At 37.6% G+C, this 71460-nt stretch overlaps 4 protein-coding genes and 1 pseudogene across 6 annotated transcripts; 1 reads left to right on the forward strand and 4 right to left on the reverse strand.

Annotated features, from left to right (window-relative positions):
- Positions 1 to 1891: 1891 nt before the first annotated feature.
- LOC148156345 (uncharacterized) lies at positions 1892 to 5288 on the forward strand. Its single transcript, XM_088010045.1, has 3 exons — positions 1892 to 1958; positions 3384 to 3429; positions 3698 to 5288. The coding sequence occupies exons 1-3, from the start codon at positions 1892 to 1894 to the stop codon at positions 5286 to 5288; spliced, it is 1704 nt and encodes a 567-aa protein (XP_087866171.1).
- Positions 5289 to 7017: 1729 nt separating this feature from the next.
- s100v2 (S100 calcium binding protein V2) lies at positions 7018 to 15287 on the reverse strand. The gene is made up of 3 exons (XM_015011326.2): positions 15136 to 15287; positions 10773 to 10904; positions 7018 to 7606 (listed from the first exon to the last, which is right to left on the reverse strand). Exons 1-3 carry the CDS (start codon positions 15142 to 15144, stop codon positions 7439 to 7441), a joined length of 309 nt encoding a protein of 102 aa, XP_014866812.1. The 5' UTR covers positions 15145 to 15287; the 3' UTR covers positions 7018 to 7438.
- A 141-nt stretch (positions 15288 to 15428) lies between these two features.
- Positions 15429 to 21493, reverse strand: LOC148156346 (radial spoke head protein 3 homolog B pseudogene; annotated as a pseudogene).
- Positions 21494 to 22336: 843 nt separating this feature from the next.
- Positions 22337 to 33258, reverse strand: tpm3 (tropomyosin 3). Of its 2 annotated transcripts, XM_015011325.2 has the most exons (10): positions 33039 to 33257; positions 31871 to 31996; positions 30092 to 30225; positions 28449 to 28566; positions 27955 to 28025; positions 26708 to 26783; positions 25979 to 26041; positions 25749 to 25818; positions 22872 to 22950; positions 22337 to 22500 (listed from the first exon to the last, which is right to left on the reverse strand). In XM_015011325.2, exons 1-10 carry the CDS (start codon positions 33150 to 33152, stop codon positions 22497 to 22499), a joined length of 855 nt encoding a protein of 284 aa, XP_014866811.1. In that variant the 5' UTR covers positions 33153 to 33257; the 3' UTR covers positions 22337 to 22496. The 2 variants fall into 2 exon arrangements, with proteins under 2 accessions (XP_014866811.1, XP_087866169.1); XM_088010043.1 differs by lacking the exon at positions 22337 to 22500 and having other exon boundaries at positions 22868 to 22950; positions 33039 to 33258.
- A 3171-nt stretch (positions 33259 to 36429) lies between these two features.
- LOC106932555 (transmembrane protein 106B-like) lies at positions 36430 to 48088 on the reverse strand. Of its 2 annotated transcripts, XM_088010044.1 has the most exons (9): positions 47939 to 48070; positions 47063 to 47147; positions 46766 to 46969; positions 46506 to 46569; positions 42388 to 42547; positions 39830 to 39970; positions 39700 to 39749; positions 39220 to 39273; positions 36430 to 38736 (listed from the first exon to the last, which is right to left on the reverse strand). In XM_088010044.1, exons 3-9 carry the CDS (start codon positions 46959 to 46961, stop codon positions 38604 to 38606), a joined length of 798 nt encoding a protein of 265 aa, XP_087866170.1. In that variant the 5' UTR covers positions 46962 to 46969; positions 47063 to 47147; positions 47939 to 48070; the 3' UTR covers positions 36430 to 38603. The 2 variants fall into 2 exon arrangements, with proteins under 2 accessions (XP_087866170.1, XP_014866813.1); XM_015011327.2 differs by lacking the exon at positions 47063 to 47147 and having other exon boundaries at positions 47939 to 48088.
- Between the last annotated feature and the right edge of the window lie 23372 nt (positions 48089 to 71460).

Genomic DNA, 71460 nt, shown 5'->3' on the forward strand with positions numbered 1-71460 from the left:
TTCTTGCAAGGTGGCAGGGGGCTGGTACTGGAAACACTGGACTGGAACTGGGAGGCCCAATGTCTCCATTAGTCACTGGACGAGAGGCAGGATCACCCTGGACAGATTGCCAGTTTGTGACAGGGTTATTAGGATTGCCCTAATAGCCCTAACCCCTATTCATACCTAGGGCAATTCAAAGTCACCACTTAACTAGCAGCCATGGGTTGCATCAGGGTGAAAGGACAACAACACCCCTAGAAGACTCCATGCACAATGACTTCAGGCTGGCATTTGAAGCTAGTAAGGCACCAGTAGCACCAGACACTGTGGAACCAAACACTTCACCTAAATATTCAAAATTTATTTCGAAATCTTTGATACAACATACCATGGGCGTAGGTTTGGGTAGGGACGGTAGGGACATGTCCCGACCAATATTCACGGGATATGAAAAAGTCCCGACCAATTTTTGCCATATTGGCTCAAAGAACGTGGATCTACGATCTTTGATTAGCAGCAACAGGCGGTGCGCGGAACGGAAGCTTCTTAGTTTGACATTTATTATGAGCCTCCGAGACCGTGTCGGAACGGTGTTGTCGGGGGGTGGGGAGGGGGGAGTCAGTTGAATCGTCGGACGTTCTTTGATTAGCTGCAAAAGGCGGCGGCTAGCTGGGCACACGCGTCTCCTTCTGAGTCTCCGAGACCATGTCGCCACCAAAAAAGAAAAGGACAGACATTAGAAGTTATTTCGCTACGTCGGCTGTAAGTACAGTAAGTGGACCCATAAGTTAGATATCTATCACGCAACGCATTTGTTGTAAAGTCCGGTGTTTAGTAAGGTCAACACTGAAGTAGAATAGGTCTGTTAATTATGTAATATTTTTTCACATAGGATGCTCAGACAGCAGAGCAAGGGGCAGAGCAGAACGATGGAGAGGTGGCTGGAGCTTCAGGGCTCCAGGTGAAGTGTTAGTTCTCAGATATGAAATATACTGTGAAATTATCTCAGTAAATATGGCATTTGAAGTGTTAGTCTTAAATTAAGTTAAGCTAGTGTGAATACAAACCAGGTTACGCTTTGTTTGCTCTATAGGAGGCAGTCAGTGTGAGTGCCAGTGACCAGGGAGTATCCAGAGGATATTTCTTTTGATCTTACTTGTAACGTTTGCTGAATTTTGTAAAGGAAAAAGTAAAGTGTTCTTGAACTGATCTGCTGAGTATGACTGTATCTGGTTGATGTATGATATGGTTATGGTTGGGGGGAGGGGTTAAGCCAATGTGGTTTCCCCCCCCTTCTCAAAAATGTTCGGTGCTCTTGGGCATTTCACTGTGCTGCTGGGGGGGGGGGGGGTGTCAAGGTCCCCACCAAAACTTAGACCGAACCTACGCCCTTGCAACATACTGCTTTGTATATGCAAATTTCGAGTCAGAAAGTGTGTAAGTGTGTGTGGAGAAGATTTCTTTGAACTAACTGTGCTCATTAATTATTAAACACATAGATAGTCCAAGAAAAAAATAATTTAATGAAGTGGTGGAATCCAATGCATCACTTTCTCTGCACATAATTTATTATACTCATAACTTCTTAAAACCATCAGATAAAGTTTAATGACTTATAAGTCAGTTATATTTCATCATTGTAGATTACAAATTTTCTCAAACCTCTAATATCCTTTCATATTCACAATTACAAGATCAAAAGCAAATAGTAAGTAACAAATTAACTACTGTGAAATAGAGCCATGTTATAATACTGAAGGCAGCTTTTTTACATTAACTGATGAACAGCCACCTGGTCATTTACATTCCTATCTAACCAAATTTGCACTAAGATGTGACCTGAAGTTTCTCTGCCTTATGAATTCATTATGACTGTTTGACCAGCTTTGCTGCACATTTTACTAGCACCATGATGAAACTCTATGGATTTTGTGCCGTTATTGTTCTGCTGTCTTTGGCTGAAGGGTGGAGTGCTGGTAGGATCCTTTTTACTTTCTGAATAAACAAAATGTAAATTTATTTAGATTTTTCATATCTACTTTTACTTGGACCATTTGATAAATTATTTTTTTTTAGAAAATGTAGATTTTACAAGCATAAGAGTAACCAATAACAAAATGACTTCACGAGGAAACCTTAGTTCCATTCAAATTTAAATGTAAATGGATGTCATTTTTGGAACCATGCCATGCTTTCACCTGTCAACATTAGTTGATTACTGCAAACGCTCTGGACATTTTCTAAGAAGAATGCTGAAAGTAGTATACTTAGCACTGTGTAATTTTTCTTAATTTCTACAGCTTTACCCAGAGTCTTACACTATTATGTTACCAGTACATGCCGAACCCTGACCCCAAACTCAACTGAAACCTTAACCAACCCCTGGCCTAGAAACAGTGCTTCTTCTTTCAGGGCCCAGTTGTTGGGCCTTGAAATACTATGTTGCGTCTTCTCAACATAGTATTTGTTGGAAAAATGGGGCTTTCAATGTATCAAATACAAGGTCACACCCTCGCATTGATACACGTGCTCAAAAGAATGATTTATGAAGGTATATGGACAGCTTATTCTTCAATGTAGGAAGTTCTAAAACTTCTGGCCAGAATTACATACATGTTTTTTGCTATGCGTTAAAGTTAAATAAGAGGACAGCTACTCATTGCACTCTCAGAGATTTCCAATGTAGAGTTGTCCTTCAGCTGTATCACAAAAGAAACAGATGACCTGAGTCCTTAAATAATATCCTTAAAAAAGCCTCACAGACTCACAGGAGACGTTGGTCCTAATCTATCATGAATTGATTCAAAACAGCTTTAATTATCTTTTAAAAATATAAATATAAAAGAACAGAACAGCATTCTAAAGTACGTTCACTGAAGCTTTATATTTCCTAACAAAACACTACTATAAGGAATTTGAATAAGATGACTGTCAAACAAACAAAAACAAAAAATAAACAATCTCTTTGACTTAACATTACACCACTTACACAAACATAGTAACAAGCAAATGATTTCCACTCACAGATGTCTAAGCAGGCTATTTAAGTTTGAAAAAATGAGGACCTCTGGCGCTCCTGAGCAGAACTGCACATTCAAAATGGTGTCTGAAAATAAGGAGCGATTGTTTTAGCTCTAACCATGATTGATATCCAAATATTAAATATCTGAAAGTAAAACAGAAGATGTGATTATGGTTTTGTTTAACTTGGTGTAACAGATCATTTTGGGCAGAAATAAGGGGTTTTCTTCCCTACAAATACCCTTGATGTGAACACTATGTTCATTCACATTTAATTTCAGCTGGGTTTTTGTTTTACTTTCCTGTTCTGACATCTTTTTTTTTGTACCATAAACTGAAAAATAAGATATTTTACTATACATCTAAATGTATAATTTCAGATTGGAAACTTGAGCAAACACACCCAAGCTTCATCCCCCGAGACAGGTGAGCTATGATACAGTGCTGGTCTTTTTTTTTTATTTAAATCTGGCAATATCTGGTAAAACAGTGGCACTGTTTAAAAATGTAACAGTAAATCGCTATGTAAATGAGAATAAAGAAGAATATATTTCAAAGATAAAATATTTCACTGAACATGTGGATTTTATGAAGTAAAATGTTTGCATCAAAGTCCATATAACCACAGATTTTGTAAATGAAACAAAACATTTCACACACAGTGGCTGTCTAACAAATCTCATGTGACCTTTAGGGAAGATGACCATATTTCCCACCACCAGACTATCATTATAATGGAGGAAGACCCTGCTGTGATTGAATCAGCTACTTATCTGTTTGAGAGGAATCCATATTCCTCCACTTTGATGAAGTACCACAAGGGAGTACTGAATATGCTAAGAGGTGGTCATTTGATTAAAATCAGAAGTTATGATATTGTACTTGTTGGCCATGGTAGAGAGGCTTCCACAGGAGAACTCTACTTGGCTGGTTATGGTGCAGAAGAAGTTGCCAGATTGGTATCCAGCTTGAAGACAGACACCCTCATTGATCCCATTGGCACCATCAGCCTAATCAGCTGCAACCTTGGAAATAATCAGAACTTTGCCCTGAAGCTGCTCCAAGCTCTCCGATCTCTGAATGTGGCAACAAAGCTGCACCTACACAAAACACTCATATCAGTCTCCACTGATGGGGGAATAATGAGCGGACGAGGGGGTGTCTGGAGGTCCCATGACTACAGCAGTAGAGTCATTGCTGAACTCAGCCCAACAAGTGACCTGTTGACAAGGCAAACATTTGGCTGTGCAGGTTCAGTATTTCCAGACTATAAAGGAAATGTTCTGTATTTTAAAAGTCTAGAGTGGCCAAGATATCCTCAAATGTTCGTCCCAGTGGAGCTGCGCAAAAAGTACCCCTCTATTGACTGCTTGGAGGGGCTCACTTGGAGTTTGTTCTTTGAGGAAAATGAAAAAAGACGCGCTCCAGATTATATCCCCAACAACGACCACCTAAAAGCCGTTTGGCTTGAAGTGACAGAAGAAAACAGCATTGACCTTAAACATATCTCCAACATACAGGACCTTCTTGTGGAGATCCGCTACAGTGCTAGAGAGGAAGTGGCCTCAGAACAGTATTATGTTCTAAATGACTGCATTTATAAAATACATGGGAAAAACTTGAGCGCAAGTCTGGTAGGAAAGTTCATGAGGACTGACAATGAAGCTGAAATTGAACTATTTCGTCAGACTTTTGGTGACCAGCAGGGGGAATCTTCACTGCTGGAGCTGCAGCAAGGCCTTAAAGCATCCAAATTTACTGACTTCTGCCGCCAGACATTTCAGTTCCAGCAGTGTACCTACAACTGTGAAAGGTGGGGGCGTTACTTCATGGCAGCCGTTTTCTCGGCATCAGTACGCAACTTCCGAACCTTCTCACTTTTTCTGATGAGTGTTATCGGCTGTGAAGTGGGACACACTCGAGGTACTGACAGTGCCCTGTGCACAGCGTTTGTCGGCGATGACCACCCCATGATTACTGATCAGCCCTGGCCTGACCACCTGAAGCGAGGATTCTATGGCTGCACTGTTGACAACTATGAAATGGCACCACAGAACAGACAGATCTGGCTGGATCAAGTTGTTGCGAAGGAAAATGCTTTGTACATTAAATCAAAGCAAATGATGGATGCTGTTAATCACAATGACCAAACTGAGTTGGAGATCTTTGGCAAGATTAAAGTAATGAACAAGTATGTTTTTTCATCTTATCTGGAATACTTTCGTGGTACACCTGAAGGCAAGAAACTCAAGAGAGGATGCTCTCCCTTGTTCTATGAGAACTAAAATACACAGTTTTAATAAGTTTGGATTAGATTAAATTTGAATAACCCAGCTACTGCTAAGATGTCTCTCACGCTCTGCATTAAATAAACACTTTTATCATTAAACTTTTATTATATCTTCCTAATTCATAGCAGATTAGTTGTTAACATAAATATGATGACATGTTTGTCACAGGCTTTGGAATTCTTCTACTGCAGTCTCTAAAGAATAAACACTGGGAATGAAGTTTTGTTTTGATCATTCTTTGGATGTAAGTACTTTGTATTATTAAAATAAATTCTCCTGGTTTCATAAAGACATTAGTGCATTAAAAACATAAAAATAAACAGGAACTGAATAAAAGGAAACTCATGACAGGATGTTTACGAGGATCCAGCAAGGAGTGGAAGCAGGAGAGGTGTGCAAGTACTAGATGGAACAATAGACCTGGGATGACTAGCTAACTGGTTGCAGGTGTGATGAGAGAGAGCAGAAGGCAAACCCAGGAGAGAGAGAGAAAGAAAGAAGGAATGAGGGAGAGCACACAGATGGGAACTAAAAAAATAATCTAACTGTAATAATGAACAACTTAGCAGAAGGAATGAATTAACAAACTAGAAAAGAACAGAAGTAAAACAGAAAGTCTGATCTAATCACAATAAGAACAGATTTAAAAAAAATCAGAACTAAGAACCCAGAAAACCCAAAACAAGCCAGGATCCTGACACTCTGTGCACTTTGGTTGCACCTAGTACCTGTAGTAGGCCAGACACTCATGTTCTCTGCTGGGGATAAAAGTCCTCATTATAGTTATGACTTTCCACTATAATGACTTATAGACCAATACATAGAAATTACTTTGTTTTTTGTCTTGCAGCTGTTTTTTAATTTCTTCAGACTGGGAAATGAGGGGCTGATTTCTCAGGAACCATAAATATGGAAATTTGATAGCTGAACACACTACCAGCTTCTCTGCTGGAGGAAGCAGAGCTGAAGTCACATATTCATCAGACAGAGAAACTGTGGTGGGGAATGGTGATGCAGGGTCATAGGTCAGCCCTGTGTCTGCTGTGCAGAGACAGCCCAGTAAAGTGTCCAGGGTGGAACAGCAAGCAGACGCTGAAGAAAGCCGACTGAGGGCAGGAGAAACTATCTGTACTGATGAGGTACAGAATGAAAAGAGGAACCTCTGACTACCGTATTAGATACATTATTCTGCTTGTCCACATTGCTTGCCAGATAAGCTTCTCTAGATTTAAAATTTGGCAAAATTCTGGCACATGAAGGAAATTTCAGCTGGTAACAGGCAGACTAAAAAGTTGAAGTAGTAGTAATAAAAATATCTGGTACATTTTTTGCTCTTATATTGTCACACATTGCTCATGATATGGCAATGAAACTGCCATGGTGGAATGCCCCTGGCACCCATTCAGCAGGATGGGGTGTGGCCACAGAGAGGGCCTTTGCTGTTTTCATTGTTCTACCACAAGAATTTTAACCCCACCTTGGTTTTGTCAAAACCCAGATATTAGACTCCAACATCAGTTTGGTTAACTCACTTTGTAACTTACAGAACATATGTCATATATATTGACTGAAGAACCCTGGTATTTGTACAAGTCTTAAACTATTAGAAATGCCTGTTCATTCAAAATCTAATGAAGTAGAGTGTGAGTTTACTGATTGAACAGCAGAGAATTCCCAAAAAATAGATTTTATACAGGTGAATGAAAAGTCAATTCATAAGAAGTTGAACTAAAATGTTTTTATTTTTAAACCAAGAAGGGTTTCAATTTGTGTGGTTAGATATGTTAACATTTATGATAAAACAATGTAACAATAACATATAAATTTCAGTTTTTTTATTATGTTTTTTTAACGTAGCAAAATGACATTATTGTGTTATCTGTCAATGTTAATCTTGAGCATCATGGGCTATCTGGCAGATGCACATGTTTTTTCTTCAGATTGTCCACCTCCAGCAGATGAACAACATAAAAATCTGGGGATTAATAAAATATTGTTTAATTAAGTATACTTTACAGTTGTATTTTATCTCAAAAAATGTGATTTCATCACAGTGACAGGGGAATGATAATTACGACATGATAACATGATTTTATAACAAACTCCAGACTAGAAAGCTTGCTGACGAGCTGAAAGCCTGCCCTTCACAGGAGGATGCAGTTGCAAGATGAACCTGCCTGGCTGAGGAGGCTATGCTGGTTGGAGGCGACTGACTCGATTAAGCTCCAGAAGTGTTTGAAAGAGATGCCCTCTCCATCTGCTACACCCATCTTCCGCAGAATCTCTCCCAGTCCCTGTTCTGTGTTGATCCCCTGTATGAACAGAACAAAATGAAGATTTCATTATTAAGCCATCAGTCAGAGATTTGCAGCATAAAATCAAACTCCAGTATGCTTTTTCTTCAGCAGTGGAGTCTTATTCAATCACACTAAATGTTGGGTAAATTGTATTATTATCAAATGTTGTTATACCTTTATAATATTCTTGCTTTATGTACTCTTATTTGTTTAATCATGTTTTTTTTAAGAAATATTCCTGTATTGTTAATCACTCTGATTTCCTTTCTCAGAGGGCCTCTCTGAAGAAGAGCAGTGACAGCAGCTCTTTACAAAACGCCCTGCCTTTTGACCTGTTAGATAGCTGTAAAACTGTTGCCATGAAGATATGCAACTTGCTCTGTTTGACCCTGTGTCAGGAACTGGATATTCTACGTTAAGATAGATAGTGTTGTTAGTGATAATCATTGGCGCTGTAACTGTGTGAAGAGTTGCAGTGCTCTCTGTGATCAGGGATCCTAATAGAGAATAAAAAGAGGGGCAGGCAAATGTGCTTTCAGAGCGGTAGGAGATTTGTAATTGAAAGCATATCTCTGTCTGCTCTCCTCGCGAGTATTCAGAATCTAACTTTCTCTTGTCTTTCCTGTGTTATTTAATCTGTGTTAATAGGTGTCAACTCTGACACTAAGGAAGCTGCTAATACTGGGCCTTTCAGAAGCTCTTCAGAGGTGATCCTTGACTTTTGGGTACATTTTCTGCATATTCTTTCAACTTAAAGCACTTTGGTTTTCCATCATTCTTCTTCCCCATTATCCTAGTAGTGACAAACATTTTTACAGATCGTTAGGACAAAATCAGCCATACTAAGCCAGTGTATTGACTCTCTATGCCTATCTCATAAGCTTTCATGTGTCCAATAATTAATACCTATGTCATTACACCTCACATATCACTTAATTTCTAGACTAAGTTGTGTGGATTTCTTATACGTGTAGATGACTCGGGTTGTTCCTGAAATTTGGTGAGAAACGTCACTAATGTTTTTATTATTCTTGCCGTGTGTGTCTTTGACAGCAGGATGTTTGCGTATTGTTTTAAAAGCCTGGCCTTCATGTAGATGGTTCTCTGTCATTATCATCATCAAAATGAATGCATACTATTAAAATGATTCAAGAGGAACACATAAAGTTCCAAATTATGTTTCTGGATTCTCCAGACTTCAGCTGTCTTGGTCCTGTGGGAAAGTCTTACTAAGCCTGACTGCTGAGGGCCCTGCTGCAGCTTCTAGGATTCAGGATGAGTCCAGAATCTGCTACTGACCACTTGGAACCAGATTCCACAGAACACAGTCAGAGGTTCAGTGTGGTTTAATAAGTCAATGTTTAAGAACCAAAAAGGGGCCTGCTTGATGCCAATATTATGTTAAAATGATGTTTGTAAAGATTTTCAAAAACTGACTAAATAAACCAAGTTAACCATAGTGTTCCTGTTCCTACAAATATCAGGTTTCAGTGGATGTAAACTGTAGCAAAGCTGACTATTCTTAAATTTGACCGTTAAAATTGTTTAATAAAAAAACCCTTTTGTTTCATTCACTACATGGATGTTTCATTTAGACATTCATGTAGTGTTACTCGTCACTAAAAGGTTTAATTTGAAAACCACTGGACAACTATTCAACAAAATGTACAAAACATTTCAGTGTTCATCTAAACACCACCATCAGCTGTAATTTCATTACAGGAAACGGTTTTTTTAAATAACACATGGAAAAGGACATGGTGGAATCTCATGCAGTCGCATGACTACTGGGAGTTGTAGATTTTTTTTTAATGTTTTTTATTTGAAAGAGAACAATGCTCCAGTAGCTTAAGATAGTACTCCCTCTCCTGTCTGTGAGACAAGAGCTTGGAGAATTATCTCAATTTTCTATTTGCATTTACAACTGATGAAATGGTTTTTATGTTCAGTGTTTCAAAAATTAAACTTTCTTAGGAAGGGGACTGCTTTTCTTGAACAGTCCAAGATGGTTCTAAAATGTAGCTTCCTTCACTTCTTCCTGTTTAAAATACTGCAACATAATATCATGTTTATCTATATGGCATATGTAAAACTAACAAGAGTTAACCGATGTACTTCAACAATACAATTATCATAAAATAGTAAATGTTCTTACTGATGTAAATTCAGGCACAAGTTTATCTTGGAGTGTATTAGTAGGGATGCTCAGTATCGGCCAACATTAGTCATCTGAACGTATCAGTATCAATAAAACTGGACCGATATTAACAATCAATATTTATTTCCATCTTGTTGCTGCTTGTTTCTGGAGAGAGGGTGGAGGAGGTTTGTCATGTGATATTTGTCTGGTCATGTAACAAGTGGTGCAGCGAAGGATTGTGGGAAGTTTAGCTAAAGCAGGTAAACATCAGAAGGGTGTCCGTCTTTTTTTGCACTATATTAGATATAGTGCAAAAATGTATATAATATTGGTTATAGGCCTTTGCAGATTGATACTGGACATTGATATCAGCAACATCCAGTGTAATTTTGATGGATGGATGGACAATGTAATTTTTCATTGTACATCCTTGCTAATTAGAGTTTAGTGGGAATGCATTGAATTGTAGTTACAGTATCAATATAGCCAGTCACAAAGAGCTGACTGGGCTCAGTATTTGGTGATATGCTATGCTACCAACTGTCATAGATTCCTGTGCTACATATGTAGCATGTGTAGCTATCAGTATGTTGCCTGATGGGCACTAATTGCCCTTAATGGCTACAACAATGTACACTTGTGGCTGTGAATACTAAAGTTCATGGACACTGTGTCACGTTTGACACATTTTCCTAATGTTGTGCTACCCTAGTTATAAAACCTTACAATAATGCAAATCTAATGAAAGAGAATTTATTCTCTCTCATTAAGAAAATAATTTCTGGAGTTTTTTTTATCTGCATTGAATGTTCAAATCAAAGAAATAATATGTTTAAAATTAACTAATTTCTTATTTGTATAAGAAAACTGAAGATTAAAGAGTGTGTCTGTGTCGTCATTGTTTCTGTTTGCTGGTGCCTGTCTGACTCTGCTAAGCCTTTGTATGAGCTGAGTAAGGTGAGGCGGGTGGCCACACCCAGGTGTTAGTCAACAGCAGATCTGGCGCACAGAGAGGCACATCCACTCTAATGGCAGTTTTACCTTCACCAGGTTTGGCATGTTGGAGGACAAAAGACCTTTGAACTCTTCTGTTTTCAGTGTTGGGCTGTTGTCTGCTGAAGCCGAGTGGAACTGGCTGACCAGAGTGTTAATGGCTTTCTCCAACTCAGAGTACTAAACAGGAAAAGAGATAAAATGAAAAGATTAATTATGTTAAGCTTTAACAACAACTTGTAAGTAAACAGTAAGTATTTACAGTAACTCAAAACCCTTAGAGTGTCTTTAAAATAGATAAATTTTACTTTCTTTAAAGATTCATCAAAGCATTTGCAAGTAATCAACATATTCTCTGGCTTTTATTATTAAAATAATCAGATTAAAACCAGTTGTTAATCAAGTTTACAAAACAGGCCACTGCAAGGCTCCAATAAAACATTTACACAACCCAAGCTGAGACAGGAAAATAAGGCTGTTTTCCATGACAACTGTCTCCAAGGCACAAGTAAACAACAAATACCATAATGCCTGTAGATCTTTACCAGCTGCTGTCATTATTTAAAACTTCTGTTGGATACATGAGAAAGAGCAGAAACCAGTAGACCAGAGACGGGGACAAACAACAACACAGGAGTCGTTTGGAATGTCAGAAACATTCCTGCGAAATGACAGTCAGCTAATCTGATGTTAGCCGGCATTCTGTGAATACATGTGCATTTAGTTGGTTAGATCTAATCTGATAATGTTGGTTAGCTAATGTCTAATTGTTGCCAATTAGACATTAGCTGCACTGTTTTCATTAGCTATGTAATAACCACTAAAGTTGAACCTAATCTTTAATGCAAAACCCAAATTTTAATGCCAACTATGTTTAATTTCAAGAGCTTGAAAATCTTATTGATCTGATCTTAAACAATCTGTTGTACATGCATTTAAATGCATGTACAACATCACACACACCTGATATTGAACATATCACTGGTGTAGTTGCATAGAGCCATGAAGCATAATCATTTAATCATTAAGAGTACATACAAAGTGTCAAACTGTAAGGAGGTCTTTTTTTTCATTTAAGAGAGCTGTAGATGAATGAGTGTCCTAGAATGATTCCTCAGTTTGTAATTATTGTTTGAGTTTTGACGCCTGCATTGGTGATGTGCCTAGAACACTTGCTAAAGGAATTTAAGAATCCTCTGGGTCTGGGAACCCCTTGGAACTACCCAGAATAAACTGGAGTGACTATTTGGATTAGGGTTAAGGTTCTCCTGGATCTGTCACCCCATGACCAGATCTCAGATAAGTTGAACACACTGAATGAATGAATGAATGAATGAATGAATGAATGAATGAATGAATGAACAGGTAAAGAAGGATGCTAAAATTATAGATGTTCCTTGGAATCACGTGTACAGACACATAGAGATAAGAACTTAGTCTATTGAGGTTCATGGCAGTTCAGTCATATCTGAACAGACAAGTTTTTGGTTTGAAACAATGTCTTACAAATGCTGTTACATTCCTAAATATTTCCCAGTAATTGTTGTGTTTAGACAACCTTTCACCTTTGCTCCAGTGTTTTTACTAGCTTAACTAAACAGCTAGAGTCTTAAACTCTTTCCTATCCTATGGAGCAGCTGGGACATAGTCTAATTTTTAATTTTTGACTTTACATATTGCTTAACTCAGTGGTGTCCAAAGTCGGTCCTGGAGGGCCGGCATCCTGCATGTTCTCTCCCTGGTTTAACGCACCTGAATCAAACGATGGCTTATTAAAAGGCCTGAGAAGAAAATTGATATGCTGAGAAGGTTGTTACTACCGCCAGGGAGAGAACTAAAATATGCAGGATGCCGGCCCTCGAGGACTGAGTTTGGACACCACTGACTTAACCAATCCAAAGTTGCAGGAGTTCCAGATTAGCTTTAAAGTTAATTAACAGTTGCCTATTTATGAAAATTACACCATTATTATTCTATTTGGTTGCTGACCAAGCTTATTAGGGAAGAAACAAGTCAAATGGATACAAATCCAAACAACTGACTGATCAAATTGTCTATTTGAACTATTTAATTTAATCAAGTGAATAGAAACAGAACACTCAGAGTAGACAACATTTTAACAGAATTCAAATTTCTTGGCCAACACAAAAGAACTACCAACTTTTATTATAACATGAACAGTGCTAAGCTTAATTGACCTTTTTAACACCTACAGGCTCTGATGGGTCACTGGTGTCACATAATGACCAAAAATAGATGAAGTTTTTATACTGACTGACAGATCACATGCTTAAACTACACAGAAGAAAAAAATGTGTCAACTGAAGTTAAGGAGAAGAAAGCAAATAAAATGAGCTTTAAAGAGCACACAGCAGATCAATAATTGTTTGATTCCTTGCCGATTTTCTACGTTTGCTCACATATGAAAAAATTTGTGGCAGCCGTTTCATTTTATTTTGAAAAGTTGTGTTATCAACTAAAAATGTAGAAATAAAGTACATTACATCATATATGAGAACTGAGCAGCTTGTCATTGAGTAAAATAGATGTTTCATCCCCTTCTGAACTCTGACCCCACAGCTACGTATACAGTCATAGGGCAGAAAGATCCATACTACTACATATACTCCTCTTGACCTTGTTCATCCACAGTGACCACAAAACTATCCACCCAGGCAACAAAGGAGTGACTGCACTCATGAATCCTACATGAACTCTACAGAGAAAATGGAGTAAGCTTCTCTTAAGCAGAAGGTTCTGTTCGGCTGCAGGAATCATTGGGTATTATTGGTGTTATGAACTTGCATTTTTCACACGGATGTAATATTTGTCTCATGTCAGCAGTTGCTCACATCTGACATAAATATCATTACCCAAAATGCTAACAGTCTCAAAGTGATAGAAAGACAAGTAAGAAGGAGAGGAAAGAAGAAATCAGACATATATTGAAACTGATATTGTTTTTGGAATATTTATCAAAAATAATCACTATTGCAAGATTTTAAAATATAATGCAGCCCTAATAAGTGATCAATCCTGTTTTCTTAATCTTTTTTTTTCTTAGTGACATGAAAATTTGTTTTAACTCACTACATTTTTCTGTTTGGTCTCTTTACATTAAAATTAAACTAACATAAAAATTAGATACCAACTAAATGAGCTGTCTTACTAAATTCAACAGAGTAATGTTCTTATTTGTTTCCATATTTAACATGTTTAACATTTCTATAACTGATTTTCTTTCTCAAGGTAAGAAAATACAGATGAATGACAACATTCCAGTCACACATTAAATTCTAACAGCAATATGTTCTGGCTTTATTTTGAGCTTTTTTGTTGAAGCATTTCTTTGGCAAAGTTTCACATATCTGCCTTTATTCCACAAACACCCGTTGCCTTAATTTAATCCCCTTTTAGTGAAAAAGTTCCTTATATTCTTTATTTTGTCACAGCTTCTGAACATTTAGGTGAATCAGTTTGGTCAACCAGATTGCATTTAGTTAATGTTTACCACACCCAAATCCAGGTCTCTGCTGTCTGAAACAACGGTCCGGTGTACTTCTGTGATTTAAAGATTCAGATATTAGAAGAGTTTTGAGAACGTTTATTTTAAGCTTTATCTAAGAAAGTTTGCAATCTTACATGGTTTGCTTTCTGTGACTTATTTTAAGAATCAGGGCGTAACCGCTCGTTCAACAGCGATTCCTAAATAAAAAAAAGATGCCCCATCAGGGAGAAGGAAACTGTTCGAAACCGAAAATCTTCGGATTTTCTCCTTGATCGGTTATGAAATTGATCTTAATGATTTCAAACAGCTCGCAGAACGCCCTGCGATGGAAGGAGCTGCGTTTCGTTGTGCGTCATGTTCGCTCAAGGCCTGCGCTACGCACCGCCAGGTTACTACAGAGCTTCCTTAGATTCACATCCTGCTTCCAAATCGACCGAGTACTGAACATTCTTGAAGCTTTTACGATGCCTTGACAGCACAGCAGCCACATTACAGAGGAAGATTTGCATGGATCGCGTTGTTACGCTCTCCTGGCCTCACAGGAGCGGCTGACGCTGCGTCGCCTCTTCCTAGGGAGGGGCCGTTGGCTGCAGGCGCGCGCGCGTACACACACACACACACACACACACTCGCACGCACATCTGGAAAATTTTTACTCGGAATAAAAGTTCGGAAAGAAACTTTGTCAAGTTGGGCTGACTCTTAAAACTTTGAAAGACCGGAGCGCTTAAAAGCCGCTCTGCTTCTCTTTTCAGCGGCAAAGAGCCGAGATGTGTGGAAGTTAACCAGCTCAGCGGCGGACGACGTCCCCCTTAACCGAAGTCCCTGATACAGAATACAAACAACAGCAGCTTCATGCAGTCCTCACTTGCAGGCAGTGACCGAATAGTTTGAGTTTCTTACCCCAGGCATGTCGGCTGTATGGAGTGTCTTCCTGTAAAGTCTGCTGTGTGTCAGTGGAGCACCGCGTCTGTCACAAGTTGGCAGCTCTCCTGGATCCTCCCTCTGCAGGTAGGAGGAGCTGGGAGCTGTCGCAACACCGCCAGGTTACACCTCTGACACAAGAATCCAACCCGATGCATGCACCTTTCATTCTATCAATCATAATCTCATGCATCAAAGTGCTAAAGGTAACTTTAGAAATCTGTTTCAGGAATTATCCCAGCCACAGCTCTCAGTCAATACATGACTCAGTCAACATCTGGAAGTCTTTAGTGAAGATTTTGCATTTTTTACATGAAGACTGCCTGCAAGTTTGGGCTGGTATTTCCCTTCTCTTCTTACTGTTTGACATACATCTTGAGCAACTTTACAGAGCCAAATTAATTCCAACTGCTGTCCTAATATCTAAAAGTTGAGCTTGTAGGTTTTCTCATAAAAAGGGAGATGGAGACAGGCTGAGACAGAAAACAGAGAGAAGGGAACTGGCAGGACCACATTCTTTGTCTGCTTTTCTGACTTAGTTCACACAGCTCACTCCGGTCTCTGTACAAACAGGTGGAAAGCCTGACTTTTATTGACTTTGGAGGCTTTGACCATCACAGCCCAAGGAGTCAAAGTATTTGTTGTTAAGCTGAAAAGTAATTTGGCAGCAAGAATGTAACGGCCTGCCTGCCTCATCTGCAATTACAGTTCATACCAAGGAATATGTGGACTCTACACTAAGAAATCACCCTCATGACCAAATTTATGAGTTCATAAAGATGTAAACTAATAATCTTTATTATTACACTATATCAGATTTTTTGCCCAAATTTACTGCCAGCATTTTCTTATTTTGTCGAGAGATAAAATTAAAGATTAAAGGTATGATCCTGTCTGACTGTCATCTAAACTGACTTTTATGTATTCAGTGTCTTAAAGAACAGGATACTGACAGCAATGACCACTGATGTTTGCAGAGCTGAAGTCTCCTATTTGTCTTGTAAACAGTAACCAGGCCCTATGATGGGTTAAAATGTGTAAGTATGGCAGGGTGTGTTTCAGAAGTAAGTACAAAGGTGGGAAATTTGATTCAGACAATGTTTCACAATGACCTGCTGACTATTAAGTTCATTTTTTTGTGAATCTCTACAGTGTATTACAGTCCACCATGACTGGAGACAGATACAACAGACAGAATGCAACCAATAAAACATTCTGACTGTTTTATTGGCCAGAATAAAACCAATCATCCATCCAGAATTTATTTAATATGGATGGATATTAATCCACAAATGTGGGCAAATTTATGGATTAAGTTTAACAACTAAAAGGAGCTTAAATCAAATCTCAAATTGTTTAGTTGTACCAAGTCAACTAAATTTGTGAAATTCAAACCAGTTATTCTGATAACTTTTCCTTTTCTGGTTTCCACTCAGAAACCAAAAATAAGAATTTGTTAAAACAGTACTAACACCAAAGTGATAGTGCTGTCTCTAATCAAGTTAAATTCACTTCAATTCATGTTCCAAAAATTCTACACTCTATACAGCAAGTGAGAATTCCAGTTACACAATTTTTTTTTTTTTTTACTTTTTTATGACTTATTTCTGATGGAACATTTGCTGATCAGGTGATCTTTTCATGAGTCACAGCAGTTCTGACCTGACTTGAGATGCTTAAACTCCTCCAGTCTTTTCTCAGTGACTTCATAGATGATGTTGTCCAACACTTCTCTTGCTGGGTATCTCTTGTCTAATTGGTTGTTGACCTCAGTCATGAGCCATGGGAGGAAATTCACTGAAATATCTTTCTCCACAGGGTCATAGAAGTAGCTGTGCTTTCTGAGAGAGAAGACTGCAGAGAGGAGTCCAGCCAAGTACTGCTGGCTGAACACCCGGGCGGCGATCTTCTCTGCAGTTTCCTGCTCCTTCTTTAGCACTTCCTTCTGCTGGGCAACTCTGTGCTCTTTCTCCTCTCGGTCGCGTCACTCCTGCTCCTCCAGACGCTGTACCTCTGCCAGCTTGTTGTTTTGGAGCTCTTGGAAGACCCTCTGCTGGGTCCTCAGGCAGGTCAGTTCCTCCTCCTCCATCACTTCCAGCAGGGACTGTTCAATCGTCTTTCCAACCAGAGCCTCCAACACAGGTTGCACCTCCAGGTCAAAGTCAAACAGATCCCCCTCCTCTATCTGCATTTCAACATCTACCCCAGATTTGGCAGGGACAAAGAGCGGCGTTGATGGTTTATCCAGGAACTCATCGGTCTGACAATCAATCTCACTAACTTGAATGATATTGCTCAGCTCCTCAAGGAAAGAGTCTGTTTGTACAACATGTTGTCTGCCATGTATTGCTTCAGGAGTCTTGGTTTTAACTGTTCCTTGGCCTGTTTTCGAGCAATAGCTCTCCTTCTGTATGCCTGCGGTCTTTGCTGGATACCAGGGTCTGATTGATTATTTTTTGAAGTGACCTGCTGGTCGTGGAGATTTCCTCTGATGACCCGACAATCATACATAATGTTTCCATACTGTAGCTGACTCGGGTTGGGCAGATCTCTGTATTTGCGGATCTCCACAGGTTTGGGGTGACTTGAGTAGGTGAACATCCCGTTTGGTTCTCTGGGGCAGTAAAGATGGAAAGCAATGGATCGGAAGCTGCTCCAAATTTTATTTACCGAGATTCGGTTCAAATTGGCGCCGACACCTGGCGAGTAAAGTTGTCTGTCCAGTTACACAAATGTCTTCTTCTACTAAATTCCTATCACAATGTTTAGGTACAACTTGTCACCAAAATAAATTTGCTACTGCTATGGTTCATTAAGTTGTGAGGTATTTAAGCACTGATTGAATTGCCTTTAAATCTCCTTTTTCTAGCATAAAGTACATTGAACATAATAGAAAAATTCAGCCCTGATTGTGTGTCTACATGGTGGTTGAAAGAGACCAGCATTTGTGAATAAACTCAGGATGTCAGTGAATCCCATCAGGGATACCATGATGGGATATCACCTGTCCAGCAATTACATTTTCTGTCAGAAATTAGTGGGATCATAACAAAATGGAATTATTTGGGAAAAACAGCAACTGAGCCACTCAGTGGGTAGAGCAAGAAAACCAGGGAGAGGGAGCAGAGGATGCTGGTCAGAGGTCAGCAGTTACAGAACTCCAAACTTCATGTGCTCTTCAGATGAACTCAAGGATAGTGAATTGAAAGCTTCAATGATCAAGTGCAATGCAAAGTTTTGGATACATTAATGCAAAGCACACTTCCACTGGACTCTAAAGCAATTGAAATGTGTTCTCCATAAAGACAAATTATCGATCTCTGGATGTGTCTGAGAGTTGCACAATGGCGCAGTTCATAGAGCTGTTGCCTTGCAGCAAGAATGTTCTGGGTTCGATTCCCAGCCCGGGGCCTTTCTGCATGGAGTTTGCATGTTCTCCCTGTGCATAGTGGGTTCCTTCCACAGTCCAAAAACATGACTGTCAGGTTAATTGGTCTCTCTCCTTCTTGTCCAGCAGAAGGAAGTTAATTGGGGTGTGTGTGTGAATGGTTGTCTGTCTCTGTGTTGCCCTGCAACAGACTGGCGACCTGTCCAGGGTGTACCCCGCCTCTCACCTGGAATGTTAGCTGGAGATAGGCACCAGCAACCCTCCCGACCCCACTAGGGACAAGGGTGTATAGAAAATGGATGGATGTGTCTGGGTTTAGCAGGTACAGGTGAAGGACAGTCTCATTGCATTGTGTCAAATCTATAGTTTGTTGGAGGGAAGATTATAGTTAGAGACTATTAGGTTGGGCAGGCCCCTTAAACTCCTTTTCCACAACTCAGTTTGACTCGATTTTTAATGTTTTCCATAAGGTACTTATATTTGGTATCAACACTTTTTTAGTATCTACTCAGCCAGCAGAGTTAAGCTGAAAATGCCATGCCAAAAGACTGCCGGTCACTCACTGGCTATGGGATTATGTTACTGGTTGAGACACCAGAGCAACTCTTGTTACAGGAATCAACCCCACATTTTTAAAAATACTAACAGTGACTAAACATATTTCAAGTTTCAAGAAAATGTTCAGACTGAAATCAAAACCGTAGTTCAGGATAGAGGTTCAGACATTTTGTGCTTGGTGGCTGATGATCAAATACAGAAGGAGCTAGATAGTGGTTTGTAGCAAACGAACCATGTTTTACCAAGACTGAGGATGAAAAGCCCTGGACTGGATGAGACCTCAGTTGTTCAGTCTTCTTCTATCTAAAGTAAAATTAGAATTTTCTTTAAAGATCAAGGTCTCGGAATCCGGAGAAAGAGTGGGGAAGCACAGAATCTGTGTTGCTTAAGAGTCCAGTGTGAAGTTTCCACAGTCAGTGATGGTTTGGATCACCATGTCATCAGCTGGTTCTGGTCCACTGGGCTTGCTTAAGTTCAGAGTCTGTCTGCTGACAGACTGTATGGAGATGTTGATTTCATATTCCTGCAGGAGTTTGTATCAGCAGACACTGCCAAAGGCACCAACAGCTGCTTCAGTGACCATGGAGTTCCTGCTCTTGACTAGCCAATAAAATCTCCTGACCTTTAACCCTGTAGATTCTAGAAAATCTCTGGGCTGTTGTAATGAGGAAGATGAAAGGCAGCCGACCCAACGAGGCAGTTAATCACACCTACGCAGAGCCACAAGCTATGTCCTCCATGCCACGGTGCATTAACGCAGTAAGTCATGCAAAAGGAGTCCAAACCAAATACTGGCCCACAGATATGAACCACCATTTCAGAACCCTGACATTCCTGTTTCAAATATCCTTTTGTATGGACCTCATATAATGTTCCCTTTTTATGAGAAATTTAATTTTGGGTTTTCATTATGTGCAAGCCATAAGTACAAAAATTGCAATAAATAAATTTTGAAAATGCTTCACTCCATCTGCAATGTAATGAATTAGAACTTTTTTCAACACCATTATTAGATACTCTCAGTTGTCTTCTTTGCCCTCCAAGTGGCGTTCTTACCACCAACTCTAGGCTGATTCTGCAGTCATCTCTGTCAGCACCAGCCTCAGTCTTTTTATGATCAGCTATCACTCTGTGTTGTTTCATTTTAGTCTTTTGGTGTTTATTTAAAGTTTTGTTGGATCTCTGTGCTCACATTTCTTTTGTTAAGCTTGTATTAACTGTTTTTTCACCTCAGAGTGTTGAGTCCACTTTATATCCCATTTCCATATATTTTGTTGGAAACAGATATGTTTTGTTTTATGGCTTCAGCTTTCTGTATTTAAGAGAGACACCATTTGTTTTAGATGCTTTTATAAGCAAATACAGGAATCGCAAAAGTAAGTTTTTACATTGTTGATACGTCTTCATTTTAACTTGCTGTTAAATCACTGCCAATCAGGCAAGTCCTGATTGGCAGTGACCAGGTCTTGTAGTTGAGCTTGGACTTGATCATCGCTTGCTGGGTTCTACTTATCCAGATGCTTTTTAAACTGACTGCATTTCTCTCAGAAGCTAAGATGTAAGAAGCTTCTTTATCATATATCCCAAAATGCTACTTCATCCTCATCTAACTGGAACACACATAGATCATCACAAAATGATGTCTGCATTTTTGGAAAAAGTTGGTTTTGGAAATTCTGGTATCACTCTTGCGCATTGAAGCATGTTTGGGCAGATTTGTAAGTAAGCCCATTTCTTTGGATGAGAACCAATCCTGCTTGTGGATTATATCTGGATTAGGGGTGAGCAGTTATTTTGTTATCATTTATTGTCAAAAATTTCTTGTCATGATAGGAATTTTAAATTTTACTATGTTCTCCTGTGTTTTTTGAACTATTAATAAAAATCAGAAAGGTTTGTATGTGCAGTTTAATGAAATAACTCACCCTTCTTCATGGATGTGGCATTCATAAAGAAACATTCCTATTCTAAATAGGAATGTTTTTCAAGAGCAGCGCTTATGTTTTTGTTGCTATGAATGATGTGCTGTGCAGTTACCTAAATAAGTAATCAGTAGTTTATCATCACAGTAGTAATACAAAATATTATGATAAAATTCTACCCACCCCTAATCTGGATGCCTTATCACAAGGACAGATATCTAAAAATGATCATCTGGATTTATGGAAAATACCAGCAAATGCATCAATTCTGCAAAAAGAACATCCTTGTTCTTCCTGCAGAATTTTAGATTGTTAAAGGTTTTTTTGGACAACGTGATTTCTTGCTACCAACACATTTCTGCCAGTCAGTGGAGGCAGATGTGCTCACATTAGAAGTTGAGCAAGCTCTGCACTGGTGGCAGGACTAGCCTGTAGCTTCAGCAGTCCTCAGTAAACAGTGAGTAATAATGTACACTTGTTTCACAGTAAAAGTATGAGAATGAGTCAATAAGCACCTTAACATTCTGCACAAAAACAAAATAATGTTTTTTTTTCTACCACAAACCATGAAGCCACAAAGTTTGCAAAACAAAACTTTCAGCCATGAATGTAGATCACCCCTTTACTTTGGAATTAAAATGGTTCTAGAGCTAAAGTACATTCACCTCAGTTTTAGTTGAGAAAAAATGACTGCAAGCCTGCTTGTAATTCACACAGAGCTGTTCTAAAGGAACTTCCCTAAAAGCAGCTGTGTTGAGATTTTTGTCACTTTGGTGAATCTGAACAATGAGAAATAAAAACTAGTTCAGCTCAAAATTAGTCATGCCTCAAAAGGATTTAGGTTTAAACAAATTCAAGTAGTTAAATTAACTTAATTTCACCCTCAAGTTTTTATTGTTTGAAAGCAATTGTGTTTTCGAATGCCCAACTGGAGTGCCATCTTGGATTTGATAGAGAATCTGTAGAGGGAGCGAATGATTAGGGTGATGGTGAAGAGGCTCAAAGACTTGGTATTCAGATAAATTGTGACAATATTAGTGTTACTATGCAGAAAACTAATTAGCATATGTAAGAAGGGTTTGATTGCTGTCATGCCAATAAAATGTTTTCTATAAATTTTTGAGATATGATAGCCAACATATAGTAAAACTTGATGCTGCTTTTACATTGCTTTCTTCTCATCTGAGAGATGCCTCTTATGTACAGATTTTTGAGACAAATGAAAACTGTTAACTATGGTTAATAATTTAGAGCTCAACTACATACAAAGTACAGCTTGAGTAGTTAAAACACAAATACGCTGACTCAGAGCCTGTTTTCTTTGTTCATTCCAGAGATACTGGTAAAAACAGATTGTACATCATTTTCATTCAAACAGAGACCAATGGCAGTGGCACCACAGGAGCCACCAGGTGATGAGGGTGTAGAGGGAGGACGAAGAAGATCCGGAGCTTGCCCAGGTTAAGATTCACTTAGCTGAAATACAAAAAGTATTCAACCATGAAAACTTAATGTACCTCATCAGAACAGAATAAAGAATAGCTTTAGTCCAGATTTTGTGGTGTTCTTGGTGTAGTCCTGTCCAGCAGTTCTGGTTTTATCTTTATTAAGAAGAAATTGTATTTTTTGTTGATGTTCTAACTACTTAAATTTAAAATGCATGGTTTCAGTAATATTTTTCTAAACGTAAACTAACAGACTATTGTGAAAGTAGTCGATTTAGGCTATCATCCTCAGGTACATGCAAGCAAAAAAAGACGGCTTGCAATTTTGCCTGCTATTTAAATCAAAAGTTGCAACAACACAAGACTGCTGGGCCTGATGACCTCACGCAGGTCAGCACTTACATGGAGGTCATGTCATTGAGGGCGTGGTCCAGCTCCTCACTGATGGCTTTGTACTTGAGCTTCTGAGCATAAAGCTCATCTGTATGTGCACACATAACAAACAACGTGTAGAAAGATGAAAACTGAGCAGAGAAACAGAAACAATGTAGCCAGACAAAGAAATCAAAATCCTCAGGAAACAACTACAGGATCTGGGTTTTGTTTCAACACTGGGTGCCTGTGGTTCAGTGGGAGAGGAGCTGTCGTACAATCAGAAGTTTGTAGGTTCAGTTCTAGTTTTCTTGTGCCTCTGTCACCCCGAGTTTCAGCGTGAATACAGCTGCAGTGTGAAGTGCTTTGTACTGTATAGATCCAGTTCCTTTACCATTTTTGTCTTGTCAAACTAGATGAGTTTGTTTCTAACATGAAAGGTTAAGCAAACATCTTAACCTGTCACCACTGCAGTGATGTTTAGTCTGTCTCCTTCCAAAGTTTGCAATTCTTCTGTTTTATCTCATGTTTGGTGTTTCAGGGTTAAGATGTAAAAGACTACCCTGCTCTATCAATCACAAATCATAAACATGTTTTACACATTCTCTACAGAAATGCAAAATGAATGGTTTTATAAGATCTACATGTTTTTATAACATGTGCAGCATTACTGTCTTTTTGGTTATTGTAATTCCATGACTGCAAAAGCATCATTGAGTGATTGTGATTAGGAAATTATGAAACAAAGTTACATTTAGATAAATCTGATGAAAAATAAATATTTTTTGAAGACCTGCATTGGTTTTAAAATGATTGTAAGGATTAGAAGATTGTGCTTGATTTGAGGCAAACCTACACTTATGTTTATTACTGTGTAATTAGCAATTAGTTCACAAGTATTCTATGCTTCTATTTTTCAGTCTGCATAAAGAAACAAAATTAAAGAAAAAAAATAGTAATTAAAGGATTCACATCAATGATTAGGGTTAGGGTTAAACAGGCGTGAAAGTAAGGGGGTACGGTAGGGTACTGCGTAACCCTAAAAGATTTAGCGGGGGTACACACTACCTGCAAGAGAGGGGAGCGGCTGTCTGCTGTAAAAAATCAATGGATTCACTGTGCAGCCGTGAGTGCGCCCACTAATCAGCCGTGACTGATTAGTTTTTCAAGAACAATCTAAAACACGACTTAATCAGTTAATAAATAACTTTTTTCCCATTTCATATTGTTTCTGAACTCTTTGTGCTAGCAGTGCTGCAATATGTCGATCATAGAAGGTTTTGAGTCGATCTTGGCTTTAGGTGACAAACTGAACGCCACCAGGACGCTGAGACCAGCACATCCTCCTCTGACTCCTTATCAAAATGTTTGTAACTTTATTAAAGAACAACAACAACAAAAATCAACAAAACGTGTTCAAATTAATGACCCAACAACAATAATAATCTCAGTAATTATTGTTTCAGCAATATGTGAGTTTCGGTTCCATTACCAAAACAACTAGCAGAGCAGGAGTTTAAAATGAACTAATCAACCACCTCTGTGTTCAGGGAGCGCTTATTAATGATCGCAAAATAAATATCAAACCTGAAAACCTAATGTCGTAACGGACTGAATGTTATGTTTTTAATGTAATCTCTGGTCGGCTTGTGGAGCGCGGGAGGTTGCCATGACAACGGGTGTGCTTAAATGACAGAGAGATGGAAAGTAAAAAGGTGCGAGTGGTTTAGAGTTGATCACCTGTTCAGGTTGTTTCTGAACATTCAATAAACGACAAACTTGGACTAATTACCTCGTCATTTACAACAAACATCAAACACGGTAAATATATATATATATATATGTATATATTTACACGGTAAATATATATATATATCAGTGACATGCGGTTCAGGGGAGGCAGGTGAGGCAGAGCCTCACCTGTCATCATGGAAAAATAATATATAATAATAAAACCATTTATATTGCTATTTTCACCCTGTGGTTTGTACTATAAAGTATCTATTTTTTACTTAGCTTAACCAATTCTGATTATTTTTTCTTCAAAATTGCTGGATTTTCACATTTTCCCATTCAAATGCTCAGAAGCGAAGATATTGTGACTGCACAACTGCTGAGTAAGACACAGTGAGCTAGCCATGGAGCTAGCCATACAGTAAATAAGTAAAGTACAGCGATATATTTGTTTTCTCCTCTCTTCCGACGTAAACATGAAAGTCTACATTTCTACACTTTAACAGTTTTTTTTTTTTTCTAAAGTGGATTTTCAATTGAAGCAGGAGATAATAACTAAAGGAAGATCAACACCGGAGCTGAAAGTTTTGCTTCGAGACAGTTTGATGATTCTCAAACGGAGTAGAAAAGACATGCCGAGAATAGACTTGGCTTTGGATGAACAGAAATTTTTGTGCAGAATTAGCGGTGCATGGATTTCATTGATACATAAAGGTAAGACAGCAATAGAATGTTTTTTTTTAATGAAATGTGCGTTTTTTGGGCTACAGTTTGTATGTCTAAATAATTCAGTAAAGTAGAAGCCATTTTAACAAAAAATAGTGAGTAATCTACCACAGCATTATTTATTAATTAAACATTAAGCCTAAAACGTACTACAGCAACCGACTGAATGTTCTGTTCTGTGTGCAAAATTCTTGAATGTTTTTTGGTGTTAAATCCTAAAACATGAAGTGGCATTGTTGTCAGTTGTTGTCGAGTCTGAGTAGCTTAACGAATACAGATCACTTTGCTGTGGATCATAGCACGAAATCAATATCTACATTCTAACTACTTTCACCCCTGGGGTTACCCTATTGTTGAGAAACACTGCAGACTTCATGGTAGATTGGCGCTTTTTCAAGTGATCTTAAATAGTATACACGATGATGAATTTAAGAGACAATTCTCTACCTTCCAGATCATCAATAGTCTTCTCCAGCTTGGCTACAGATCTTTCAGCAAACTCAGCTCTGGTCTCAGCCTGAGGACAGAATGAAAGAAAAATCTGATTACAAAATATCTGAGGTAAATCCTTTGTGAGAGAAACAAAAACCTGAACATGTAATGACAACTTATGAAACGTATTTTGGGTTAAAATCAGAACAAAATTATTTGTTGATGAAAACTGTCTTCATGCTCACCTCTTTCAGCTTGTCAGTTAGGATCTTGATTTCTTCCTCATACTTGTCCTCTTTTTGAGAATACTGTGAAGGGAGAGCAGCACCGTCACCTTGAGCTCTACTTTTCTATTCCTCACCCCTCTAGATCCACCACCGGTATTAGAGTCGAACTGATAGGCACTATAGATTATTTTTCAGACATGAACTGTGATCTTGTCCAGATAGGATACTGGGACAAATCTACTGCAACAGTGGTTCTCAGAGTCAGAAATTACACTATACGACACAAATAAGTGTGGTAAAATAAAAAACATCTTAATGCTGGAAATATTTCAACAATTACAATTATATTTCATGTTGATGCTGTTTGTAATGCTATTGTTCCCTCTGTTTAATTACCTCTTGTTAATATTTGCATGTGTAAGCAATAGTTGGAGGTACAGTACAACATAATGTTATAATGACTGTGTGAGCAAAATTTGCCCAATGGGTCCATTGGTAGAAAGATAATCAATTTCAAAAGACAGACAAAGAGATGCATTATGTTGATCAAGGCATATCAAATATCCTAAATTTGGTTTATGTCAGTACATATGAACTAGGGAGCAAGAATCAGAACAACATCAACCAACTACTCGCTCACTGTGAATTCTCCTGAGAATATTCTAGCCATTTGGACTGTATGTGTGCTATTGATGTTCGACTTTGAGTTCACATCTAATGCTTCTGCAGCTGGTGGTGCTGTCCCACCTTCTCAGCTTGTGCCTCCAGAGACTTAAGGTTGTTAGTGACATTCTTCAGTTCCTCCTCCAGCTCTGCACATTTTCTGGTTTTGATGAATAAGGACATAATGTTAGTGGAGGCAAAAGAGAACAGTTTGATCAGTCACATTCAGACTAATATTGTAAAAAGTCCTTTAAGATGTTAACATTTAGTCCCTATGGCAACAAGCTTAGAAAGGACTCTGAACAATAAATGCGCTTAGCTGTAACTTTAGCTTTGCTGACAAAATGGCTTCCAGACATAAGGAAAAAAGAGAACAAACTATCTAAACAAATCAGTGTCAGTGCCAGATATCTGCATTTTATGACAGACAGTGAAGCAGAGGCTATGTATCTTTCAAGTTAGTCAGGAAATTGTCTCTCAGGGCAATGCTTTAGTCTGAACAGGATCTTATTCTGAGAATGTCAGAGCTTTGCAGAACTTTACTGCAGTTCAAAGAAAAAAAATATTTATGAGGTGAAGACAAGATCTATGAAAAACACATACTACTGTTATAAATATATATAAACCATTTTAATGCACATCACATTGCATGTGATGTGACTCAAACAGACTCAACAAACTCATAAGAAAGACAGAGTCAGTTGTGGGGATGAAGCTGGCTCCACTGGAGGAGGTGCAGCAAGCACCATTATAGAGCCTGCTATAGCTAAAACCAAAGAAGCAATAAAAAACCTCCTCCACAAATGGCTGTGCCATTTCTCTGCATTAAAAGAAGTTAGCTGATCTTATCAGGTATCTGATTTTAATGCCTCCTGCACATCTCCCTTTGGAGGACATGTCCCACTGGAAAGACTGACTCTGAACTAACTGGAGGAGACAATAAGCCTCCTCTGGCCTGGGAATGCTTTGGGATATCCTGGAATATGGTGAAAAACATTGCTGGCAGGAGGAATGTCTGGGTTTCCTAAACCTTTTACCTCCTTTACCTTAGGAGAAAAACAGTTGGAGATTTGGTTATGTGACTGATTTTGACAAGGGAGCAATGCAACCAAAACCATTAGCTGCTCTCTCCATCACCTGATACATTTTCACTGCATACGATTCTGAATGTCATAAACAAAAGGTCAAGACTACATCAGTCACCGCTGGCTGATCCTGAACATTTCGAAATAAATGAATTATGTGTTAACCAAATATGTGTGTCACCTGGGCCCTGCCTGAACTGCTGCATTAATAGTTATATTTCCTACGTATTATAGTGAGACACTCACGCCTCAGCCAGCTCTGCTCTCTCCTCAGTCCGTTCCAACTCTCCTTCTACGATCACCAGCTTACGAGCCACCTAGAAAAACGCATGTACAGAGTTAGCTTGTTTTACAGGAAACTTTCAAACACATTTCACTCACTCAGTTAAGCACCAAGTCAAACACGCAAAAGGAGTGACTAACCATAGGATGGAAATTTAATTACTTAAATGTCCAAGCAGCTTTGGGCTTTGTTTAGGCCAAACAGAATTACAGACAGTGTTTACACACTGTTATCAGAGCATCCATCAGCTAGTCAGTATGGTCAGTTATGTTGACCAGACACAGGTAATGCTCAATTACCTGAGACTCAAGGTCTCATTATACATGTGAGGATTTTTGAATATTAAAACACCAACATGTCTTTCTGTCAGTTGTCGATTATAATAAAGCACTAATTGAAAGGAAATTCATGGAGTTCAGAAAAACATCCCTCAGTCACACTGCAGTCGTAGAATCACCTCCTCGTATTTGCGATCAGCTTCTTCAGCAATGTGTTTCGCTTCCTTCAGCTGGATCTCCTGGAGTTCCATCTTCTCCTCGTCCTTTAGGGCCCTGTTCTCAATCACCTTCATGCCTCTGAGAGAAACAATCAGTCATTTCTTCTTCATTACAAACAATTGTCAATTTTTTTTTATCTCCCTTAAGAACAGTTGTTGGTTCTTCACAGTACTAGCTTATGAGCCAGAGTTCAGGCTGATAGTCAGTTATTTTGCACCTTTCCACATATTTGTCCTGTATGATTCGTGGTTTGAAGTGATTTCTGCACATATCACTTCAAATTTAGTGAATTTCAACCCCAAAAATGAAGCAGCTGACAAAGAAAAAAAATTAAGGCAGAAATTAGGAATTCAACGAGAGACAAAATAACATGACCTCTGGACTCTGATCCTATTGACACAGAGTCGATGACTTCATAGTCCAACGATTAGAAAATGCTGCTTTAAATAATCTTATGGTTCCACCTAAATATTTTCTGAATGGACCCATGGTATGTGTTTGTTTTTGAGTTAAGGATGTAAAGTTACAACTTTTATCATTAGCGGGGAAAAAATAGTGTGATAAGAAATTAATTGATAATGTTTTCAAACCTCAAATAACTACTGTCCAGTTTTGCGTTGTGAATTATTTTTGTTTGCTGTTGTTTTTCAATAAGTATTAAAATATTTGTATATTTATTACAACTTCTGTATACAACCTAGATGGACAATTGCATTATTTATTGTAAATGACATGCAGAAGAAAACTGTTTTACAAAGAGTGAGTGTTATCTCTAGAGTAGAGTTTGTGAGGGTCTGGCTGTAAGCACCATTGTCGTTTCATAAATTAATTTTACTGTTACTGCAATAATTACCACAAAATATTATGAAAACACAACTCCATACGGCCCCTCGTTAATGTGAATCCACAGGCTGACTCAACCAAGCACCTACTTAAAATGAAAGAGACTCAGGTTTTACAGCCAGGAGTTTGAATTTAGAGAGATGTGGTCTTCACTGGACCACCCACCAGATCATGAGCAGGAAATCTGCTATGTTTTTGCAGTAGAAAAGTGTGGCCTCTATATATGTTGCTTGTTTTTGTTTCTATCAAACCCTATAGATTTATTTATGACTGAAGAGTTTGGAATGAAGACGTTGAACGTCTTGATGGGTTTAGGAGCTCAGAATGAGGGATTGCTGTAAAGTCAACAACACAACACAAGCAAGCGATTATTAAAATCGCTTGCTTGTGTATACTTAAACAGTGTACTGTTTAAGTATTAGCATACTGTTTAAGTATACTGCTAAGCATACTTAAACAGTATTGCTACATGCTTGTCCCAGAGGAGTGAATGATGCAATCTGCTACGTTTTCTGAGAAACTTTTATACTGCTCTGTATGATTAACTAAGTTTACTCTACTGTCTGAAAACTAGGATCAGCTGGAAAGTTTGTGACTGATTTGAAATGATTTTTTTTAAGTGACTTGAGATGACATTTGTTGTGAATTGAACTATGGGAACTATGTCTGCCACAGGAATTAAAATACAACTCTTGTATTTTTTGCTAATACATAACCAAAGGGGGAAAAAAAGTTTGTTGCAAGTCCAGTTAGAAGTCACCTCTCGCTCTCATCAGCGGCTTTTTCAGCTTCTTCCAGTTTCTGCAGGGCTGTTGCTAGTCTCTCCTGCGCTCTGTCCAACTCCTCCTCCACAAGCTGGATGCGTCTGTTCAGGGAAGCCACCTCTGCCTCGGCCTGCGTCCAGACAAACATGGTGTGGATTCATTCAAACAAGAAACATGACCAATATCAACTGCAAAAGACTGATGCACCAAAAGTTTTTCTTTCTGACAAGTTTTTAGTTTCGAAACATAGATTTAAAATCTGGATCTCTCTGTGACAAGTGGAGATGTAGCTTCTGTTGTGGCTTTAGTCATACAAAAAAAAATTTAACCAAAAAATATCCAAAGTAAATGGCAAGATATTTGGACAAATTAATTGAGACAATTATTGAAATAAAAATTGCTTGCTTCTATATTTCCTGTGGAAGAACTGTTAGCTTGTTAGCTAAACAGTGTGAACTGTATGTGCTCTGCAGGTATTTGCCTGGGTGACAGCTGTTTCGTCTATATAGAGACACTGACAAATTGTTCAGTAGTGAGTCAGGATTCATTCAGCCACAGAAGAACAGAGTCCTGAAGTAAAAACGTTTTTGTATTTCTTTTCTGGTTTTGATTAAACATAGATAACAGAGTGAAGAAACAAGAATGACCCATTCATCCATCTGTGGCTGAATAGGACTCCATTGAGAGCACATAGTGTCAGACAACTGCTAAGCATACTTTAAGTAACGCAGAAAAATTCTCTGAGATAATAATTATTTTTCTCTTTGAACCAACAGAGCAACACAAAATGAGTATGATAATATTTGCCTTAAAAAAGAGGGTAGTAGTTCCTGAACAGTGACCTGGGAGCCAGGGGGAGAGCCCCAAAAATGGACATGAGCCATTGTCAAGGCTAAGCAGGTGACATCAGAGTCAAAATAGGAGTCTGAATCCTCCCAACAGCTGTGAGCGTTCCATTCAGGGCACCATGAGAATGGAATGTGACAGAGAGAAAAGAAATCAGATGAGCTCAGTTTGCACTGAACACATTCAAGGTTGCACACAGTGAGGTCCTCAAATGCATGTTGACATCAAAACTAAATGAATATAAGATTAGGCAACTGATGATGTTCTGAATCCCCAGGACTATCTGCCTCTTCATGACTCAGAACGTCAGCCTACATCTCACTGAAGCAGTAGAAGCAGTTTAGTTTTCCACTCTACACCACACATCCAACATTAAACACAATTAAAGTTGCTTTATTAGAATAATAAAATACATATTCCTTCTAAAGCAAAAACAGTTGTTACTGTCAGTTTTATGGCATGAAGTACAGTAATGTGTTACTGTATATGCCGTGTGTCTGTCAGTTTACAGCTGTTCTTTCTCCAGGCAGAACTCTAAACTGGAAGTCAGGGTAAATGTAACTGCTGCTACAGAACACAGTGTAAATAAGCATTATGCTACTGAAGTCACTAAAACTTAATGATTCCAATTTCAGAGTAATTAATGACTGAAATTAATGAAGATATCTTGTAACGTAGTGCCTTGTCGTACTTTGTGTATTTTCATATGCTGTCATGTGTTTTAAATTTGTCTACACAAATCCAAAACACATGGCATATTTGATCTCAGTTAAACTTATTAAACTTAATGAACAAGCAAAAATAATTTTTATTGAGCTAACTGAAACCAGGTCCATATTCAATTCCTTCTGGTCAAAGAAGAGAAAATGCCCTCTGAACATGTCTGAGTGTGTGTAGCATGGCTTCTCTTTCAGAGGTGTGTCACTCACATCAGCAGCCTTTTTATCAGCAACCTCCAGCTTCTCCTGGGCATCCTTCAGGGCTTCTGAATATTTATCAAGCTCATCTTCCGTCCCCTTCAGCTTCTTTTGCATCTGCAGAAGTTCGTCTTCATGCTGATGGTGTAAAAGACCACAAAGGATCAGAAGCACTGCAACCATGTATAAAATTATACTGACTTAAACTTTTTAAACTAAAAGAACATTTATTGATTTCTGTTTAGAAATTTCTCTGATCCTTGTTAGGGAACAAACCTGATTCCACAGAATGGCCACTTTAAGAAAGTGTTCTAAATATAATACATATGTATAATATATATTTACAATTAATCTGCATTACATTTTTTTAAAGTAAAAAAAAATGTTCTTATTTTCTAGCACTACATTCTGAAATTGTCACTAAACCCATTCAAGCCCAAGTGTTTCTACTTAACCACAAGTTTTAGCCTCTGTTGGAGCCATTTTGTTGTCTGTGAGTCATGTTTAGGTTTTTTACTATTAAATAAAATAAGATTTTTTTTTCCCAGTACGAAGATAAAAACAGACAGTAGATCAAAAGCATAAATCTACATTTCTAAAGACAGATTCTGAAACTACAGGCAGACCAAGTCCAGGTGAAACTTTCAGGTCTGTTGAGAAAATTTAAAAAGATAGATCCAAATATAGAATGACTTCAAGTTCAACTTGTAAATTAGACAATCAAAACAATCAATACTCATGTAGACATTTCTATGTAAAACTGTTCAGGGAAACTCACCCAGTCCCATAAAGAGTACCTATTTTACTGTGTATGTGCGTATGTGTGTGTGGACCATTTTTCCAACAAGTATTATGTTGTGGTGAATGACTGACCCAAAGCTCTGGCCCCATAAGAAGCAGTGCTGTTTTTGGTTTAGAAGTTAGGTTTAGGACTAAGGTGTGAACTGGTACTAGTTAAGTTTAGGGTAGGTGTCAGGGTTAGGCTGTAGGAAAGAAGGAAAAATGAATGGAAGTCAATACAAGGTCCCTGTGAAGATAGAAAGACTGTGTGTGTGTGTGTGTGTGTGTGTGTGTGTGTGTGTGTGTGTGTGTGTGTGTGTGTGTGTGTGTGTGTGTGTGTGTGCGTGTGTGTGTGTGTGTGTGTGTGTGTGTGTGTGTGTGTGTGTGTTCCATGGCAGACCTGTTTGCTCCTCTCCTCGGCTCCTTTCTTGTCTGCCTCAGCTTGCTCAGCCCGGTCCAATGCATTCTCCTTGTCCAACTTCAGCATAAGCATCTTTTTTTTGATGGCTTCCATGTTTGCTGTTGGGGGATGTTTGCAGACTGAACAAAGATAAAGTCAGATTTCTGCAAGGTGTGGACCTGGTGGTCTGGCGAACTAGAGGACAAACCAAACACTAAGAGAACAGCAGCTCATTTATATGACAGACACTGAGACCCTCCCATTACAAAGCCCCTCCACCTACTCATTGGGCTATAACGAGAGACAACAGTTGGGAGTCTACAGTTGTCTCTCTGTCTGATGAGGTCAGTCAGGAGCAGTTCATTAAGTTTGGGTGTAAACTATGTATGGCTAAAATTAGGCTAAAAATCACACAAAAAAATTAGGTTAGAACATTCACATTCAAAATACAATTCATTTATTATTTACATGACCTCTGAAAAGAACCCACATATGGAACATTTTCCCACATTACAACCAAAATTCTATTTTATTGTAATTTTATATAATGATAGAACAACACAAAGTAGACTATTACTGTGAGGTCCAAGAAAAATGGTGCATAGTCTTATTTTCTTCTGAATAAACACCTAATAACCATGGCAGGAAGTAGTTTTTACTTAGCTGGATGGCCATATCTTGGCAGGTCCATCATCTTTCCATATTCACCCTCTCAGCTCTGTGACACGTTCAAAGCTTGGATAATATTTTAGAACCCAATTCTGTACTTTGTCGATGCTTTGTCTCTGGTCTGTCTGCTGTGTTCAGTGATCTTTGTGGTGCTGTAGGGTGGATTACTGCCCACTGATGCTGCCCATGCAACCTGACTGACCCTGAGAGGACGCAGAAATGATCTGTAGAAATTTCCCTCAAACTGCTGTACCAAGTTTCTAGAGATATTTTCAAGAAGATGTCAGGCTGTGACAGCTGTCAAAGGTGCGTCAGCAAAATCCTGAGTGAAGGTTATCTTTTTCATAGATAAAGAAGGCAACAGTCTCTACAAGATGAATTTAATTAGGAAAAACAAAACCATCTTGAAATAAAAACCTGTTATTAGCTTGTCTCCAGTAGTTTGCTTTGTTTTCCTTCTGAACACCAGAAGGTGGAGCGGTGATGACTGAACAGCAGCAGTAAACATGTCATCTGTCGCCTCACTCCCATCACTTCCCTTCTAATTAAGCACACAACTCCTTCTCCCCTATTAACTTATGAAGATGCCATTATAATTCATGAATCTTAACTTAAATCTAAGGATCATTTGAAAAAGAAACTTATTTCAGATGACATTTAAAGCTAAATGAGACAGGTTGTGAGCTACATCAAACACAATAAAAACTGAAGCTCTTATGGTTGCTATGCCTGCCCAGTAACAGTACTCCAACACCTGACCTGTAACGACTATTACTGGATCTCTCTAAGGGATGGATTAGTAACAAGACCACCAGGGTGGATTCGTCACTTGCTCCCTGTTGGTCCAGCTCGGATTATTAATAAACAACTTTTGGCTGACATTGCCAGGGGGATTATAATTATACTGTATGTCTGCTACAATTACCTGTCAAACGAATTTGAATGTAGGGAAACAAGATCTAAGTAATCACATCAACAATAATTGTGTATGAAGTTTTAAACCATAACAGATCTGGACTATCTATCCATACTGAGGCAGAACAGGCGTTTAACGTTTCACCACTGTGCTGTGAAATGCAAAGAAAGGAGGTGGTCTGGGTCGCATGAGATCATGCTTGATTGTCCAAATTCTTCTTTGTTCAAACTTCAGTTCACTGTGAGGTATGAGAGTTGAATTAGACATCAGTCAAGTTTAAAAGCTTAAAGGACATCCATTTCTGCATGTTACCTGCTAACAGTGCTACATAATCTGTCTAATTAATTCTTCTGGATTGCAGTTAAGAGAAGCATGCAGATGTTTTACCTTGCATATAAATCTGCTTTACATATACAGGTGCTGGTCATAAAATTAGAATATTGTGATAAAGTTCATTATTTTCCATAATGTCATGATAAAAATTAAATTGTCATATATTTTAGATTCATTGCACACCAACTGAAATATTTCAGGTCTTTTATTGTTTTAATTTTGATGATTTTGGCAAACAGCTCATGAAAACCCAAAATCCCTGTCTCAAAAAATTAGAATATTATGAAAAGGTTCTCTGAACGAGCAATAAAAATAATCATCTGAATCAACAAAGTAACTCTAAACACCTGAAAAAGATTCCTGAGGCCTTTAAAAACTCCCAGCCTGGTTTGTTACTCAAAACCGCAATCATGGGTCAGACTGCTGACCTGACTGCTGTCCAGAAGGCCATCACTGACATCCTCAAGCAAGAGGGTGAGAAACAGAAAGAAATTTCTGAACGAATCGGCTGTTTGCAGAGTGTTATATCAAGGCACCTCAGTGGGAAGTCAGTAGGAAGGAAAAAGTGTGGCAGAAAACGCTACACAACGAGAAGAGGTGACCGGACCCTGAGGAAGATTGTGGAGAAGGAATCTTTGTTGATTCAGATGATTATTTTTATTGCTCGTTCAGAGAACCTTTTCATAATATTCTAATTTTTTGAGACAGGGATTTTGGGTTTTCATGAGCTGTTTGCCAAAATCATCAAAATTAAAACAATAAAAGACCTGAAATATTTCAGTTGGTGTGCAATGAATCTAAAATATATGACAATTTAATTTTTATCATGACATTATGGAAAATAATGAACTTTATCACAATATTCTAATTTTATGACCAGCACCTGTACTGCATGTGCAGCAGGATCAGGGCTAGTCATCATTTAATAGAAATCTATAGAAAGTTTACACTTTTACAAAAATATTTTTTTCAGTCTTTTGTTGCAAGCTGGTCAGCGAAATTCACTTAAGTGTAGTCCTGTGATAAGACTTTTAAAGAGACCAGCTGTAAGCACTATAAATACAGAGTGCTAAAAAAGATGAGCAGAAAACTGCTTGAAATGCTTTGCTGTGCTACCATTTGTTTCCTCTAAAGGAAAGCAAATAACCTGTGTTACTTTCCACTAAGTGGCCTCACATGGAGGAAAACTGCAGTTGCTGTCAAAGAATTTTAGGACAACAGAAGTTTAATTAGTTTCTCTTACATATAATCTCATAAGTTGTTTGAGAATTCTGAAAAATAGTTTTTCTGCAGAATAAAAATTGTGTGCCATCATAAGCTTTGAGAACTAAGATATTTATCAGCATAACACTGAACCATGTAAAAATGTATCATATAACCACAACCCCTCTACATTTCTGTCATGACTACAATTATTATAATCCTCCCCTTGCTTTTTGCTGAAACAAAGAAACAATAAATGCAACATAAGTGTGCAGGTTTCATAATTTTATTAAATACTTTAAACCTAAATGTAATGTAGTGCAAACAAGATCTGGACTAGTCAAAAACAACAGGTTAGGAGGTTTATTAAAAGAAAAGTTGTTTTTGCTTGACTTAAACAACTGCTCCGATTATTAACCCAAAACAGTGTTTAATAAAGACGCCTGGCAGAATTTAGAGAGAATTTAGAGAATTTTAAACAAATATTGAACAAGACATGAACCTGCAAATCTGTTTCATTTAAAACAGCATGTAAGGAGATTAAGAATGACAATCACTGTTTTAATATTTCAAAAATATAAAATAAATGATAAAATTACATCATAATCATGCAAAAAGTAAGGAATCCATAACATACTTCCTTAAATAGCGTAAAACACAAAAGGGAATAATGATGAGTTATGTTCACATGTCATAAAAACAACAAAATTTAAATTCACAGGACATTCCAATATTAACAGCAGGTCAGACAGGGTCAAATGTGTTAAAACTATAAATTAACTTTTTAAGCTAGATGTTCATGTCTGTGAGCTCTCTGACAGTGAATGATTTCATAAAGTCTCGTTTAAACATAAACACTCGCACTTTCAGAGGTGAGTGGTGAGCGTCCCGTGAGAATGATACATCTTTGTAAACAAAGAATTATGTGTGCCATGTGCATTTACATGCTTATTAAAAATTCAATAGACATGAAATGGAAAAGCTCTCTATCAGATAAACCAGATACCAGATAATTTATCTCTACCAGATAAATTAAATCTCCCCGTTAGTTCCTCTGTATCCAGTTCAGTGGACTTAGCTCATCTTACAGGGCCGGTCTAAGGTTGTATGAGGCCTTGAGCAGAATTTGACTTAAGGACCCCTCTTCCTGCTACAAACATCAGCGCCACTAACGGCATTTCAACATAGATATATTAAATAAATTAAAAACAGTTATAATTGTAATTTACTAAGCTGTATTTGTGAACAAACAGAGCTCAAACTCCCAGATTAAACTCACAGCATCAGATTGTAGCTGTGGTAACATAAACAATGAAGATTGTTCTTTGAACTTTTACAAAGTAAACTTTCCAGCTCCTTAAAATCTTAAATTTAAATAATTTAAAATCTTGAAACTTTTCTATGCTGAAGCCATTAAAACAAATTTAACAGCATTGTCATTCTGAATAAACAAATGTATTGTATTTTTGTATTTCTTTGGTTTGTTTGTAAGACTCCATAGCTGTGGGTCTAAGCATTGTGGGCAATGTCTTCCAGTAACTATAAGTTCTTATAGTTACTGGATGGGGTAAATGCAACCCCATCCATTTACAATGATGGGGTTGTAAATGGAATCTACCGTTTCTGCAGTGCAAAGAGAACAAATGTAGTCTCCTTTCTGCATGACACAGTGACTAAGAACAGAAAAATACTCCCACACTCAACCACTGGCCATCCAAACACTCAGAACCTAATCATACACATTGGAGCTAATGATCTGGCCAAACAGAAATCAGAAATTCAGAAACATGAATTATTATCATAATTGAAAAACTGAAAGCAAATGTGTTTATCAGTAGACCAATACTGAAAGCTGGACCTGGAGATGAGATCTACAGCAGACTCAAGGATAACTTATTAATGGTTCTTTTGAACCATAATAAATTAAACATTGCACTCATCAAAATGGCATGTTTGTTACTGGTTTTCTCAACTGTTGACTATACAGTGTTTTTTTATGACTGTATTTTTATGATGTAAAGCACTTTGAACTGCCTTGTTGCTGAAATGTGCGGTACAGATAAACTTGATTTATTATTTGTAGAGCACATTGTAATATATTTTGGTGCAAAGCAGTTCAGTGATATATAAACCAACAACAGTAGATCAAGTCTATTCTCTTAGCTTCAGGGAGCCAATTTAACTGGGTGATGTTCTCCATCTTCCCATTTAAAAAGGTTTACTTATAAGAAAACAAATATTATTAGTAAGGTTGATTTTAGTAATTGTTCATAATTCTTTTATATAAGCTAGAAACAGTTTTTCATATTACAATTATACTTTCTCTTCACTTACAAATATTTATTTGTCATTAATTTTACACTTTTGTGATTGAATACAGCAACTTTTGAACATTTACAAAATCAAAACCTAAACCATGATGGTGGTAGCCTGAATGAGAGCCATTACTCAGCAGGGTTGCCAATCGGTCGGGTGTTCCCTCTGATGGCGGTGGTGTTCCCCCCACAGTCCACGTACTGATACATCTCCTCAGAAATCTGCTCTGAGTGGCCAAAGTATGTTGCTGTGATGGTCACGCTGAATAAGTGGAGAGGAATGTGGTAAAGCCAAACACACACTACAAACAGTGACCACAGACACACACTGGCCACTTTATGAAGCAAACTTGCTCAAAACTCTGCTGACACACAGGAGCCAATCACAGGACACCATCACAATGGATTTAGACAACTAGAATGTGTTACTGTTGCCAGATGTGAGCATTTCAAAAACTGCTGGTAAGGTTTTTACACACAAGTACCCCAGGTTTACAGCAAACACCCAAAGTGAATAACTGGTCAAAGAAATGCCTTGCTGGTGTGAGAGGTCAGAAAAACAGGCAGACTGCTCCTAGATTATGGAAAAAGAACAGCAGCTCAAACAACTTTGATTCTATGCTATGAAGATTTATAATAGTTCCAAAAGGAAAGAGATTCCAACCCAGGACAAGCAATACCTAATAAAGTGGCCAGCGCATGTCAATTTAGAATTACATGTGAACAAGTGACACGGTCAACTTACTGAGTCATGACAACAATGTTGTGTACCTTGATGGTTTCCAGGGTGCAGTATTCACTAGAAAACATTAAATATGTTTGAAAATGGATCCCAGGTAAAGCAGTTTAATCAGAAACATTTAGTTGTTTTCAGGATAAAACACTTAAATATAAAGGTGATAGTTTCTTAGGGTTCAATATAGTCCCATTAAACCAAAGATGACTATGTGTTGTGGCAAACTACATTTCAAGGCAGGAATTAACTAGTAAGTCTTTCAAAAGATACTAAAATGATACATTTCTCAACATCCCGGTGAGCTGCCAAAGAAGAGCAGCTATTCAAGAAGTTCAGAGACTCTCCTGCAGTCAACTGTGGACAAAGTTTAAGCCACTTCCTAAAAACTAACTAAAGTGACATAAAATCCTAATACTGACACCATTGCTCCACTACATCTCTGGAGGTCAATTTCTGTGACATAGCATGAAATAAAAAATTAACACTTACTACATGTAGTTTAACTCATCTCCAATGACAGTGGGGACCATATAATCAATCTGAAAACATAAACAGACAGGTTGTTCCAATGGGTCTATGGAAGAAGTGAATGTGCAGACAGAGGAGGAAGACGTTGTACCTGTTTCATGTTCAGAGGATTTATAGTGATGACGTTACTGATGCGAGAGTTACCAATGACCGTCCTGGCAAACTGCACCTGTGCTGTGATGTTGGCCACTTCCACCGAATAATAATTATTGTTGGTGATGTTCAGAGTGTTCTGTGAGGACAACCAGCAAGAGGAGAGATGCATCAGTGCTATTTTTAGTTTACTGCTCTTATTTAAAGGGTCAGTATTATGTTCCAGGCACTTAGTGCCATTTTATAGCACAATCGAGTAACTATCATTATCTTCAATCAAACATGACAAAAGAAATTTGACTTCACTATTTAACGCCTTGAAATTCGGCCTCTGTCTCTTTAAGAAGCTCATGCTATGAAATCCCACCTTCAGGAAGTCATCACAACAGCATTTCTCTACCAAGCTTTTAACACCGTTCTTAAGAGTGTTTCACTGAAAAGTAGATCCTATAATGAGTTCTCAACCTAATTTCCTGCAGATTCTGGTCATTCAGAAGTTAAAAATCTATGTTGCTTGCTTTACTCGGCAGGAAATCATCAGCTAAAAGGCTGTTGAAAGGTTTTTAATTTTTTCTCTCCTTACATTTGTCACTTGATTTCTCATCTGCACATTTTTATGTCTACAATGACTAAAATAATCTAAAATACAAAGTCAGACAGTAAATAAGAAAAGCAACACAAATACAGATGAAAGAGACATGAAGAATTTGAAAATAAAAGTGGAAGCTTGTGAAGACAGCTTGTACTTGTCAAATAAATTACTGTCAGTCTTTGTATTGTATTAAAACAGTGTTCAAAGTTTGAATAGGGAATTTCTTAAAGAGAACTTTACTTGAAGAACACAAGTTGGTTATTCAGGATAAAGTGAACGACTTCAGGTCATTAGAGAATTTTGATCAGAGTGTTAAAGGATCAATCTCATCAAGGCCTGTCATTACGCAATAAATCAATTAATCGCATGATAAATTAAAACATAGTCAATAATTTCCATTTGCACAACTTATTGTTTTTCTCTTTTCTCTCTTTCTACCAAAAACTGGATTACAAAAGTCTTCAGTCTAGTGCTTTGGTCTCAGGTAGGTCTTTTCTGAAGAACAGTTTTGTTTACAGAGTCCATAATTCATTTGTTGTTTAGTTTATTTTGGATATTTAAATGTCTTCCAGTTTAAAATGTTCATTAGAAAATGTATTGATATTTGAGAATGTGTTATTGCATTGTTATGCCAATACTTGAAAATGGTTTCAAAACAAAAATTTAATCATTTATCGCAAATAACTGACAATTACCATTTATCATCCAGCACAATTTGTTATGATGGAAGGCTTAGTGTTATGTATTTTTCAGGTACACAAAGCCATTTTAGAGCACAATCAAATAACTATGTTAACTTAAGCTGTAAAAATGCTCTATATGTCAAACATAACTCTTGACTTCACATTTTGATGCCTTGAAATTGGCCTCTGTCTCTTTAAATAGCTTCCGCTCAACACAACAATGTTTGTCCATGATTCTGTTAGGAGCGCTGGGCTGAGAAGTAGTTCATATGATGAGCTCAGCAGACTCAGTTCCACCAGATGTTGGTAAATTCTCTCATTATTCTGGCATTTAGGAAACTGAAAAAAATTTGACCTAAAACAGGAAAAGTTTATTTTGATTTCACGTCAGACATTGTGAAAAAATACATATGTGTGTTTTTAATATATATTCTTTTAAATCCAACATGTAGATCTCTAAGATAACATGAGATCTACATGTCTCATATAGATGTACATGTTGTGTACATCTATATGAGACATGTCTCATGTAGAAGCCTCTAAGGACACTTCTGGACACTTTAACCTTTGCTTAGTTCCACTATTCAGTCTTCATACAAAAAAATAATATTGTAATATTGTTTACATTACTAAATTGTCTTGAAAAATTATTCTAAAATCTGAACTTTTTCACCTAAGGTCTACAAACGTAAATGTATTTTTTGGGGGGAGGGGAAGGATTTGATTGGCATTTGTGTCACTGTATTGTATACCTCTTTCACTCGGATATTCTTACCTACATAAGTCATATTACTTATTGATATTCTGCATATGTAATATAAATATTTAGTTATGCTAAACCTCTGTGCATGTAGGACACCAGTGTAGAAAGCCCAGATGACAGGAATAATGATGCTAATGATTATTTAAGTTTTGTAACAATGAACCATGCTGTTCCTCCTTGTGGTGGAACTCCCATGACTATCAATCAAATGCACAGAAAAGTAAACTTGAGCCTACCTACAGATGTGCCACAACTAACTGGATCAGTAAGTATAAAAATGTTAAATACATTTGATAAATAACAGTAGCAGGAGGATTCTGCTGTTGTTACAATTAGAAGTTTATTCTGATTTGTAGCTTTTGACAGATCTGTCCCCTGTTTGTGCTAGGGAAAACAGTAGTCAACTGATATTAGAGCAGCTTTGTATGTCTTAGGCACAATTAAATAAAATAAAGCAAAGCATCCCAATACTGCTACTATAAAAGAATAGGAAGGGGAGAGGAGCACTCGAAACTCACCGTGATGTTGAGATAGACAATGTGTTGATCCAGGTCATAGCTGACATAAACAGACTTGACTCCCACATTGGATACATCAATGGACCGAGGGAAGAGGAAGAAAACAGCCAGACTGGACAGCAACAGGCAGAGCACCACTGATGCGCTTACATACAACTTCCTGACAAGGATCAGGAAAATGATTAGAAAAAGTTGGAAAATTTACATCAGCACTATATTTGTGTGTTTAAGTATTGTCAATAATGTCTCCCAATAACATATAATTACTTAGTAATAAAAACAGGGAAGGTTACCCAGCGCTGCTATCACAGAACTTAGCTAGTTTTCTGGGGGAAGCCCTATGATCCATACAGCTGCAGTTCCTCCATGATGTCTATAAACCTTTGGTTCAAACCTTTTAGACAAATGATGCTTTTTTCTTTTTGGTGAGGTGAGGAGCTTTAATTGGGGTGAAACAAAACAATGATCCGATTGCAAACCTCCTGTATATCTCTGCAAGCAAAATGATATTCGACCATCAGCTGAATTGTATCAAGCAAGGATTGGATTACCTCAATGACCCTAATCTTCTGTAAATGTTTTTGTCAAAACTGATATTATGAAAGGTTTTAACTTAATAGTTAACTTTTCTGTAGGACTCAAGTCAATTTTTCAGTCCGGACCCTCAAGCATGAAAGAGTTTGCAGCTTATTGAACGGTGAAGAAATTCTGAAACTTGCGGCGCACAAAACATGCAGATGTAAAAATAGTGTGCAAATTTGGTACATTATACTCATTATATATTGATAAATCTGGATTTAGAATAATCATGGAAATGGCCCCGGCTTTTAGTTTCCTGTACTACTACTAATAATGACACATTTTATTTAAAAGACATCTATTAGGGCACAATGGGGCAACTTACAAAAAAAGGAAGAAAAAAAAAAAGAGGAAGACAAAAAATTAAATAAGAAAATAAAAAAGAAAAGTTAGAGAGCAAAATCATCAAAGTGAAAGTGGTTGTTTAAACAGAGTTTTCAGGCAGGGTTTAAAAAGAGGCCGCTTGGAGTGAGTGGGGAAATCAACATGCTGTTGAAGCCGATACTGCAGTATGAAAGAATCATGTGTTGCATCAGGCCAACGTGCTATGACTTTTATTAGGACCATTTTTGCATCGCATAAGTTGGACATTTACAGAATGGAGATCATTTCTATTCACAAAGATCAATCATTTACAGACACCCTGTATTACTGCAGCTGACAGCTCTGATCACATCAGGAAATCAGCTCAAAGCGACAGTTTGGAATTTAGGGCACGTCTAAATGGAGACGAGATTAAGTGGATCTGCAAATGTATTTTGTTTTGTTTCGGCTGTGTGTCTACACGGATCTGGTATTTTGGGAGGCCAGAAACCATCAATTTTGGAAGACAGGTATCAGAGTAGAAAAATGTCAACATGTGGTTTCAGGTTTGAGTGCCCCAGATGTATCTTCAAAAAAAGTAAGAATATTTGGGTGATTCTTTTTTTTTGCAGCAACATTTTGGCTTCAGAACTTTTGGAAAAAATAAAAATAAAAAAGTATTAATGTTTTAAGTTTTAAATATTGTGTTATAACACTAACATGTTTAACAATAAGAAATTAATAATGGGCAAGTTCAGGATTGGATAAATTAATAATTACAGGTGTTTTTTTCACCATTGTCTCTGAATATGTTCCACCCTGTTATGAACATTTACATATAGACCACATAGTTAAACATGTAAATTTTGAAAAATAATGAATTTTTCTTAAAGAGTGTGTCCCTTTCACTAGAGGTGTGCCGATCGATCGGTCACCTATCATAATCGGGCCGATTTCCGTGAAAAAGTGCATGATCGGTGATCGGCGATCATTGGCTCTTGTTGCCGATACCGATCACCTGCTTCTCATTTCGCAGCTGGTCTCCTTTTTCCTTCACTCTGCGCAAACGCGCAGCAACAAATCCTAAGCGATGTGGAACTATATCGCACTGAGTGAATGGATTAGCATGACGGTCAGAAGGCTAAACAAATAACCTGGAAAATTATTTAAGTCATCGAGCTGCGATGTAAGACGCTGGTTCTGCTCTCCTGTTTAACCGCTGCTACGCTACAGGTAGTAATATTTCACAGACGGCGCTCCGCTTCTGCTCCACCTGGTAGTGACTCTCACACCGAACCTCTGCTTAAAGCTGCAGCATCTAACTTAAAAAAAAAAATACATTTTACATACGTATTAAAACTTTCGCTGTCCTAACATGAGACAGATAATCTCTAAAAAATGAATCGATCTCCTCCCTGTTCTGCATAATTACTCCGCTCAGTCAGAAACAGCCAATCAGAGCTAGCAGTAATCAGCTAGCCGCCATGCTAACAGGAAGTTTTCATTCAGTAACTCTGGATTGTTCATTGTAATGGAACCTGTTTTTGCCTTTGAATGTTAAGTTTTATACTTGAATTTTTTTGGCAATGAGAGGTTTTATTTTGGCTCTTTGTATTATTTAGCCTCTTCAGAGCAGTACAATTTGCACAATGCCTGTTTTGTTTAGTTTTCTTCTTGGAAAAAGTTATTAAAAACAAGTTTTTGTCTAAATTAAAGTGAATTCATGGTTCCTTTTTCCACATTATGTAACCGGTAGGGTTTATGATAAAAAATTAATAAATAATAATTATGTGATCGGTATTGGTGATCGGCCCTCATGGGTGATCGGTATCGGTATCGGCAGGAAAAAACCTGATCGGCACATCTCTACCTTTCACTATATAATATGTTTTATTCTTGAAATTGTAACACATCATTTAGTTAAGAATCATTTATGTCTGTATTGTAAAACAAAACAAAAAAATGTTTTTTTTACTCATTATTACTGATAGCATTGAAAATATTGATCATTTTAAAAACTTCTACCAATATTTGCATTTATTGGTCTTCAATTCCCAACATGGCACAGAAAAATTTACAGTACTTAATGTTTCTGTAACAATATTTAATAAAAACATGTGTGGAATGGAACATCACACCCTGTTATTGTCCCATAACAGAGTGGAAAATCAATGTCTTCGATTCTAAAATCTGACGATTTTCATCATTGGTTGCAGGATTGCCTCTTTCAAGTCAAAGTATAGGCACAGTATTTGTCCTGGCTCTATTTGGGAAAATATGTGATATCCCTGTAGTGGATTTTCCCATGACAGGTACTCATTGTTCCCCTCACAGGAGTCAATGGGGGTACCAAGTGAAATGAAAACAGACAAATGGCAAAGACATCTGATGATGCCTCAGACTACTCTGCAACTCTATTCCATCATCTGAAATTTTTTATTTTACTTAAAATGATTACTTTTCACCCTAATTTTCACCCTGTTTGGTTCATGAACATAGGGTGGAACTTTTCTAATTAATCTACCTGTAGCTCTTTATGTGGTCAACATTTAGCTAGTTAACCTTCAACAGAATAACAAACCTTTAATGACTAAATCTAATATAATGTTTTTTAAATTCTACTGAATAAACATTTTCCACAATCTAGCCTAACAAGGTGGAACTTTAAGTTTGACTCATACAGGTTTAACATAGAAAAAGTACAGAGATAGTGACAGTTGAAGCTTACTTTGTTTTCCATGGTTGAATTCACTTCAAAACCAATTGATGTCACTTCCTTTAAATGGTTTTTATGGAATTTTAGATTTTTTGAAGGCAAAAAGTTAACATCCTAACAGGGTGGAAAGTACTGGGACATGTATAATATGAAGAAAATATCAAATAAGAAAAATAGTTTCAGTAGATTCAATTGCATATTAAAATAAGGTTTGTCCAGTCAATCAACTCATTCAAGAAAAACATAAAAATATTATATATTTTATAGCTTAAACTTCATGAGGAAGTCTATTACATTGCACTGGGGACACAATGAAATTGAACATGTCGGTCACCAAAAAGGTGTGAAAAGAACAAAATAATATTTAAAAGGCATTTCATTTATATTTGAATAATGGCAAACATCTAAATGTATAACTAAAATACTTTGTTATAAATATTTGGCACATTTTACAAAAAAGAATTGTAAGCAAAACATGGGGACATGGAATGTTGGGGCAAAAAAAGAATCACCCACTTACGTCCTTCTTGGCCGCAGTCTTTGGTCACTGTATGGAATCAATGCAACAAGTTGATTCTCCTGTCCTGGAAAACAGGACGCAAACTGTGATGTTGGACTTGTCATTGCTGTTGGCTTTAAGTTGGCTCCAATCACAACTTGATTTGATTCATCATCTTGCTTTTTTCAATATAAACTGATGTAGTCAAACACTGAAAAAGCTTCATTATCTTGCCAAGAACAGCTTACACATGGGGTGCAATATATGAAGTACATGGTCACCTCTGGGGATTCTCCCGGTGCCCTGACATGTTGGACACGTCACACTGTCTCTTCCTGTGAATTCCACGTAAGGAAACTGGGAGACGTCAGCCACACTGCCATTCTCTGTCATTCCATCTTCCACAGGAGAAACCAAGCTGTCCTCTTTATCAATGAGGGTTGTTTCCTTAGAGGTGCAGGAAACTGAAATCCCCATAGTCACAACTGGGGAGAAACAGATCAACAAGGAATCTGTATATTAGAAGTATACCTGTAATTTCTAATTGAGGAACAAATGAATGAATATGGACTGGCGACCTGTCTAGGGTGACCCCGTCTCTGGACAGTTGACCTGCTGGACATAGCACCAGCACCCCTCACAATCTCACTAAGGATAATGGTGCTAGAAAATGGATGGACAGATGGATGGGTGGATGGATGGATATCCTGTTCAATTACAATGTCTTCCCTGAGCGTCAAGGTTTCAATTGTTAAGATTACTATCAGTTGTGATAGTTTATCCAAGTGGGCAAATACAATACTCAGGATATAATTTATATCATATAAAAGGTACAAAAACTGAAATATTATTGCCAGTCAAATTTTGCATTCAAACAGCTAATGGTACTGTGTTTTGCAGAAGTATGATCTGGACAATGGGTAAATAAAACAGGTTCAGACATCACTTACAGTTTATAATTTTTGTGTTTTGTTGCTGTTGTTCTCTGTTTCTAACCTTAGCTAAAACAGTTAGTTTTAGTTTACCAGCACTAGTTAACTACTAACTAGTGGCTAGTGGTAGGCTAATATTTATGTTTCAACTATTGAATGGCTTTTGTTGATTACAAAACCATCAACTATTTTTCCCGACCGACATGCATTAGTTCGACAAACATTCCTTTAGTCGAAGAAAATAAAAATAGTGACCAAAGAGTGACTTAAAAAAAACAAACAGTATCATTGGCTTACATTTTAAACATTAAAAAACCCGATGTTAAAGGCGCTTAACTGTGAACTGGCAACTTCGCATAAACTTCAACTAACAAAGCAGATTGTTAGCCAAGCTGTTGGCCGCAGAGCACACAGGTACCTGAAAACATTATGAAACCATTACCTAACCAGCTTTACCAACAAGTTCACCGACAACAAATTAGTCACTGTCGCGCCCAAGTGTATTTGAAAGGACAAGCTTACCTGAACAGAGCTACTCGTATCAGCATAACCTTTAATAAAGCAGACATAAGATACCAAAACTTTTGGAGTCTTGTGCGAGACTCCAAAAGTTTCAGGATAAAGGCTTTTGTTTACTTCTTCCTCATAGGTCAGGCGGGATGAACCAAACTATGGCGTATTGCTGCCCCCTTCAGTACACGCAGAAACGTTGCAATCAGATCTTTACATAGCTCTATTTATGAATACTTATGAAAATATTGTATCTCAGTAACTCATCTCACAGGTTAAACACATCATACAAATTAAGTCCCCACAAAGTGTTTTAATAATTTTATTTATTAATGATTCTTTAGGTTTTAAAGAATAATCAGTCATAAGAAACAATTAGACATAATAAACTAAAATCATCATTAGAATCATCAAATAACTGACTAAAGTAAAACTGAACAAGGCTGATCTAATCAAAGAAAGAGAGTGAGGAACACAATGAAGCTAGAATCAATAAATCAAACTCCAAAACAACTAAAATAAAATAAAAAAATAAAAAAAGGACCTGACAAAACCAAAGCAAATGATCTTAATACAAGAAGATCAAACTTGTCTTTTGAGCTTACACTGGCTTCTTTTTCATTCTGGTTCAATGTGTTTCTCAGTCCGCCAATCTTTGAATGTGTGTCTAGACCTCAGGGAAAAGGTGTTCCCTTTTCTTTACTTTTAACAGGAGAAGCACTTCCAGAACACTAGGTAGTAGTGATGGGCCCGGCAACACTGATGCGTCCGTGCATGTGTCAAGCCCATATAGACCATGGGCTTGACACTTTTTTTCATGCCCTCTGGATGAAAAAACAAACAAACAAACATGAACGCTGTATGCGCTCGGTTTTTACCTTAGAATGGCCAACTCTCTGTTATTCATCTGTCAATTTGATACAATAGAGGCTTCCGCACTTTCCATATCTGTGTCCTCTGTCACTTTTGTCAGCAGTTAAAACTGTTTAATCCGTTGATAACATGTGGTAACCTGTTTTTCCGAGCCACTTTTAAACGCAACATGAGCGCTATGACACTCGCGCTGGGTTTACACCTGTGCGGCAGTGAAGGAGACCTGCTACTGCTGTACAACGCTACGCAGGTGTGTGTTAGAATCATGGCAGCAAACCAGCAAAACGCAAATAACTTTTCACAGTTTTTCTCCCCAAACTAACAGAATGAGTTGAGTAAAGCTATTGGATGCAGGTAAAGTTAGCTAAAGGATGACTAGCTAGCACCTTAAGCTTAACATGTAGCCTGTAGGCTACCGATGTTGTTGTCTATGACCAGCTACGTACATTCATTTTGCCCCCCAAAAAGTTGATTCCCCCACCTCCCCCTCCCAACACACGTCGTTCAACCAGACAGCTATTTGTAATCCGTAGGGGTCCCCAGAAAATGTTTGGAAACCACTGGGGGGGCCCAGGAGAAAACGTTTGGGAACTACTGGACTAGGTCATCAAATCACTACGTTGCCAGTAGGAATTTTTAATGTCCAGCAGGTGTCAGTATTCAGTGACACAGTATTGAGACAGAATCGACACAGTTTTGCCATGGGTGGAAATGATACACGACGCCTCATCTACCCATCACTACTAGGTAGCATTCTTCTTCATTTAACTGCTTACTCTCTCAGGGTTTAAGGTAGATATTCAAAATAAAAACAACACATGTAGTTAGTTCATTCAAATATGTACATATATACATATGTCAGAAAATGGATGGATGCATCCATTTTCTGACACGCTTATCCCTTATGGGGTCATGAAGGTGCTGGTATTTATCTCCAGTAGTCAACGGGTGAGAGGCGGGGTCACCCTGAACAGGTTGCCAGCCCATCGCAGGGCATATACAGATGTATAAAAACTTATGAATTGTGGATCACTTCAAAAGCTTACTGAGTTTAGACAAGTAGAATGAAGTAGAATTAACTGTCAGGCATCTGAAGAAAAAGTTTCTTATGACAGGTTCAGAGTCATAAACTATGTATGATTTGAAGAACTCAGTAGCAACCTCTGTTGGATAAAACATAATTTCTGCTTAATTTGATACTATGATGAAAGCCTTGAGTAAAAGTTTTGGTCAGAGGGTAAAATGTGTGCATATGTGTGATGTTTTCCATCTGAAACAAGCAGAGGTTTGATTTTGAATGGCCTTTCAGTGTTTTCTTTCCTGATCAGAGCTCTCACTGTCTTCTTTCTGATTCTCTTGAACACTTCAGCATTCAGTGCTCTCTGTGTCTCACCCATGTCACATGATTGTACTGTCACCACTGACCCTTTTATCCTCAAACTCACCAATAGTTTGCTTTTTTTCTTACTAAGTGAAAAGAGAACTAGTGTTTCAGGGCATTGTTCCCTTTCAGTATTAGAAAATTTGCAACCTATTCATTTTTAAGCAGCAGAGAAACATCAAAATATGATAATCAAAGTCACATACACTGATATTGATATAACATATCATTACTGTTTTAGCTATCTTTCAAGCGTTGTGCTTGTTAGAGAATGCAACACAGGAGGGGAGCACAATGACTCATTGGATGAATGGTTTGCTGTTGACTTGTTCTTATTTTGTTAGAAGTGTTTTTGGTGAGAAGGAGAGATGATCATGTCCAAATTTATTAAAGCAGGGAAGTTTAGGTTCACCAACTCAAGCTAATAGTTACATGGGAGTAAGCAGAGGTTTATGCACTTGGAAAAAAAAAGTAGTGAAACAGAAAAGATTTTTACCTCTTCTGAGTTTGAAGTGGAGGCATAGAATAAAAATTCAGATGTCGTATTCAAGAAGTTTGATGATGACTTTATGCTGAGAAGAAACAAGTTTCTTCTGTTTTCAACTTTCTGCAGTGAGAAAAATGAATCTGTGGTGAAGTAAATTTAACATAACTGAATCTGTGAAATCAACAATAAAAATTTAAGTTAGTATCTTCACACAAATATATGTAGCATTGAGGTCAAAAATATTTGTTCAAGATACAAGTTTTTTTTAAAGAAAGTGAATCTTTTAAGTACTAAGAGTCTGTCTTTTTAAGTTCATCCACACAACAAAAAACAATGTTGCTATTTTTACTGTGTTTCATTCGGTGTTTCAAACACCAAATATTACCCATAAGACATCAGAGTTCCCAAGCAAAAGCAGACCAGCTGTGATTTGAAGTAGAGGCAATTTTGAGTTAGCAGTAGTCATTAAGGTGGAAATAAGTGGAAATAAATACTTTAAACAAAGAACAATCTTTTCTGATAAACAGAAATCAATTATGCAAATAGTTGCCTTAATGTTTTTAAGTAGATAGGCTGGAATATTTTTACTAGTGTGCAGAGCAAGGAGAGGCAAATAAGGACTCTGCTTGACTTAGCAAACTGCACTGTAAAATCTAATAAAAAAATGATGCTAACTCATTTGCCAAAAAAATTTAATCAAAGTAAGCTTAAGATTAGTGAGTAAGTAAACTTAATTTATTTTAAGTAAAAAAAGTACTAAATCAAGTAGTACAAATAACAAAAAAATTCACATAACTTATTTGTCATGCTTCGTGTTAACTTAATTTTCAATGTGTGTGGGGTACTTGATACAAATGTAACCTCGTATAGAATTGAATACTTACAACTTACTCATTCTTCAAGTTCACGTAAATTAAACAAACCAATTTTCTTCATTTAGTCCTTGTCCTTCCTCTTTTTCACTTCTTTTTTTATTAAGGTTTGGCTCTGGAGGCCTTTATTTGACAGACTGGAAAGTGGTTAATGAGAGAGAGAGAAGACATACAGTGAAGGCCCTCAGGCTGGGACTTGAACCTGTGACAGCCATGTCAACAACTAAGGCCTCCATAAATGGGTTGTGTTTACTGCCACCACAGCACCGCTCAATCCCACTTCACTGAATTACTAAATTACTGAATTACTCAAATATTTGAAATACATAATTTATCCAAAAAATATTGTGTCTGATATAATATACATGTCTTCCACCTCTCTCATTACACACTTTCTCATTACACACTCTCAAATAAAGGCCATTACACCCAATAAAACCTTAATAAAAAGAAAGAAGTGGGAGAGGTCAAGGACTCAAGCAAGAAAATTGGCTTGTTTAATTTATCGTATTTTCCGGACTATAAGCCGCTACTTTTTTCCTAAGCTTTGAACCATATAGCTTATAGCCCGGTGCGGCTTATATGTGGATTTTTCTTCAACAACCAGGGGGCTCTTTAGCAAGAAGTGAATCATTGGAAGTCAAAATTGGAAATAAAAGAAAGCGTCCATTAAAACGGAATTAGGTTTTAATAGGGAATTGAAATCAATGTTGTTGATTGGTTAAATAGCATTGAGGGGAAAAATAAGATTTTTCGTTTTTTAAATAATAATTATGAGAATTTGAGGTATATATATTAGAAATTAGTAGTGCAACAATAATGGATACAAGCCGTTGAAATCTAAAGAAGAAGCAGAAGAAGAAGAAAGCACCTATTTTCCCTCCTTGTTATCTTGATCTTAGCCTCTAACCGTCTTTTCCATGGTGGATATTGGGTCTCATGGTTGCTCTTATAGCCAAGCATGTGAAGGATCATTAGTTCAGCTTATTAGTTTCTGTTATGGTGTTGGTAGGGATCGTTCTCAATGCTGCATTCACATCTTCAATTAGACTTTCTGATGGTACTTCACTCAGCCGCTGTAGTTGGCGTCGGCTGCTGCCTCGTTCAGCTTTGATGGTTCGTTCATTACTGGGGCTACATACCCAGTCTCTGGGCGGGTAGTTGTAGTTAACTCCCCCCTGTCCTGACATCCAGGCTCCTCCCCCTTGCCGTAGCATTTGTGTTGTACCTCGTCAATCTCAAGTTGTGATAGCAGTTGTCGTTTGCGGATGTTGGAACACTGAGCTACTAGTTGTTTAGCAGTCATTCTAGACTGGGGATGTCGAACTAACCATTTTTCCCACAGTCTTTGCATGTAGCCCCTCTGGCTAAGGTTACTTGAGTAGTAGCATTTCAACAGATCTTCCGTCTTGTTCCAGTAGCCCATTTGTCATCAAGGTGCTCTGGTTCCCCAGCACCTGACACAGACCTTGTTTGGCCGGGCGACGTCTGAGCCGGCCTGTTATGCATATCAATGTCTCTCATGGTATGAGGTAGGCTATATAGCTCCAAGGGTCTTGTCTAAGGACCCACACTGCATAGCTCAATTTCACTGTTGTAACTTTTTGCCCCAGCCTGGATTTGAACCCGGGTCTCGCTGTTGGACCTGATGAAACACGTAGATACAAACTGATCAAAGCTACACAAAAGCCATACAAATATTATAAGAAATAGTCTTAGTTGCTGTATACTCCTGGTGAGTGTAATCTGAACTGAATTTATTACATTTTGTAGGTGCAATGTGGATACAGCTAACTCAGTGTGAATCGGCTGCCCCCTATAGAAGTTAACTTTTTTATGTGCCAGCTTTGTGTTACTGTTAAAAATAGATCCTATTTTTAGTAGAAGTTTTGTGTGTTTCTGTTAGTTTCCCCACCCAATTAATGTATTTTGTTCTTATGACATGCTGTACAATATTTCATTCTTGTTGCTGGGTAAATTAACAGGACTTTTATAATCCTATTGAAAAATTTTGTTTCACACTTTAAATGGGGAAGGTTGTTGACCCGATTTTGACTTGGGCATCTTTCACTGCACATACTCAGTGAGTCTCTGGAGTGATACAATGTCAGATTTGAACTACTTCCTTTGCCTGACCTGAATTCTTACTGTAAAGTCCAGTGGGTAAATAAAACATAAAATCCTTCAGATTGCAATGGCCCATATATAACAAGAGCAGTTTGTTTCTAAATTCTGTATTTCCTGTTCTGCTACTAATCTGACTCAATTATAAACAAGGCAAAAATAAATAAATAAATAAATAAATAAATAAATAATACATTTTTTATTTGTAGTAAATTCAGGGATGCTTGCAAATATACTGCTTTAATTTAACAGTTTCCTGAAGTGTAATTCCGTTCCCACAATACAACTTTAAACATTAAACAGACTGGATTGGATTTAATCCTGAGCCCATTGCTATTCATATCCTTTACAGCGTCTTTGCGCTCTGGTAGTGAGTCAGGTGATACATAGCTTACCAACAATCCTTATTTTGATTTTGGAATTCAATGTTTGTAGATACTACAAGACATTTTTAACACAACAGAATGATAGATAAAACTGGCATGTGTTATGGTTTTTTTCTGAGAGACTTCACCAGACAGACAGTTGTCGAGCCCAGGGGTAGCAACCATGAAAACCACATATTGCGCACTTTGCCAAATCTGTAACCCTGTGAAGTGAAATGATTCGGCATTGAACACGTGATACAAGTAAAGCAGCATGACAGGCAGTGAGAATGATTACACTAGACCTGGAAGTTCTTGTCTCTGGGAAGGAATGCCGTTGAAAGCCTCCCATTGGTAGAGCCCTGCAGATGCTGGGGGGTCGCAGGGAGTGCAGCAGGGGGTTCATGGAGTGGGGGATGGGGAGACATGGGGTAGCAGAAGCATGAGTAAAAGATGGAAACCAATCTGTATGTTCCCTCAGAACCTCGTTTTAGCTTTTGTTCTATCGAGTTAAATTAATACAACTGGTTTTAAGTTATTTTCTATGGTCTCCACAGGTCCATTTTCCTCTGTATTCCACAGAACAGCACAATGGCGTTTCAGCTCAGGTTGTTGCAGGTGTTTTTTAACACTTTTCAAGCGGAGCTATAGCAGCTGATAGAAAAAGCAAAACACCAACAAAAAAATAAAAGAAATGATATGGGAGCAGGTGATTGGGGGAGAAATAGCCTACAATTTCAGCTGATCAAGCAGAATACAAAGGAGGCACTTTACCTTAGAAATTAAGGATTTAGATTTTTTTAATATGGTTGCTTCTATATCATTTCTCACTTAGTCATCTTTATATACATTTTATACTGTTTTTGTCATTTTTAATCAAAATATCATTATTTAGATTGTATGTGTTACGACCCGGCTCGGCCAGGGGAAAGGGAAGTAACATTAAAGAAACCTAGATGTTGAGGTTTAACAACTTAGAGGTTTATTGTTTGGGTTTTGACAAAAATAAAAAGGTAAAAATTGACAATAATCAAAATGTAGGGACTTACAACAAAATGTACTAAATAAAACAAAAATCCACAAAACAATCAGAGTTGTAAACCAAAGATCTTAACCAAACAAAAATGGACTTAAAGTCCAGGATAAACAAAACAAACTACAAATCTCTAACAGAGATACAAAGGTCCCCCACAGGGACAAGACAAGTTACACAAGCTATCAAAGCTAACAAAGCAAGTTTACAGCAGTAAACAAACACCCAACAAAGTGGCTGTCTGAACAAAGAAACAGCCACGCCTTCTCCTTCTTCTTCTTCTTCTTCTTCTTTTTGTTTTATGGCGGTTGGCAAACAACTTTCAGGTGCATTACCGCCACCTTCTGGACTGGAGTATGAACCAGATGTCTAATCCCTATAATCTCCCTATTAGACCTGTTTTTCTAAGAAACCTAAACACGGAATTAAAAACCACATCTCCAGATGATTTTTGTAGCAGATCTCTAATATTTAATTTAACTTTATTCCTATGTAACTCTTCTACTAATTCCTCTCTATCTAGATTATATTTATTACATTCCATAAAAATATGTATAACTGTTTCCAACTTTCCACAAAAATTACATAACCTCGTATTATGTTTATTTATTATTTTCAAAGTGCTATTTAACCCTACATGTCCAAATCTTAACCTAGATATAATATCTTCCTCTTGTTTATTCCTATTTTCTTTTCTACACTCCCCCACTTTTTTTTGAATATTATAATAAAACCTTGCCTTCTTTTCACCCTCCCATTGTTTCTGCCACTTCTTCTTGTAATATATTTTACTTATACTCCTTATCTCATTTTTACTATACTTAACTTCCAATTCAACTTCATTTCTCTTACTCGCACTCTTTGCAAATGTATCTGCTAATTCATTTCCAACTATTCCGGTATGAGCCGGAATCCAAATAAATTTAACAGTAGATCCATTTTTTCCCATTTTATGTATTGATTTATTTATATCTATCAGAATGTCTTGTCTTGCTTCCGACTCTTGTTCCATAATACTTATTAATGCACTACTTGAGTCAGAACAAATTAACACTTTCTTTTCGCTTAATTTTTCACTCCATTTTAACGCCATTGAAATGGCCATTAACTCTCCTGTGTATACATTCAAACTATCCGTTAATCTTTTATTTTCCATAATGTTTAAATCTGGAATTATAAATGCTATTCCTACTCTATCATTTACCATTTTTGATGCATCTGTGTATATTTGTAAGTATTCTCCATATACCCTTCTTATGTATCTTTCCACCTCTCCTTCTACCGTTTGTCTTCCTTCTTCCAACAATGTTAAATCAACTTTCATCTCTTTTTGTATCGAAGGCGGATTACATGAAAAATCCACCACCGGGCTAATTAAACATTGATTTAATCCTATTTCCTTTATTTCTTTATTTATTATCCATCCAAAACTATTTACATTTACATTCTTAACACTTTCTTGGCATGGTTGTAATATATTATTTATAGGATAATTTCTTTTATGCCCTTTTACGTTTGCCCAAAACCCTACTCCTAATTGTTTCCTTCTTAACTCCAATGGCATTTCCCCCATTTCTACCTGTAGTGCTGACACTGGTGTCGTCTTCATTGCCCCACAGCAAATTCTTAACGCTTGATACTGTATTTTATCTATTTCTTTTAATAAGTTACTTGAGGCAGAATTATATACCACACATCCATAATCTATTACCGATCTAATAAGTCCAATATATAATATTTTCAAAGTTTTCCTACCTGCTCCCCATTCTTTGCCTCTTAAACACTTCATGATATTTAATATTTTTTTACTTCTCTCTATTATTTTACTAATATGTATTTTCCATGTAAGCGTTTTATCGAACCATAAACCTAAATATTTGAATTTATCTACCCTTTCTACTTCCTTATCATACATTTTTAATTTTATATTAGCACCTACCTTCCTCTTAGTGAAGTTAACAAATTTAGATTTTGAACTTGAAATTCGAAATCCCCACTCTAGCGCCCAATCTTCTACTTTACCTAACGCTTCTTGCATTTTATAATTTATAAATTTTATATTTCTTCCCCGTTTCCAAATAAGACCATCATCCGCATATAAAGTCATTCCAAACTTACCTTCGATTTTACTAAAAATATCATTAATCATTATTATAAATAACATTGGACTTATAATACTACCTTGAGGAGTGCCATTTTCAGTTAAATATTTTGAACTTACTTCATTTCCTATTTTAACTCTTATACTTCTATCAGTTAAAAAATCTTTAATCCAATTATAAATTTTACCTCTTAACCCTATTTGTCTAATTTTAATCAGTAAACCTTCCTTCCATAACATGTCATATGCCTTCTCAATATCCAAGAACACTGCCATTAAAACTTCTTTATTCACCTGTGCTTTTCTGATTTCATGTTCAAGCTGTACCATAGGATCTGTTGTACTTCTTCCTTTCCTGAAGCCATATTGATATGATTTTATTTTTCCTCTCGATTCTAAGAAGTACATTAATCTATTATTCACCATCCTCTCCATTACTTTTCCGACACAAGATGTTAAAGCTATTGGCCTGTAACTTTCAGTTAACTGAGGATCCTTACCTGGTTTACAGATAGGAATAATAATTGATTCTTTCCACTTATCTGGCAAAGTTCCTTCTTCCCATATCTTATTATATAATTTTAGTAAAACTAATTTACTCCTTTCACTCAAGTTTTTAATCATAACATAATTTATTTGGTCCTCCCCTGGTGTTGAATTTTTTGTATTCTTTAATGTTTTATTTAACTCTGTCATTGAAAACTTCATATTTATAGTATCATTATCATCCATTTCCTCATTTATCCTTTCATTATATTTTCTCATCGTTAATTCTCTTCCTTCTTTCTCTTCTTTACTAAGATTTTCATTACTATGCACTTTAGCTAAAACTTTTACTAATAATTCTAACTTATCTTTATCTTCTATAATCATATTTCCATTATTTTTCAGTATTGAAAAATTGTATTCCTTTGACTTACCTGACATTTTCTTAATTGTATTCCATACTCTATCTAATGCTGTAGTTTTTCCCAATGATTCACAATATTTACTCCAATAAAACTTTTTCGCATTTCTAATCGTCCTCCTGACTTCTGCTTGTTTCCTCTTATAACTAATTAGGTTTTGGAAACTGACATCTTTTTAAGTGTTTTAAAAGCCTTATTCCTTGCTTTAATTGCCATTGTACATTCTATATTCCACCAAGGGACTATTCTTTTCTTTTTAATCCCTTTACCTTTTGGGATTGCTTCTTTTGCTACTTCAATAATACTCTTACTAACTTCTAAATTTAATTCGTTTATTGATTTATTTATATCTATATTTATCAATCTATTTTCACTTATATCTTTATATTTCCTCCAATCAGCATCTTTAAACCTCCATCTTCCTTGACTGTTTACCTGTTCTTTTTCCGTATCTATCTCAACTTCAGTAAATATTGGATAATGATCACTGCCTATTGTACTATTTTTATTTATTTTCCATTTACAACTATCTGCCATACCTTGCGATACTAGAGTGAGATCAATGGCAGATTCCTTACCACTAATCATATCCAACCGAGTTCCTTCCCCATTATTTAATACTACCAATTCTTTTTCCTCAATTATTCCTTCTAAAATTCCCCCGTTATAATCATCTTGTGTTCTAGAATAACCCTAATTTTAAAGACAAAGAATAGAAAAAGGTTATTTTTGCACATTGTTACTGTAAGGAGGTGGGAGTGTAATCAAAATCGACAGTGTTGCTTTGATTTTTTCATGCATGTTTTAGAAATCCTTGAATCTCCTGTTGAGGCAGCTAACCAGATCTGTGACCTCATGGTGGCTGATGGATGCTGCAGCAGCTGTAGGACTGAGGGATCTTGTCAAGGTGGAGGAGTTCTATTAAGACCTTTTTAGTCTGAGGGACTCTGGAAGCAGCAAATTGGTACTAGCAGTCTAAGTGGAATGTGTCTCGGGTGGTCTCTGGGGCAAAAACTTGGACGTGGAAGTAGTTGAGAGAGGCCATGTAGAACAACTTTCATATGGTTTTGAGGAGATAGTGGGGATGGTGTGCTGCTGACCTTGACTTGGGAAATCCTGGAGTGGTGTGGAGGATATCACCCAGTGAGGAAGAGAAATCTGGGGACTTGAGTTAAGCAAAGGTGATTAAAAAGCTTCTTATTGGCAAGGCCCAGAGTATTTGAAATTTTCCTTAAGGCTTTGCATGTTGTGGGTTGTATTGATAGAAATACCTCTGCAACATTGGCTGGACATAGCAGGCAGTTCCCCCTATTTAAAAGGGGGGCTACAAGGTATGTTCCAATGAAAGGGGGGTCACAATCTTAAAATTCAAGATAGTGGAGTCTCAGACTTAGGGGGAACAGTGCAATTTTCATGCTGGACCAGCTCCATGCCCTTAGCAGGATCCTTTGTCCAATCAGTTTACATGTATTGTCTGGACTGGAAGAAGGTGTTTGACCGTGTCCGTCAGAGGGAACTGTGGGGGTTAATTTGGGAGTAAGGGGAATCAGGACACTTGATACAGGCTGTTAAGTCTCTGAACAATTGTTTCAGAGCTTGATCTGCATTGCTAGCACTAAGCCTTCTTTCTGGTTATAATTGAACTCCACCAAGGTTTCCCTTTGTCACTGATTCTGTTCACCTGGACAGGATTTCTAAGGATAGCTATGGTGGTGAAGGGATCTGGTGTCACGATTTGTGTATTATTAAAGGTGAGAATACAAGTACCCATGAGGAACACCAGGAGGGCGGCCTGGAGGCACACTGGAGCCACGAGGACAACCACGAGTGCCGACAGACTGCACGGGTAAGTTTTTCGCTGGTTCGGTCTCAGGCATGCTAGTCACTGGTGTGGGTTCCTGAAGGGTAGACCAGATGGAGGCTAGGCTTGGACGGAGTACTGGGGAGCTTGGACACAGCACTGGGGAAAGCAGGAGGCCCACTTACTGTAGCTGGAGGCCCAATTACTGGGGCTGGAGCTGCTGGAGCTGCTCTCAGTGGACTCTGAGACTTTAACAGGGCCTCAGAGTCCCTGAAGAAGATGGAGACGAGGAGGCTGTGGGTGTGGTGGATTGTTTCTTGTGAATGAACGAATCATAGAGTTCAAAAACTATTTCTAACATGAATGAGTAATTTTTAAACTGATCAAAATGTTAAAATTCCTCCTTTGAAACTATGTTAAGAAACAAGGGACAGATGGGGGCAATCATGGGGAAGACATGACAACACAGAAACCAATTAACACAGAGAAAACCAAAATCCTCACACCAGTTTGGTGGCTTCAGTATTGGGTCTCTGCTTTTTGCAGATGATGTGGTTCTATTGACTTCATTTCTTTTTTTTTACTCATGTCTTAGCATTCCCTGCATACAATATGAGGAAGCTTACTACCTCCATGTCCCAGTTTAGATATTGGTCTACAATATATCAGTTACATGACTCATTTTGTGAAGTCTTGCCCCAAATGGAGGAATTTGCATATCTCAGGGTCTTTTTCACAAGTGATGGAAAAATAGAGTGAAAACTGACAGGCAGATTGAAACAGCATCTGGAATGATGCAAGCACTGTACTGGTTGATCTGTGGTGGAGACCAGAGAGCTGCCCCAAAAGGTGAAGCTGTTGATATGCTGGTCAATCTGCGGCACATTTCTGCCTTCAGGTCACAACCTCTGGCTAGTGGCCAAAAGAACAAGATAGTGGACACAAGCAGACAAAATTAGTTTCCTCTGCAAGGTGTCTGGGCTACCTTTCTATCTATCTCTCTCTGTCTGTCTGTCTGTTGAGTAGTTGTTTTTCAAATAATTTTTTTTTCATATTTTTATGTGTATAGGTACAACTAAACAATTACAGTATTGTGAAAAAGTTTTCTGTCACTAATTTCAGAAAGTGAAAGTCTTCACATTGATTTATTGTATACAGTGAAATATTTCAGGCCTTTATTTCTTCAAATTAAGCCTGAGAAATGATAGTGCTGCTATTTTAAGAGACATCCCCGGCAACTTTGAAAATCCCCTCCACATTGACCTTACTTTATCGTAGAAGCATGAATATTGGTACACTGGGTGCCAGAGAGTTCTATAGAACCCATGCTCTACATCAAGAAGAAAGTTGACCGTCTTGGATTGAAGTTCCGATTTTGACCCAATTTGGGTGTTTGTAGGCTCTGCATTTGATCAAAATCCTCCTTCAGATTTTGAACAATCAGTTTCAACCTTGGCTGGTTTGCTCATAAGGCATCGCTGAATAAACATCATCAAAATGGTGAGTTTTTGATAAATCATTGTACCCTTACTACTTGCAGCTTTAATTTTAAATATTATGACTTAAAAATAATAAAAATAAGTTTCAGTGTCTCTGGAAATTTTAATCGTACATAACATCAATAAAAAAGAACATTTTAAATATAAATGTCAGGCTTCTGAAAGGTATGTTCATTTGGCGCTATAAGCTGGATGAAATTTAATTGAATTATATGAACTCAAATACCAGATCCAGATAGCAGAATAGAATAGAATAGAATAGAATAGAATAGAATAGAATAGAATAGAATGCATTTTATTATCATTTTACAAGCGTACAATGAAATTAAAAGCCCCTTTTCCAGTGCAGACATGTACATTAAAAAAAACTGCACGTAAAATGTATATATACAAAAATTTACCAAATTTAAAAATACAGAATAAATATATAAATAAATATAAAATATATATAAATATTGCACAGAGGTAGTGTTGTTGCACAGTGTAAATATTGCACAGTAAATATCACAAGTGGTTACAGTGTAGGTAGGTACCCGGGGAGGTGAGGGGGAGGGGAATAAGTCAGTGCATGTGTGAATTTAGGATTGTTACAGCTTTTGGGAAGAAACTGTTTTTGAATCTGTTTGTCCTTGTCCTAACAAACTAGACAAGTGACATGCTAAACAAACCCCCACCAATCCCCCAACATATACACCAGTTAAGGTTATAGCCCAAGTCTGTAACTTCAAATTACAGCTCATAATCGCCTCCCATAGACAGACAGTGTAGGCATATCATACATTTTCTGACTCTTTAGAGTCTGTTGAGTATTTTAGTCGCTAACTCTTGTGTCCCTGATGTCCCTGGATACCACTGGGATGAAAAAAACGTATCTAGTTTGATCAAAAGGTGTGGAAAAATGTGTATTATTTTTGGTTTGTTGTGACCTCTAATGACCCCTGTGTTGGTCAGAGAAACTCAAAACATGGCTTAAATGAAAGCCAAGAGTGTCCCCTTTAAGATGATACCAAATATTGCATTATAGACCTTTGACAAATGCCCATACCATGACCGTAAACCAGAGATACACCAGTCTCAAAAAACAGAATTTATCCAAAGGAGTCGTTTACTTCATGGGATGATAACTATGACTCAGCTACCATTTCGGAAGGGCTATCATACCAAAATATTAACTAGAGATATGCATCTTTTCAAGAAATATTGACAGACTTTGCCACCCTGAAATGGACAAAAAAAATGGTCTGGCCCATGGACTATAAAGCACCTTTTGCTTCCACTTAGCTTTTTATGAATATGTGTAACAGGGCGGCCGTTTGCGGTTGGATTTTACGGTGCAGAAGATTACGAGAGGTAGAGTCAGGTGGAAACAGTAGTTGGTTTATTCTCCTCACAGCATCAACACACACTCAATAACAATCCATCCCCCACACAGGTGAAACTACAGGCTTAAATAGTCTCAGCTGTGTTGGACCCAACCACCTCTAATTCACAGGGGGATCTCACTTAAATCTCCACCTATTTAAATAAAATACACTTTATTAAATATAAACATTTAAATTTACTTTTTATAAATATTTTATATTTTATCTTACACCAAATGAAACACCACAAAAAACCCATAAACAATTATCTCCCCACACTTTTCAATGGCCTCTCCCGGAACCTATAAATGGTGTCTGGACCCCCAGGGTAGTATTTGTCCAAACACCCTGGAGAGGACACAGAAAAGAGGTGAGTCACTCAATATCAGCACTCCACACCTAACAGATTATGCACAAACATTTGCTCAATTTTACCCACCAGTAGCTCATTGCTCTGAGTAACAATAATCCTCCCTCCACAGGCAACCACCTCACTTTCCAATGAGGAGCAGCTGTGCAAAGCCCAGAACAAAAGGCTACATGCTAATTACTAAAATATTCAATAAATACAATTAAAACTTCTCATGTGCAAATTATTTATGTGCAAATCTCTGCTTAAAGTGCAGTGCTAAATAAAGTGCTTGTTAATAAAGTGCAAAAAGTGCTTTTAAAGTGCTATACAGTGACTTAAATAAAAATAGACCCAGTAATTAAGCTCTCTTCATTACAATATGCTTGGCTATTCATGAAAAGCCAAGCATATTGGCTTTTTATGATTGTTCCTTGAGAGGCTGAACAACCAGCCTCTCAAGGAATAATAACTTTGGCTTATGAAGGGTGTCATTGAATGTCTTCTGGACATCTGTCCAATTAGCAGTCTTACCTGAGGCTCAGGAAACATTTGAGGTGTTTTGGGATAATTCAATTTTTAGGATTTGACATCAAGTGTTTTCAATATTTACCTTTTTCTTAATATTTACATATTCTGAGACAATGAATTTTGGCTTTGCATTAAGCCATGATGGTCTAATTTACAAGAAATGAAGGCTTGACATATGTACCTCTGTGTGATGAGTCTATATGCGAGTTTCACTTTCTGTAATGAGTAATAATAAAACCTTTTTCAAGAAAGTTCAAATGATCTATTCTATTCTTTCCTCCTTGTACTTTGATTCATTCATTGATTCATTTGATTCTTACTTTTGGGATTCATCTGCAAATTTTATGTTCAGATTTTCCTTATGTTAAAAACAACTAACCAAGCACACAACCCTGTTCAATATGACAAAGTTGAAAATGTTTTCCAGTGGGGACTGACTGTAATCTAGAGACAAAAAGCAATGTTTAGGCAAAACTGAGAATAATGGTACTTATCTTGCAGATGAGGTTGATCTACAAGGACTCTGGTATAGTTATTGTCCAGATGGATGAATACTTTTTGCAGAATTGATTATATTGGACCGTCTATGGAGCAGCTGGTGTTATCACACCAACAAACAGTACAAACCCAACAGTGCAAAGAGGCTGGATGAGATTTGTGATCTAACAAGCCACTCATAGCACTTCAGAGTTATAGAGGCCAATGGTGCCGGGGACTAGCTCTTCAGGAAGGGCATGACATGATTTATTTTTCTGCTACCGGTATGATTCTGAAAGTTTTAAAAAGTACAGAGAGGTAAGGGAGAAATTAATGTTTCAGTTGTCATCTGCTAATGTTTTCTTCCAATAATTTAGCCGCATCCTGGGGTATGGACTTGAAGCTTTTTGCTGGTCGATCCTTTTTAAAGTTTTAAAATGTCAACCAAGTTGATGAAAAAACTTGGGAGAAGCAAATTTTTGCCTTTGATGCAAAACATCCTGAACAGTTGCTCAACCTTTTACGAAAAGAAGCATTCATCCTAAATGAAGTGTTTTTCACTACATATTGCTACTTTATGTGAAAAGCATTTAAAATGTCATCTGCAAACAGGAACATTTGCCACAGCAGTGTTAAACTCTATATGAAGCTTTGCATTTTGGGAATCTTGACAGTAGTAAAAATGTAAAAATATGAGAAGATTTTTAAGATTTGTTTATTTCTGTCTTTCATTCTCAAACAAATCCCTTCCTACACCTTAGCTTGCCGAACAGCTTCACTGGGTCTATTGAAAGGGCATGAGAGACGAGGGAGAGGGAGGGATGAGAGGATGGGCATGTGTGTATGTGTCTGTGTGCAGGAGAGAGAGAGAGAGGGAGATGCTGCATCAGCCCGGCATGCAGCAGCAGTAGCAGGCTGTGCTTTGGGATCCATTGTTCCATGTTTTTCCACAGCCGGAGCGTATTCCTTCCCATTCAAACACCAAGGCAGAACAAGCAAAGAGAAGGACAGAAACATTAAGGGATCTCAGCTTTGTCTGGCCAGGATTATTTCTATTTGGGAACATTGTTGTGGACAAAGGAGGAACCACACTTCAGCTCTTTGCTGTTGTCCAGGCTTGCAATTGACTGCATTAGGAAGTACGAGCTGGCAGCGTGGTGGCCATGGGGCTGCCTGGCGGAGCTCGACTTGTGCTGGGGGTTTTAAAACAACCAGCGTGCCTCTTCATCTGGAGGTCAACGCTGCTCTTTTTCTCCATGTGGGCACTTGATGCACAAACCACTGTAGAAACTAAACCCTTATACATCTGGCAAACAGGTATGCCCCTTTTTCTTTTATCACCTTCTGGAAATGGGAATTTCCAGTTCTTTGATGAATGTCCCATCTGCTACCCTGTTTTAATGATGTGACAATGCTAAAATGTTTGTGCATAGCAAAGTGAAATGAAGGAGATTCTCTGTGTTCTTGTACAATTCACTTCATTACAGGCAATTAATTGATCCTGCACTTTGTAGCATTACTTCTGTGGATAAACTGTACCTTCATTTACAGCTGAAGTTTACTGCTGAATGGGAAAAGGTAATGCACTGGAGCCATCTTGTTGTAATTTAATGTGTTAACATATTTACTGCAGTCTCAGAAGGGAATGTCTCTTGACCCCCAAATGGCTGGTGAAGGTGTCAGTTGTGCTTCTTACTCTTTGGTTCTGCCTTCGTTTGAATGAATCCAGGCAGCTGGGACTCCTCAGCTGCCTTATGCTTCTTTTTGACTCATTTATCACAGTCTGTTGTGTTAATAAGAAATTGTTCATGCACAATAGGGGCGTGTGGCTCTTTTCTAGGTATGTTAAGAGAGTGTAACCTATAACACAAACAGTCCATTGGATTGTATTGTTGAACAAGCAGAAGTTTTATATTTGTTAAAATCATTTCTATTCAGTTAATTTATTAATCACCTTGACATAAATTGTAATGTTTATGGTAATGTAAGTTCGGAGCTTCCCACTGAAGGCAGTAGAATACGAGAGTCTTTCTGCTTGTGGTGTTTTGGGTGGTGCCGGCTGAGTCTCATTCAGTGTGAGAGAGCAGCACATGGTAAGGAGGACAATACTGATGCATGGTCCAGTGATCAGAGTGAAGGAGGAGGCAGAGGGGAGGAGGCCAGAGGGACAATCATGGGAGCAGGAGTGAGGGTATGGATCTCTATTGATCTATTGGGATTGAAGTGCTCTTTTGGTGCAGCTGGAGATCAATGTTCTCTTTCTGTAGTGTTTAATCTTCTACTTTCTCTTCATCTTTGTATGAGTTTCACTGGGGTTCTGTTATCCAATCTCCTCCCCCCCCGCCCCCCCCCAAAAAAAACAAAAACAAAGAATGGGCTGATCAATCGAAATGTCTGTCAACCTATGGGATCAATGATAACTTTCTTCCATATTAAATCTACAGCTCTGGCTTGTTTTAAAAAGCAGTAAAATGAACGTGTGGATTTACTCTGAGATGCTTCTGCTATCAATATAAATATAATTATTCTCAACTTTTAGCATACTTTACATCAGTTACTAATGTATTTTATTTTGCTTTATAAGTTTAATGTTGAAAATATTTATATCTTTGGGACAAGCCCAGTATTCAGCCAGTGGCCCACTGTCCTCTTTTAAGCTTGTGCTGTTGGTCTAAGACGATACCACCCATAATTCTACAACACTTGTGAAAAATACTTTTTATTCCAATCAGTTAATCAAAATTCAAAGCCTTTGTTGTCCTCATACATGTACACAAGGAAAGTTCAGCTGTCACTGAACAGTGGTACAATCAGTAAGATTCTGAAGCAACTGTCAAGAAAAATCAACCAAGTATGACAAAGCATAGTTTCCTGATTTTACTGATGTCATGGTGATGATTTAAATATTATGAAGCTATTGTTTCAGATACTGAATTAGAATTTTATGTTCTCTTCTGTTGACATTTCACTATCAGTATTCAGGTAGAAAAGCAGTTATTTAGATTTCTGCTAAATGCGAATCCTACCAGGGACAAAGGTGCTGAAATCATTTGCTCTAACTTTGCAGGTTCCAAAGCCAACATTTCAATATTGAAAGTTTAATGTAATTTTAAATGAAAAAAACAAAAATCTTTCACAAAGCAGAGAAAAGGAAATAATGTGATTAGTATTCAATAAAATAATCAACTGATAACATTTTGTTTTTGATAACATATGAATATTTCTGTTACGGTCATCGCATTTGTTGTTGTATTTATTGTTCACACCCGGTAGAAGGAAAAGCCTCTCCTGGTATTATGTGCTCTACCTCCCACTGTGTTAAAGCAGGGGAAGAGATTAGGGATCGAGAAACCAGAGCAGATTGGCCAGACAAAGTTAACCTAGATACAGTATAGACATGTTTATATGTTTCCTCTGGCTTTACTGCGTTGGCTCTTAGCTTACCGATGGCTGCTTGGTTGACTGTCAGAAGAGAGCAGCAGCATTATTCAGAACAGCAGTGAAGCATTTTGGAAAGCATGTGTATTTTTGTCATATTTAAGTCTCAGATCACTTTTACTTTGACACAATGTAATGTAGATTTTGTTGTCCAAAATATCCCACAGGATTAATTTGGTGCTTTTTTGTAGTGTAAATCCTAGTTCACATGACAGGATTTTTATGCTGATTTTGTCCTGATTTTGCTTTTTGACAATCTTAGAACACATTCTATGATTGCTGCTTTAGATCATCGTAAGCGATAATTCTACCATGTGTGGTGTGATAAGACTGATCGGGTCCGGTTGTATGGAGATAAAACAGTCCCAATATTCACAAATGCAGAGAACAAGATTCACAATTGTGCTAGCATAGCTCTGTAGCATAGCTCACTCACTTAAGTCGCTAGTTTGTGTTGATTGTTGCACAATTAAATCATCCATCCATTTTCTTACACCCTTATCCCATTGGGGTCAGGAAGAGTGCTGGTGCCTATCTCCAACTGTCAAAGGGCAAGGGATGGGGTACACCACGGACAGGTCGCCAGTCCACCACAGTTAAATTAAATCAACTAATATTAAGAATCAGAACAATGGAACAAGTAGCTAAATATGTTAAGATAAGTAGTTAAGTTACCCCTTTGCTGTCACAGACAAAAGCCAGGGTGCGTTAACTGTCCTTCCTCATGGCTATAGCGCTGTTGGAATGGGTTAATGTGATTGGTTACCCCAACATGGGGCCTGGTCATATGATTGGATGAAACAAGGAAGCTATCTGATTAGTTGCCTATTATTCCCTGTAAAAAAAACAAACAAACAAACAAAAAAAGCCATTTGTGGATTGAGTCGTCATGGGAGTCTCAAAATTCACACACAAGTGTAGCGCAACTCACAGGGCAGAAGAAGCTTGTAAATCAAATATATTTTTGTTTGCATCAAAAATGCAAGTGTGAATCTTGTCCTGTGCATTCATGAATATTGAGACTGTTTTAGCTCCACAGAGAACTGTCTAGTTGATATTTGGAAACAGCGTGAATGTATTCAACATTTTGCGCAAGGAATAACAGAAATGACAAGGAGTGACTATGTGACAGGATAGTGTGAGGCAGAAAATCTGTGAAACAAATCAAGCTCCTCTGCTTCTCCCAGTGGTGGAATTGGCATCTGCAGGAATACACCACTCCCAGTCAAAAACAACCAGAGCAAGGAGGAGCATCAACTCATGTATATGCTGCTGAATGTGCTCATGCTAATTAGCCTTAGAATTCACCACAGGCTTCGTTCTGGAGAACTAGCTGTGGCGTAGCACAGAGCAAGGGGGTGTATGTGAGCCACAAATACACAAACATGATTAACAGCGGTATGACCTTCCTCATTGGCTAAAATGAAGCAGATTGCTATTCATCCCGAAAAAGAATGTACATTCTATTGCCTCCCTGTCAATTGGTAGGTTACAGGACCGCCATATGAACAGGTCAGTAAATAAATTAAGCCGTGCAGCTCATACAGAGCGCTGTATGAGCTCATAGGACTGATCTGGGCTATAAGATCAGTCCTTATAGCCCAGAGACTCGGCAGAGGAGAGGCTACACTGAACATCAGATCACAGTAGAGACAACTGTTAAGACAAATGTCTGACATAAAAACTGCCATACTATCCCTAGGTCAGCTAGCAGTAGTGATCTGATATTACAGATTTCCATTCCGATCCAATTCTGAGATCTAATGCTGATACTTTGTGCAAAAACACTTAATTTGCCTGTTAAATCTAAAAAAAAAAGTGTTGTAGTTGAAATCTTGACTTCATAAAAAGAACACACATCACTTTAATGTATTCATTTAAAACTCAGAAGTACATTCACATAGCAGCCCCATAGCTAGGCTATTTTAGTAACAGCAGAAAATCACACAAAACTGTGAAAATGTTGCAAACTAGAAAAAGTATTGAAGTAATTACCCTACTAAGATAAATCCTTGTTTAATCATTAAGAACTTCTATAAAATGAAAGCTGAAGTAGCTCCATGTGTGACTTCTTCTATGATCTGGCATTGTGTCTAGATGTGTAAGTGACTGAGCAGCAGTATGCTGCGCTTGGACATTACGTCCTTACGCATTACACACTTACCAGGTGGAAGAAAAAATAGTTCCCATCAACCCTGTCTCATTTAGGCAAGATCTCAATAATTACTTTCTAATGTGTTCCTTTTAAGATACATTGTTTAAAATGACTGAAGTGTTGCAAGTATTGATACTTGGATTTGAGAATTGATCTTAAAGCATAAAAGTCTGGTATCAGAAGTAGCAAAGAAGGAAATTGAGATATACTTTCAATCTGCACATCACTACTTAGCAGCAGAAGGAGGCAGCATCAGGCCAGGTAGAGACACGCTTTTGTTAGTGTTACTATTTATACTGCTACAGATATGAAGATCAATTAAGTTGCACTGTAAACCAAGTAATGACCAACTTTCCAATCAGAAATAGGTGCACTCTACTAGTGAAGGTTGTGCATTTATCTATCTATTTATGATTTATTTGATGGTAAAATAGATATATTTTTTAATAAAAACTGTCAGATAAAAAGCACGGACATTGTTTGTTGCTTCAAAATATTGTTAAATTGCTCCCATTGTTCTTTATCAGCCACCTTGTACCCATCACCTCTGTGGTCAGCGCACAGTGTGTGGATTGACCAGAACAACAAGCATCTCCACAGAGTAAACCAAAGCAGTGACCAATGGAATTAGGAGGATCTGTTCCTCTGTCCGGTCACCTGCAGAAAGAGCACACAGGGGCTGTTGGGGTCAAATAAATCCCACTACCCTTCTCTCTTTCACAACCACACATAAAATACGTGTGTTTCACTGTGTTTCTGCCAAACCTAGCTTGTGTACCTATAGTCTTAAGAATTTTATTTTTTCCAATGGACACATGATATGTTACCCACATCTACGGTTCCTGATGACATTAGTTAGTATGGTTCCCGCTATGACTAAAACAGGAATACATTCTTATAAAAAATATAAACATTCAAATACCATCGCTTTCAAAGACAATCTGCCTGTCTGTTCACAAGGTTCAGGGGAAGAGCAAAGAACTCAGCATTCTTCAGTGCCAAAGCTGACTGATTCAACCTGCACCTACAGGTGCTGGTCATAAAATTAGAATATTGTGATAAAGTTCATTATTTTCCATAATGTCATGATAAAAATTAAATTGTCATATATTTTAGATTCATTGCACACCAACTGAAATATTTCAGGTCTTTTATTGTTTTAATTTTGATGATTTTGGCAAACAGCTCTTGAAAACCCAAAATCCCTGTCTCAAAAAATTAGAATATTATGAAAAGGTTCTCTGAACGAGCAATAAAAATAATCATCTGAATCAACAAAGTGACTCTAAACACCTGAAAAAGATTCCTGAGGCCTTTAAAAACTCCCAGCCTGGTTCGTTACTCAAAACCGCAATCATGGGTCAGATTGCTGACCTGACTGCTGTCCAGAAGGCCATCACTGACATCCTCAAGCAAGAGGGTGAGAAACAGAAAGAAATTTCTGAACGAATCAGCTGTTTGCAGAGTGTTATATCAAGGCACCTCAGTGGGAAGTCAGTAGGAAGGAAAAAGTGTGGCAGAAAACGCTACACAACGAGAAGAGGTGACCGGACCCTGAGGAAGATTGTGGAGAAGGGCCGATTCCAGACCTTGGGGGAAGCAGTGGACTGAGTCTGGAGTAGAAACATCCAGAGCCACTGTGCACAGGCGTGTGCAGGAAATGGGCTACAGGTGCCGCATTCCCCAGGTCAAAGGTCAAGCCACTTTTGAACCAGAAACAGCGGCAGAAGAGCCTGACCTGGGCTACAGAGAAGCAGCACTTTGGACCACTGTTGTTCA

The sequence above is a fragment of the Poecilia mexicana genome, unplaced genomic scaffold (genome assembly GCF_051168715.1).
Source record: "Poecilia mexicana isolate PSO_F unplaced genomic scaffold, ASM5116871v1 scaffold_11, whole genome shotgun sequence".
In the NCBI taxonomy this organism is placed as follows: domain Eukaryota; kingdom Metazoa; phylum Chordata; class Actinopteri; order Cyprinodontiformes; family Poeciliidae; genus Poecilia; species Poecilia mexicana.

Excerpts from the sequence above, each read along its gene's own strand:
- LOC106932555 (XM_015011327.2), bottom strand. The coding sequence starts at position 46,961 with ATGGGGATTTCAGTTTCCTGCACCTCTAAGGAAACAACCCTCATTGAT. Across the intron at positions 42,548-46,505 it reads AGACTGCGGCCAAGAAGGAC|GAAGTTGTATGTAAGCGCAT; the intron begins GTAAGTGGGTGA and ends GATCCTTGTCAG. Across the intron at positions 38,737-39,219 it reads AACATTGTTGTCATGACTCA|CGTGACCATCACAGCAACAT; the intron begins GTAAGTTGACCG and ends CCACTTATTCAG.
- s100v2 (XM_015011326.2), bottom strand. Across the intron at positions 7,607-10,772 it reads ACATGCCAAACCTGGTGAAG|GGGATCAACACAGAACAGGG; the intron begins GTAAAACTGCCA and ends CTGTTCATACAG.
- LOC148156345 (XM_088010045.1), top strand. The coding sequence starts at position 1,892 with ATGATGAAACTCTATGGATTTTGTGCCGTTATTGTTCTGCTGTCTTTG. Across the intron at positions 1,959-3,383 it reads GGCTGAAGGGTGGAGTGCTG|ATTGGAAACTTGAGCAAACA; the intron begins GTAGGATCCTTT and ends GTATAATTTCAG. Across the intron at positions 3,430-3,697 it reads AGCTTCATCCCCCGAGACAG|GGAAGATGACCATATTTCCC; the intron begins GTGAGCTATGAT and ends TGTGACCTTTAG.
- tpm3 (XM_015011325.2), bottom strand. The coding sequence starts at position 33,152 with ATGGAAGCCATCAAAAAAAAGATGCTTATGCTGAAGTTGGACAAGGAG. Across the intron at positions 31,997-33,038 it reads CCGAGGAGAGGAGCAAACAG|CATGAAGACGAACTTCTGCA; the intron begins GTCTGCCATGGA and ends TTACACCATCAG. Across the intron at positions 28,026-28,448 it reads CTGATCGCAAATACGAGGAG|GTGGCTCGTAAGCTGGTGAT; the intron begins GTGATTCTACGA and ends GCGTTTTTCTAG.